Source organism: Hibiscus syriacus, unplaced genomic scaffold (genome assembly GCF_006381635.1).
Source record: "Hibiscus syriacus cultivar Baekdansim isolate YM2019G1 unplaced genomic scaffold, ASM638163v2 tig00110303_pilon, whole genome shotgun sequence".
NCBI lineage: Eukaryota > Viridiplantae > Streptophyta > Magnoliopsida > Malvales > Malvaceae > Hibiscus > Hibiscus syriacus.
The window spans coordinates 3,240,661-3,312,749 of NW_024062672.1; the positions used below are offsets into that span (position 1 = coordinate 3,240,661).

The 72,089-nt window shown below is 34.6% G+C and overlaps 2 protein-coding genes and 1 pseudogene across 2 annotated transcripts; 1 reads left to right on the forward strand and 2 right to left on the reverse strand.

The window, feature by feature from the left end:
* Window positions 1-12,011: 12,011 nt before the first annotated feature.
* LOC120116897 lies at window positions 12,012-12,776 on the reverse strand (annotated as a pseudogene).
* A 775-nt stretch (window positions 12,777-13,551) lies between these two features.
* LOC120116808 (phosphoglycolate phosphatase 1A, chloroplastic-like) lies at window positions 13,552-17,768 on the forward strand. Its single transcript, XM_039137227.1, has 11 exons — window positions 13,552-13,859; window positions 14,290-14,357; window positions 14,494-14,586; window positions 14,665-14,736; window positions 15,098-15,169; window positions 15,673-15,732; window positions 15,888-15,940; window positions 16,404-16,501; window positions 16,841-16,940; window positions 17,376-17,479; window positions 17,586-17,768. Exons 1-11 carry the CDS (start codon window positions 13,577-13,579, stop codon window positions 17,690-17,692), a joined length of 1,110 nt encoding a protein of 369 aa, XP_038993158.1. The 5' UTR covers window positions 13,552-13,576; the 3' UTR covers window positions 17,693-17,768.
* Window positions 17,769-26,852: 9,084 nt separating this feature from the next.
* Window positions 26,853-38,704, reverse strand: LOC120116809. Its single transcript, XM_039137228.1, has 6 exons — window positions 38,527-38,704; window positions 37,009-37,203; window positions 36,215-36,331; window positions 35,912-36,061; window positions 28,051-28,109; window positions 26,853-26,990 (listed from the first exon to the last, which is right to left on the reverse strand). The coding sequence occupies exons 1-6, from the start codon at window positions 38,677-38,679 to the stop codon at window positions 26,855-26,857; spliced, it is 810 nt and encodes a 269-aa protein (XP_038993159.1). The 5' UTR covers window positions 38,680-38,704; the 3' UTR covers window positions 26,853-26,854.
* Window positions 38,705-72,089: the final 33,385 nt, after the last annotated feature.

Sequence of the window (72,089 nt, forward strand, 5' to 3'; positions counted from 1 at the left end):
TGATGTGGAAGTTTTGATCTCTTCCTGCTGCAGTAATTGAAGTCTTAAAGGTGATGGGTTGGTTGAACTTAAAGTTGTTGAGACGCTTGTTGTAGGTTTCTCATTGTAACAGCTACATGTGATTTGGAATATGGTGAATGCTTGTGATGTGAATTTAAGAGAGGAAGATGAGAATTCTTCAAGATATGAGCCTTCGAAAGGGACAAATTCGACTAATAATATGGGTCAGATGATGAAAATGTAAGAACAGTTCTTACTACAAAAAGAACAAATATGATACTCATAATGCAAATGAGAATTCTTTGGGGATTAATTCGTTGAGAGCCGTTTGATGCCAATGACAAGGATTTTGAGAAAAATTAGGCATGGGTGAACTAGCTTCTTTCATGTTAGATGCGTCAATCGCCGGGAAACAAGTCCAAGGTAGAGGTGAATTGCAAGATAATTTTGATATTCTGATGTATTTCTATTGATATTTCAGGTTCAAGTGAATCTTAATTAATACAAGTAAAAAACATTTTTGTTGCCAATAATTTAGAAGAGGTAAAATGTTTGTTAAATGAAGTTAATTCTTCAATGTCGAAGATATTGTTGAACTCCATGATGTGATAATGATATGAGCTATCTAGAAATTTGCTCCATTATTGATCTCTTTGCAATGGATTCAAATCCGCCAGTAGAAAAACTTTGTGGGTATAAGATTGAATGTTGTCAATTCTGCTAGGGTAAGCCAACATCAATCTTCGGATGCTAAGGAAGTGATAATTGTTGATGAGAGTAAAAATACAAGAAACTAAAAAATGTAACGCGGAACTAGATGCCCTCAATGATCTTGTCCATCTAGTTCCGCTCACCTAGAAAAATAAATGCAGAGATGTCTGACGATTACAAAAAATGATTTTGATATATATTATATATATATATATATATATTGTGGTCATGGGATCGAGTCCCACTGAGGGCAATTCATAACGGAGGTCTTTCACGGAAGTTGTTCTCAACCTGGCGTTGGGGGCAGCCTACTACCCTACATTCCCTTACCCATTATATAGGGAATAGGGTCAGCTATTTAATTATATATATATATATATTGGTTTTGTAAAATTAATTTTAAGTTCCTAAAATTTGTCCAACCTTTAAAATAAGTTTTCTAAGTTTAAATTATGTCAAAAATATCATTTAAACATTTTGGAGTATTTTTCAAAGTTATATTTTTTCCTCAAAATATCAAACTCACCTTTTTAATCAAGCCTTGACCAGAGTTTCGAAGCTCTTGTATAAGTTTCGAAACTTTCAAAAATAGTATGTTTAGAATTTTTGAAACTTTCTCAAGAGTTTCAAAACTTTCAAAGTTTCAAAACTTAGGGTTCCAACGGTCAAAATTTTTATTTCCTCTTTTGAAGAGTTTCAAAACTTTCCCCAAAGTTTCAAAATTTCTAATATAGGTAATCTTTAATGCATGAATTAATGCTTCAAATGGCTCCAAACTCCTCCAATAACCTAAAACGATTAGAAAATAATGAGAGCTTATAAAAGGGGTTTTCAAACAGCCAAGAAAAGACAAAAAATTATTTCAACAATCAAACATAAAATAGAGCCAAATTTGTATTCACTTCAATTTCTTTAATTGAACGCTTGTATTCATTTTTCATTCTTATTCTACTGTTCTTAGGTGTGTGTGAGCTTCAATTTGCAAACAATCTATCATTGTGAGGATATTTAAAGTTTGTTCATTTTAATTACTTCTTGGGAAGAGTTGAACACTTAAGACTTTGGCATATAAGTCTTAGTGTTTTGTAAGGTTAGACTTTTTCCTAAAAGGTTAGAACAAATTAATGATTTGTTGAAATCATAGTGTGGAAGATAAGGTAGTGGATGTAGACTTCATTTAGGAAGTTGAAACCCTCTAAAAAATTCTTGTGTTATTTTTCGTATTTCTCTCTAAAGCTCAACAAATTTTATTGCCAATTCACCCCTCTTGACCACATTCTTGATCGATTAACTCAAAATTGGTAAAAGAGCTTGACTTTTTGAAAGGTTTAACCACCTCTTGAGAAAATCCTAGAATAGTTCAATCATCATTCAAGTCATTCATGATCTCTACACCGAGTTTTGACATTATGAGTAATTCCTAACCCATCAACAAGCCTCCATACTTCAGTTAAGCCAACTATGTCTTGGAAGAATATAATGAAGCTCTTTATTAAGCAAGTTATTTGGGAACATTTAATGCAAAGGCAATGTACGTTCTATTTGTGCACTTGGGCCCAATGAATATGGGAGAATATTATTTTTGTTCCAATGCTAATGAGATTCGGGATAAGTTTGCTCATGAAACCAAGAGTTAAGAGAAACTAAAATAGTTCTTCTCAATCATAATTATGAAAACTTTAAGATGAGATTGGATGAGAATATCAAGTCATGACTGATAGATTTTTCGGTTATTATCAATCTCAAAGACTTTGGATAAACCATCCCAAATAAGAAGCTTGTTAATAAGGTGATATATATCTTCCTAAGTCATAGCAATCTAAGAAAACCACCATAGTTGCAGCAAAGAATCTAAAGACTCTCACTCTAAATGAGCTCATTTTTTTGATTTACTCATGAAATGACGGTGAAGGTAACCTTTATTTCATTTATTTAAACGATTACTCTTTTGATGAATTACAAGAGGCTTGTGACGAATTATCCTTAGAATTTGAGACATGATTCTAAGCATAAGAAAAATTTTCAAACTTGAAAATCTTCTCATTTCTAAGACTAATCATGAACTTAAAAGTCAACTCAATATAGGCAAGTCAAACTTGAGGAAATTGAAAAGAAAAATCAAGATTTGCATAACTTACTTCAAAAGTCCATGATGATAATCAAAAGAAGCTTGATGATTTTAAAGCTTCTTTCAACCATGTTGGGAAAAGATTTGAAAAAGGTGAAAGTTCAAAATGAAACTATGTTAAAAATGGATTTAAATATTACAAACATGAAGGTCCCCAAAGAACCTCAAATAGAAAGGGTATTAGATGCATATGGGTCCCCAAAGGATTGATTGCTACCAATGATAAGGATAATACAAAAAAATGGATACCTATGGGGACAAGATTATTAAGAGCTAATGCGTATAAAACCAAAAGAATTGGGTACCAAAAAATCAAAACTGATCTATGTTTGTAGGTGGAGGAGCATTTCTACAAGGCACAAATAAAAGTTCAAATTCATGGTATCTTGATAGTGGATACTCAAGACATATGACCAGTGATGAGAGCTGGTTCTTGGAGCTTAAAGCTAAAAGTGGAGTAGTACCCTTTGGTTACAACTCAAAGATCACATTGAAGGAATAGGTTCTATTGGTAACAATTCTTCCATTCTTATTGAAAATATTTTTTATGTGAATGGGTTGAAGCATAATCTACTTAGTATTAGTCAACAATGTGATAAGAGATGCAATTTTTTATTTGAGTGTAATTGTTGTTAAATTGTTGACATTTCATCTAATATGATTATGCTTGTTGGTAATGGGATATGAAATATTACATGGTGCATCTAGATAACATTGATATTTCTAATGTATACTTGGTTGCTAACATAAGCATGATTGTTGGTTATGGCATAGGAAACTTGGACATGCTAGCATGATTGTTTTACAAAAACTTGTTCAAAGCAATCTATCTAGTAAGATGTTTTCCTGAAATAAAATTTGATCTTGATAAGGCTTGTATGCATGTGCTAAGGGAGAACACAAAAGAACTTTTAAACATATTAATGTTGTATCTCTAATAGAGTATTACAATTGATCCATATACATCTTTTGGGCCTATATAACTACTAGCTTGGGTAAAAAATATTATGTTTTTGTGTTGGTAGATGACTATCTAGATTTACTTGAGTTCTTTTCTTAAGTACAAAAGATGAAGCTTTAGAAAATTTCATTACATTTTCTAAAATAAACCAAAATGAAAAAGCTTACTCAATTTCAAGTGTTATGAGTGATCATGGAACCAAATTTCAAAATCTTGGTTTTGATGAATTTTTGGATGTAAGTGTTTTGTTTTAAATAATGGAAAAGATAATCCTGGCAAATTGATGTAAAGTGATGAATGAATTTTTTCTTGGTTATTCTTTAAATTCTAAAGTTTATCGAGTATTTAATTAAAAAAATCTAGTGATATAAGAGTCTATTCATGTTGTTGTCGATGATAATCCCCTTCCAAGGAAGGATTCATGTGTTGATGATGATGTAGGTATCTTAAACTCAAATGTAGTTAGTGAATCGTCATTAAAAGAAGTAAAGGATCAGCAAGCTCAAAATGTTCTTATGAATCTAACTCTAGAGGAAAAGGATATCTTTTACCCAATAGAGTACAACCATGTCAAAAGTGGTGAGATTTTGGGTGATCCATCCAAAGAGGTAACCACTAGATCTTCTCTTAGAAGTATTTGTGATTTTATTGCATTTATATAATGTATAGAGCCTAAGAATATCAAAGAAGCATTAATGATGAACATTGGATTATTGCTATACAAGATGAGTTAAATTAATTTGAGAAAAGTCAAGTGTGAACATTAGTTGAAAGACCTAGTAACAAGTCTACTATAGGTATTAAATGAGTTTTTAGAAACAAACTGATGAGAGTGGTTGGTAACATAGTGAGAAACAAAGCTAGACTAGTTACTCATGGTTACACTCAAGAAGATGAAATAAACTTTGATAAGACATGATGTCTTAGCTAGAATGGAAGCCATTAGGTTATTACTTGCTTTTGCATGTTTTAATAATTTTAAACTTTATCAAATGGATGTTAAAAGTGTTTTTCTAAATTTCTTTATTAATGAAGAAGTGTATGTTAAACAACCTCCTAGTTTTGAAGATTCTGAATTTTCAAACCATGTTTTCAAACTTTCAAAAGCTTTATATGGTTTGCAACAAGCTCCTAGAGCTTGGTATGAAATATTGTCAAACTTTTTAATTGAAAAAGGTTTTTTTCTAAAAGGAAGATGGATGCTACATTTTTCATTAAAATAAAGAAAATTAAATGTTAGTAGTACAAATTTATGTTGAAAATGTTATATTTGGGGTTACTAATGATGTTCTTTTCCAATACTTTTTAAGTTGATGCAAGATGAATTTGAGATGAGTATGATAGGGGATCTCTAATTCTTTTTGGGACTCCAAATCAAGAAAATTAAGGATGACATCTTCATCAATCAAGCTAAATACATAAAGGACATGCTCAAGAAGTTTGGCTTGGAGAATTTCAAACCTCAAGCCACTCTTATGAGCACTTCAACAAAGCTTGAAAAAGATCAAGAAGGTAAATACGTAAATGTTAAGTTGTATAGGTCAATGATTGGTTCTTTTCTTTACATTACCGCAAGTAGACTGGATATCATGTTTAAGGTTTGCTTGTGTGTTAAATATCAATCTTGTCCTAAGGAATCTCATTTACATGTCATTAAGAGGATGTTTAATACCTTAGAGACACTCCTAGTTTAGGCCTTTGATATCCTAAAAACTAAAACTTTAGCTTGCATGCTTTCTCGGATTTGGATTTTGGAGGTTGCAAATTGGATAAAAAAAACACCACAAGTGCATGTCAATTCTTATGTAATATGCTAATTTTATGGTTTTCTAAGAAAAATAATGTTGCATTATCAACCACTGAACTGGAATACATTTCGGTTGGTAGTTGTTGTGCACAAGTTTTATGAATGAAACAAATTTTAGATTATGAAATTGATGTTGGTACCAATGTTATTAAGCATGAAAACACTAGTGCAATTTGTCTCACTAAGAATCACATCCAACATTTTAGGACTAAACACATTGAAATTAGGCATTGTTTCATTAGAGATGTGTTCTTAAGGAAGATGTAGTTCTAGATTATGTTGATACTTTGTATCAAATAGCTGATATTTTCACTGAGCCTTTAAATAAATAAATATTTGGACACTTAGGAGAGAGTTAGGACTTTTTAGCCTTCACTAGGCCTTAGTCCAAAATTTTAGATTTTTATTCTTTTAAATGATTTTTTGGCTTAAATTTACTTATTATACATGCTTGAGTAATTTCATATGGCTTTCCAATGCAAACAGTGATGAGGAGATAAGTATGTCATTTCATGTCATTTTGGACTAGTTTGAATACTTTAAAATTGTCTAAGTATGTATAAATACACATTTGCATGTTCATACATATAGAAAATATGCTTAAATGAATATCATAAAGATTCAATCTTGTTTTTATATGCCTTCAAGCTTTGCAATATTACCATACACGTTAGTATTATATTTTAGGTGTTTTTAGGACTTAAAAATTGCAAAATTGTATTTTCTACGCCTAAAGTTTCAAAAATAGCCTATAGTTTTGATACTTTCTTGCAAGTTTCGAAACTTACCAAATAATGTGTTTTGGAGTATCGAAACTTCAGTAAATTTTTTGAAACCCCTTGTAAAGTTTCGAAACTCGTCGTGCGACCACTGAACTGATTCAAATAAGTTTTAAACTTATTTTTTTTCAAAACGCATTCTTATTTTCTCTCTACATCGTTCGACCCCCTCCTAGCAAACCCTAAATTCCTCCTTCACCATCATTCATTTGTCACTCCACGGAAGCACGTTTCTTCCTCCAATCGCTTTTATGTACTCATTGCTTCTTTCTTCTTGCCTTTTCACAGTAATATTGCATAAACCCTAACATCCCATTTTTTTTGTAACTTTTCATTTTCTCATCATTTTTAGTCTCGATTTTGAGTTCATTTCACTTGAAAAAATTCTTTTAACATATATTGAACATCTATATTTCATGATTTTTTCAACGAGTTTGAAAAATTGTTTAAGTTAGGGCTCCAAATTTTTTCTAAAATTCCTATAAATTCAAATTATTTTTTGCAATTTGGTTGAATATTTGTGTTAAATATACATGTTGTTGTTGCAAGAGGTTGACTAATCCTTTAATTTCCATTACAACCTTCATTTTTAGGATTGTCCACCACCTGTTTGACAAAATTCCCCACCGACCTCTTCATTCCTAAGCCACTGCTTTTAATATCCAAATGGCTCCCAAAACTTCCCACAAAAGTCCTAAAGATGGCCAAACCTCAAATGTTTTTTATTCCTTTGATTCTCTTTGCTTTTAATCTGATGAAGATCATCGTAGGTTTCGTGACCACTACAGTGATACATCCATTAGAACGGAAAGGAAATTTGACATTGATTTCCTTTTCTCCACGACTTATAAATTCAGTTTCCTTAAGCTCTTCACCACTTGGAGGTGGCTTGATCTTATGAGAATTCCCAAAAAAAAATTATTTGAATCTTATCCGAGCTTTCTTTTGCAATGTTATTTTACTTCACGAAAAACATTCAAATAAAGTCATAGATATTCAATCTTTCCTTATGGGTACTATCATTGATCTTACTGTAGAATTCATTTCAAATGATTTAGATATCCCTTATGATGGTTTTTAACGAGGATTCCTTTGTTGCCATTACTCCTGTTCAAGGTCATAATTCTACCCTTTTAAAACTTTCAGGATCGTCTCTTACACCTTATTGTCACTTGATTTCTCCACCATTCGGGCGAAAAAACCACTCGAGTGAGAGACATTAACTATTGGCAGATTTATCATTTCCGCTGTAAAATTTATCCTCACCTTTCTCACATTATCTTCATTGAGCTTGTAAACACCATTACCAAAGGGTTTTCACTTAAGCACTCTTTACCATACGTGTAATACCCCAAACATCGGGTCAGTGGCTATAGTGAAAGGATTTAAAATTGTGTAGGCTAATTTGAATTAATTGAAAAGTACAATGACTGATTTAGGAAATTGTGTTTAAGACTTATTAGTAGAATCGAAGAATTGAGGGGTGTTATGGTCCTTTAGAAGGAAATGAATTTAATATTCAATTCTTTAGGGATATTTATTAAGTGTTGTATAATGGAAAGGGATAAGTCTGACAGTGGTTCTCTACTATTCTTCTTCTCATCCCCATATCTTCCACAACAAAGGTAAGATTTCTGCAAGTTGGTTTTTCCTTTCGTTTTTTGGGTTGGTTTTGAAGCCTTAAGTGATATAGAGGCTTAAGAAAAGTTCAAGGATGATTAAAACTAAGAGATTTTTTATTTATTAGTGATTCAATAAAATGGGTTTTTAAATGATTTGATGAAATATGGTCAGTTATTGGAGTTTAAAAGCATTTTTGACTTGTCAAATGAGTAAATAAGAGATTTGGAGCCTTAGAAATTATTGAAAAAATGTTTAAAAAATTGGTGTGATTTTTAGTTTTGAGTATTCTTTGAAGATTTTGGATGTTATAAGGAGATTTATGGAAGTAAGTTAGTTTGGATAAGTGATAATGAGTTTAATTGTATGGTTGGAGATAAGAGTAAGAGATTTAAGTGAAATTTGTGTAAAATTCAAAGTAAATAAAATATGGGTAAGGGTATCGATACTTGAAGAACAGTACCGATACTATAAGGTTAAATAGGAGGATTCGGATAACAATATTGATACCGATTTAAAGAAGTACCAATACTGAGGTGTAGGTATCGATACCATGAGGAAGGTATCGATACCATAATCAAAAATGAAATTCCAAAATACTAGAATGGTATCGATACCGGAGTGGGTATCGGTACCATAAAAGAGAAGTATCGATACTATAGGATGTGTACCGCTACTACTCAGTATGAAATGTTAAGTTAGGATGAATTTTATTAGAATCCGAAAATAATAGTAATTTTGAGTATTGTTATTTTGTATAAATGTTAGAAACTATACTAACATTTGTATTGTATGTGTGATGATGGATACTTGTGTAGATCGTAATAAAACTCCTGAGTCAAGCAAACAAAAAGGAAAAGATAAAGTAGCAAAATAGTCGGACATAATTAAGGCATAATAGTGAGACATACCAGGTGAGTGCATTTATATATACTTATATGATATGAGGATGACTCGCGATGAGTCAACCTCTAATGTTTTGATAAAGAATGTTTTATCATATCTTAACATATTTTCATAAAGTTTATGGAAATGACTTTACAAATAAAAAAAATTTGAGTATGAACTGCTCTAAAATAGATGTATGTAATTCTATATTATTTTAACGGCTATCGATGTTCAAATAAATATTTAATCTGTGAAATTGACTTAAAGGCCCATTGTATGTGCATTGAGATTCATAGGTGCATTTCGACATACTTTGTGTATGATGTTTATCAATCGATTTTGTTGAATGCATATGTTGCATTTTCGTATCAGTATTATAAGTACTTTTGGCACTATGTGCACCCATGGTATTCATAATGAGTTTATGAATGACCATTTCGACACTATGTGTGCATCCATGGAATTCATAATGAGTTTTTGAATTACCATTTCGACACTTAGGTGCAACTCATGTACCTTGCATTCTCATTCAACATACATTGAGCAAATAAAAGGATAATTTGGAAAAATACTGATGGATAGATATGTTGGGCATACTAAATATAGTTTCCTCGGTTATGTGAAAGAAACTTGGTTTGCTAAGCCAATTTTAATTACTCTTATGAATTTTATGATTTAATTCGTATTTTGATAGTTTATGATATACTTATGTATTGGTTACACTTCATTTATATTATTATGTCTCACTAAGTGAAAAGTTAGCGTGTGCTGGTTTCACGCGTAGGTATTAGTGCGAGCGGAGTAAAGACTGCAGCTGCCATCATCAATCAAAGATTTTCTCATCAGTAAATGTATGACAAATATGTCTACTTTGATATTATTAGATGGCATGTAATAGAGTTATGATGATGCTCTGAAACATATGGGATTTATAATGATTGTATTATTTAATATGTTAGAACTTTAAGACTATTTTACAAGCTAAAAATTAATGAACATTTTATTATTATTACATTAAAATGTTTTATTTATAAAAACAAAATTTATTGGTTTACAAATACATAAATGTTTTAAAAAGTCATGTGACACATGTGACTTGTGAATGGAAACGTATATGGGAAATGGGTGTTACAATACGCTTGTGTTCTTAGCTTCGTCTTCACCAAGCACAGGATCAACCTATCTTATGACACCTCTGTTCCTCTCTCGAGCTTCATCGATCTTACCTCGGCTCACAAGACCAGATATGACTTCACCAACTATGAATGATTCGCATTTGTCACGATCAAGTCGGAGAAGCTCTTGAAGGTGAGGTTGGGCATGTTGATCATGGAGTTGTTGTTCCTCCTCCGCATCCTCCCGTCACTTTGGAGTCACTTTACGACTATATGGGTGGTAAATTCGATGATGTTTTTCACATTTTTGATGCCATGGATGCTCGTTTGGGTTCTTTAGAGGCTTGTTTTTCGGATCCTTATCCCTTACCATGATATTATTCTCATCCTGTGATAAGCATTGAGTATCACATTTCATTCAATATTTCATGATACATTTCGAATATTTTGGATGTTTTTGAATATTATTGCATTTTGATTTTTAGGATTTCATGTTTGGATGTTTTGGTTATTTTTGGCATATCTATTTCCTATAACATTACTATAGATATTTATGTTAGATGCTTATTTATTTTAGCTCCTTGTATGTTGGATTATATTATCTTGGTTTATATTTATGCTCTAATCATTTCTTCTCTTTTGTAGTTAAATGATTTTGATCTAAAAAAAGAGGAAGAAACTATCAAAAACACATTTGAACAAATTTTTGTTTTTGATATAGCTTTTTGACTAAAAATTTTTCTAACCTTAAAATCTTTTTCAAATGGGGAGTTAAATGAGAACTCATTTTCATTAGATTTTAATTATATATAATTTTACAAATTTATGACAAATTTTGAATTAAGAAAACTTACAAAATATTTTATATATCAGAAAGGGAGAGATTTATAAACATAAATGATTATGATATAACATATTTTTTGCAAAATTAATTTAAAGTCCCTAAAATTTGTCCAAACTTTAAAATAAACTTTCTAAGCTCAAATTATGTCAAAAATATCATTTAACCATTTTAGAGTATTTTTCAAAGTTATATTTTTTCTCAAAAATATCAAAACTCACATTTTTAATCAAGCCTTGACCAAGAGTTTCAGAACTCCTATATAAATTACGAAATTTTCAAAAATAATATGTTTAGAAGTTTCAAAACTTTCTCAATAGTTTTGAAACTTTCATCAAAGTTTTGAAACTTAGTTTCCAACAATAAAAAAAATTATTTCGTCTTTCGAAGAGTTTCAAAACTGTCCCCAAAGTTTTGTAACTTCCAATGTATGTAGCCTTTAATGCGCGAATATAATGCATCAAATAACTCCAAACTCCTTCCAACAACCTCATACGGTTAGAAATCAATGAAAAAAAGGGTCTTCAAATAGCCAAGAACTATTCCAAGAATCAAATAACAAATAGGTCAAATTTGTATTCATGCAAATCTTTTTTTTTTTTTCATTGAACACTATTGTATTCATTGTTATTCTTATTCTAGTGTTCTTAAGTGTGTGAGAGCTTCAATTTGAAAAAAAAATATCATTGTGAGGATATTCAAAGTTTTTTGTAATTACTTCTTGGGAAGGGTTGAACACTTAAGACTTTGGGGTATAAATCTTAGTGTTTTGTAAGGTTACACCTTGTCCTAAAAGATTAAAACAAATTAGTGAATTTGTTGAAATCCTTAGTGTCGAAGTTAAGGTAGTGTATGTTGACTTCATTTAAAAGGTTGAACCACTCTAGAATTCCTTATGTTATTTTTCTTATTTCTTTTTAAAGCTTTCAATAAATTTTATTGTCAATTCACTCCCCTCTTGGCCACATTCCTTGATCAATTGACTCAACATACACCCACATCTGCTAGAGAAAGTGTAGCGAGCAGCTGCTAATAAGTTGATTCTTAATCATTTACTAGTGATTGTTTTTCAAAACAATGAGGGAAAAGCTTCATCAAGGTTAAATCCAAACAATAATGATGTCAGGCATTATGCAAGTATAACAAACGACTTTGTTTTTGTCAAGTTACAGTCATATCGGTGTGAACCTTTTTGTACATTCCCTTAATGTTGTCAGGCTAGATACTCTCTTAATGAACTCACTCGAGTGAGACTGGTACTTTTCAGGCTCGTATTCCATCAAAGTCCTTATGAATGCAGCAACAGGGCCTTCATAAATGTATTGGTGGTGAACTTCAGGATCGAGTTGTTTGTTGCATTTGTTAAATTCAAAAAACCTTTTCTCGTCGTGGGAAATATCAATTCCACCATCCAAAGCAAACTTGAGAAAACCAAAAACATGATTTATGGTAATAGTTGTGACAAGACCAACATGGATGAGAGCATAGAAAGATCTCTTTTCTTTGTCAGTTCAACAGTGAAGTTCGCCTCAATTACCTCAACATTTCCCCTATATTCGACATACATCTCCAGCGGCCTCAATACTCAATTAGCCAAGAGGAGTCTAACACAATAGCCTTCAACATAATTTGCAACTTCAAGTCTGTAGCAAGGAAATTCATGACCATAAGCTGCTGCAAGAACTATATTACTAGAAATACTAGCATCGTGCAACAAAACGATGCTTTGGGGTGTGTTCTTATCCTGATCGATAAAAACAGTTCATGGGTTGGGATTTGTCTAACGATAACAACTTGGATGCATATTGAGGAGGTTCCAGGAGCAATTCCTACTTGGAACCTTGAGGACAAGGTTCTTTTTCGAGGGGATGATATTGTTATGAACAAATCGATCAAAGGAGCAGCCAAGTCAACAATTAGAATCATTACAACTGTGCAAAGGAACACGTGTCAAGAAGGAACCAAATACACTGAGTGAATTCACGCATTTTGACCTAGTTGTTTGGCTTTATAAAGAAAAGGGGTGTAACAGAATGGGATATCTAAAATTTTTATTAAAAGGCTCTTATTCCTTCTACTTCGTTTCTCTCTATTTCATGTACTTATTTATTTGGATTTGTAGAATAGTTTACAACATGCACTTAATATGTTTCCCACATCAATAAAAATGGAAATAAATAAAATTTCAATTAATAAATAACATAGATTAATTTTGCTCATGTTGTATAGAAAAATAAATTTGAATTAATCAAGTCACCTCATTGGTGAAAGGAAGATTATTCTCTCTAAAAGTATTGGGTTCGAATTGAACCCATCAAGTCACCTCATTGGTGAAAGGAAGATTATTCTCCCTAAATATTTTAGGTTCGAGTAATTTTTTTATAGGTTTAGGGTTTAAGATTTAAAAGTTTAAAGCATGACGTTTGCAAATTGAGCAAATTGGATTGAGAGGGTCGTCTTCGCCTCTGTAATATACAATCCGAATTAATCGATGAATATATCAAATATCATGGTTATATATTAAAATATAACACCTAGTCAAAAAATGTAAATGAAAAAGTCATAAATGTGAAAAAAATAATGAACCACGAAATAGACGATAAGACAAAATGACACCACTCGAAGTGGCTAAAGCATAACGGCCACAAATTACCGTCACTTCATCAAACTGAAATAAAATTATTAAAAACAAAAAGAATCTAAAAGAAAAACAAGAGGAGGAGAAGATGGTAACCAAAGCAGTAGTTTCTGTTGCAACTTCCATTACATCCTCAAAGTTTCTAATAAATCCAACTCATCAATTTTCGTGCCTGAAAAGGCTGTCTTCTCTCAACTCTTTTTCTGCTTCTGCTTTGGCCATCAAATGCAGAGGTATCAGTAATTGCACTTCCAACAAGTCGGGGAGAACAATGGAGGGTTTCACAACAAGAACAAGGGCATCCGCTCAACCTTTGGAGAACGCCGACGAGCTTATAGCCTCCGTCGAGACTTTCATCTTTGATTGCGATGGTCATCATTTTCATTTCTTTTCAATTTGGATATAACGGGTTTTACTTTTAATTTCCTTTTTTTCTGGGCAATATAATGATGGTTGTGATACTGAGTATTTTTTTTATCTAATAATGCTTGTTGATGGGTTTTTAGTTAATAGTGTGATCATTCACTTGAAATTGCTTTTCAGGAATTTGGTGGGAAAATATGATGAAACGATTGAGTACAATCATTATAGAAAATAGTATTTTTTTTTTTTTTGGCGATTACTCCTTTAGCCAAGTTGGAAAATGCTAAGAAATTCAATGAAAAAGGAAGAACCTTTTGTTTGGAATCCATCTCTTGATAAATTGATATAGCATGGAACTGATGAGTTCAATAATTAGATTTATTGATTGACATTGATGTGACCAAAAGAATTCTCTGCTAATAGATGGATATTTTGCAGGAGTTATATGGAAGGGTGATAAATTAATAGATGGAGTCCCTGAAACTCTAGATATGCTTCGTTCAAAGGTTTGTAATTGAGGATGGATATGTGTATTTCTTTTTTATCTCCATGGATATTTGCAAAATCAAGTCGCTTTTTGTAAAGGAATAAAAAAAGGCATATTTTATAGCTAACAGACATGTTGATCCTATTGTTCCTCAGGGGAAAAGACTGGTTTTCGTTACTAACAACTCAACCAAATCCAGGAAACAATATGGTAAAAAGTTCGAGACGCTTGGTCTGAATGTCAGTGAGGTTAGTCCATGAAGCTTCACTGCTGTTGTTTACATTCAGTTTTTCAAGCATAAGTTTTGACTTGATGAATGGTTTCAGGAGGAAATTTTTGCATCTTCATTTGCTGCGGCTGCATATCTGAAGTCCATTAAGTTCCCAAAAGATAAAAAAGTGAGTTTTTTTTTTAAGTCACATGTAGCACAACTGGAAATCTGCTATCAGATGGACCACCATGCCCAATTTTATTTCTTAACTGGAAGCCAAAATTTTAGCATAACAATAGATGTTTAAAATGCTATAAGCCTTCATTTCAATTCCTGCATTTGTGATATATATATTTCCTATTTGTATGATATCATTAATAGTACTAAATGTTGCTTCGTTTTTACATTCACTGTTTACTATCCCCCTTATCTTATAGGTTTTATTTATCAATGAGCACTTTTGAGTCAGCTTCCTAAACTTTACTTTTCATTATAAATTTGGTTGTTTGATATGAATGATTATGGACTGATAACTTATCATGATATAGGTTTATGTCATTGGTGAGGATGGCATCTTAAAGGAGCTTGAGCTCGCGGGATTCCAATACATTGGTGGGCCGGTATGTATTTGTTTCAGTTTGCATATAGCACCAATTGTTCTGTAAACATTATGGAATCTGCAAAGCTGATATATTTATTTACCTCTCATTAACTTGCAAACTCTTGTAAACAGTTCAAGGATCATTTCACTGAATGATATATGAAAATTAGCAGTAATACCACAAAAGAGTGGGCTGCTCTAATTTCTTCTACCTTAGTCCTCTCCTCATCCCACAAGTCAGTCAAAAGATGCTAATAGCTGCTGTTTGATCAATTGGATTGTAAGATTGGTATTTCTTAACTGAACATCTTAGTTTTACTCTTTGGAATCTGGCCTCTCTTGATATAATGAAAATATATACTTTTTTTAGTAAACAAACTAGGTAAAGATAATTGGTAAGAGCTAATTTATTCGATATTGGAAGAAAAAGGATATAGTAGATCCTAATATTATGTTAACTAGCATCTTTTATGTGGTTTTCTCTTGGCATATTTTTTATGCTATGAATTAATTATTTTTCAGGAGGATGGTGGAAAGAAGATAGAGCTAAAGCCAGGGTTTCTAATGGAGCATGATCATGATGTAAAGTCTTATCTTGTTTTTCATCTGTATCGTTGCCCCCTTTTTTTAACTTTGCGAACCTTGAAAAAAGAAATTGTCTCAGTGGTCATAATTTTAACCTTTTTGGCTCTATACAAACAGAAAGTAGCTTTTGAACTTTCATTTTTGCACTATAGGTTGGGGCTGTGGTTGTTGGATTTGATCGATATTTCAACTACTATAAAGTCCAGTAAGTTTTCCGCTTTCTAATAATGCATCTGTGTTTCCACATGCCTGGCGAACAGTTTACTTGTCTGATGTCTCGTGAGGTTTCGCTGAAAAGGAACACAGCCTAGAGATTTTTTAAAGGAACCGGAGGATACGTATAACAAACAGGATTATATAGATCAATGAACATTTTATTTCACATTACTGTTGTTTGGTAGCTAAGGATTGATAGATTGAGTTAACAAATAGCATATTTTAATCACAGTGAACTTCAGTTCTTGGGATTGAATTAATTCTCTGAATGAAAGAGTTTGGGGATGAAAATGATGAATCAAACTTTCATTAGGGAGCTGTGTATACATTTTATCATAAGAATTTCAATGGCCGTACCGTAAATTATTTTAACAAATACATGCAAGCCAAATATTTATGGTTTTGTTGATTTTATGATGTTACTAATTGTTTTTTTTTTCCTATTAATGGAGGTATGGGACACTTTGTATACGTGAAAATCCTGGTTGTCTTTTCATTGCCACAAATCGGGACGCAGTCACTCATCTCACAGATGCACAGGAATGGGCAGGTTCTATTCACTTCAACCTTTACTGGACTTTTGTGTTCACAACATCATCTTCTTCTCTTATAAACCTTTGGTAAAAACTCTGTGAATATTTGGACAACTTATGATTTAGTAGCTGAATTCTGGACCATAAATTATAAACACGACATTTACCCTGATTGTCAAAAGAGTATGATCCGAAACTTTCAAAACAGCGAGGCAACGTGTTCATTTGATCTTCTAGGAAGACATGTATCCTTAAAAACTCTTTCATCGTAGTTTTGGTTTATGAACTTAAATCTTATGATACAATCATTTCCCTCAACTCTGTAAGTCACTCTACAGCACAATACTCGATTTCAGGTGGTGGTTCTATGGTTGGTGCCATCTGTGGATCCACTCAACGTGATCCACTTGTTGTGGGAAAGCCTTCAACCTTTATGATGGACTACCTTGCAGACAAGTATGTTTCCAAAGCTTCATAATACTAATCCTGTTTCTTTTACGATTATAAGGCTAGCGATAACACGAGTGATTTTGACTTGGGAAGTGGTGCATTTTGTATACTGCTATATTTATCATTCATAAGATGCCATACTGAGTTTTAATTTGTTGCTAATCTTACTATGGTTCTATCAGTAGGGAACAAACATGAAGTCAATTAAGTACAGTTGAAACTCATCAGAATTTCCTTTGTAATTGACATACAAACCAATGGATGTTTTAATATGTTACTAATCTTTTTGGTGCCTTTACATTAAAGAGACGATCACAGCCGATTGCCATCTAACGTACACGGGCTGTGGTGATGCTAGGGAAATGGACACTGGAAACTGTTTAGTTCTGGTAAATAATAAGTATTGCTCTCTCATAGCATCGTTTTCATGTTACACAACAGATTTGGCATCCTCAAATCGCAGATATGCATGGTTGGGGACAGATTAGATACTGACATTCTGTTTGGACAAAATGGTGGCTGCAAAACTCTTCTTGTTCTCTCAGGTATAGCTAATTACTGCAGTCTCATTCTTCCTCCATGTTCAGGTTCTGTATATATATATATGTGTGTGTGTGTGTAAAAAGTACTTTCTTTTTCTTCCTTGAATAGGTGTGACAACATTGTCGATGCTTCAGAGTCCCAGCAATTCCATACAACCTGATTTCTACACCAATAAAATCTCAGATTTTCTTGCTCCCAAGGCTGCAATTGTGTGATGATGCAAACGCTTGATGTTTTTCTATGCAAAAATTTCTGTACAACAGTTTTAAAATTGTAGAGTTTGTTCATCAATGAACGATGCAATGTTGATTATTCTTCCAGTATTTGACATTTAGAATCCCAAATTATAAGGGATTTTTTTACATTGTGGTATGCTATTCAATTCATCCAAGAAATTAAGAGAGCATACATGTGTGTACATGCGTTTATTTCTTAATATTCCAAAAAAAATTCAAAATAATAATTTTATAATATTAAAATTTGTAATTTGAGTAGATGTATACCTAAAAGTAGCAAACGGGTCATTCGGATTGGGTTTAGGTCGGATCATTTCGGGTCTAATTATATTTGGTTTAGGTTTAATTTTGGTAGAATTGAATCTGATTCAGATTTAGTCTGAGTTTATGGTAAGTCGAGTTGGGAGTTAGGTCAATATCAAATAGGTTGTTTTTTTCAGTTAATATCGGATCGGTCGATTTTTAGGTCAGATCAATATCATATCGTTCGATTTTTAGGACGAGGCAAACCAAATTGATTGATTTTTGGGTCATGATAATATCAAATCGACTGATTTTTAGATCATGTCAATCTTTAGATCTTTAAGCCAATTTGGGTTGAGTTGGGTATGAGTTCAATCAAGTATATATAGAATTATGTATATATTCTTATAAAAAAATATATCTTTTTGTTTATCATTCTTATCATTTAGGCTCAATTTCAATTCTCAGTCATTTAATATTTCAAATTAAACATCATTTAAGGATGATAATTTGACCCAAACTCGATCCTATAAGAAGTGTTAGAGTTTGTGACATGAATTTCATATTAATCCAACCTGAAAAGTTTACAATGAGAACTATTTGATGAAGAAACAAATTTTTTTAATTATAAATTTTATTCTCAACTAAAATTTTTAACTAGATCTTTAATGTTTAATTATAAATATAATATTTTTATTTAAATTAAAAAAAAAGAATAATACAATAATTATATTTGAATGAATATTGATTTAAATAATTTTGATTAGCTAAAATTTAAATTTTGGTGACTTATTTGAAGGTATTCAAATTTTGATAACTAAATTATAAAAGTTAAGAATATTTGCGTCAAAAGTGTAAAATATAAACACTAAAGTGTTACTTTTGAAAATCTTTATAAAGCTTAGGGCCTTATTATGTAAATTAACTTATTCAACTTTATTTGCATCAATTTCATCCTTTGAATTAGAGTGGAATTATTTGATATATATACTTTTTTATTCAAAATAGGTTTCATCATTTGAATAAAAGTAGAATTTTTTATATGGAATTCTTTTATATATATAGTTAATTGGATCATGCCCCATATATATGTGTGTATGTGTATATATTTTATTGGTAAGATTATTTTCAAAACAATACTAAAATTAAAAAAAAAATCTTTTTTAAGCCATCAAAATTCTAGACCGAAGAAACATTTCCGTCGCCACATAAAAACAGTCAGCTTCAACCGTCGCATTCGAGTAAGTCTCCTTTGTCATCCTGCTTTAGTTCTTATCAACAATTCTTAAGATTATATTGAATCATCAACCTATTATTAAAATGTGGTGATTAACTAGTCATATAATACAAAATGAGAAAAAAAACATGCATCATTTTATTATTTGTCACATTGTTATATATATATATATTCATGATAATTTATTTATTCAATTGGACTCAATTATAGGATATAAAATTAGGTTAATCTTATATTCAAACCAGATTTGGATAAATTAAATTCAGTTTGATTTGTTTTGGGTTACTTTCGATTCAGTTTACTTTCAATTCGAGTTGATTTCGGTTCAAATTAATTTCAGTTCAAGTTGTTTTCAATCAAATTAATTTCGATTTGAATTATTTTTGTTGTGACCGTCTTTTGGGTGGTCCCGGAATTGGGCTTCGAAATTTTTTAATAGAAAAAGGTTTTTCAAAATGGAAGGTTGACACTACATTGTTTTTAAAGCAAAAATATAAAGATTTATTAGTAGTTCAAATTTATGTTGATGATATAATATTCGGTTCTACTAATGATGCTCTTTGCCAAGAATTTTCTAAGGTAATGCAGAGTGAATTCGAGATGAGCATGATGGGGGAGCTCTCATTTTTCTTAAGTCTCCAAATCAAGCAAAGAAAAGATGAAATCTTCATCAATCAAGCAAAATACGTCAAGGATATTCTCAAAAAGTTTGGATTTGAAAATGGAAAACCCCAACTCACTCCAATGAGCTCATATACAAAACTTGGCAAAGATGAAGGAGGTAAATGTGTAGATGTTAAATTGTATAGGTCAATGATTGGTTCTTTACTTTATCTAACTGCAAGTAGACTGGACATTATGATTAGTGTTTTCTTATGTGCTAGATTTCAATCATGTCATAAGGAATCACATTTACTAGTCATGAAGAGAATCTTTAGTTACCCTAAGGTCACTCCTAGTTTAGGATTTTGGTATCCTAGAGACTCTCGCTTTAGCTTGCATGCTTTCTCTTATGCGGATTATGGAAGATGCAAAATAGATAGGAAACGCACCTCCGGTACTTGTCAATTCTAGGAAATATGTTGATTTCATGTTTTCAAAGAAACAAAATTGTGTTGCATTATCTACCACTGAAGCAGAATACATTTCAGCCGGTAGTTGTTGTGCACAAGTTTTATGGATGAATCAACAATTTTTAGATTATGGAATTGAAATTGGTTCCATACCTATTAAGTGTGACAATACTAGTGTTATTTGTCTCACTAAAAATCCAATCCAACACTCTAGAACTAAGCACATTGAAATTAGACATCATTTCATTAGAGATCATGTCACAAAAGGAGATATAGTTCTAGAATTTGTTGATATTTTGCATCAATTAGTGGATATTTTTACAAAACCTTTAGATAAAGAAAGATTTTGGACACTTAGGAGAGAATTAGGTTTAACTAACCTACCTTGACTTAGTGTTTAAAATAATTTTAGCACTTTTAATTAAAATTGAAAAATGCTTATAAAAATAACTCTTTTGATTGCATTATTTGCTAATAGTTAGGAGGAGTTTATGATCTTTAGTAAAAATTAATAATATGTTCACATAAAATTTAAAGATAGATTTGATTGACTGAACATTGTTAATTTTCGATATATGAGTTGTCAATACCACTAGAGTTGATTAATTTAGCATTTTAAGTGTTTAAAACATATTTTGACATTTTTGTGGTATCGATACCCCCTCACTATGTATCGAAACACTATGAATGTGTACCAATACAATTCTTGAATGTGTATCGATACACTCAAAAGTGTATCGATACACCTGTCGGGTTTTAGGCTTAAAATCCCTAAAATTTTCATTTAGTCAAAAAACCCCAACATATACTCTTGCTCGTCGTTTCCCCTCTCTTCTCTACCAAATCACTACATTGCTCAAATCCTTTGATTTCAAATCGGAATCCAACTATTTTTTAACTCTTAATCCTGCTAGCATCATTAAATTTGTTCTAACAACATCACTTCTCACTCAAATCGGAATTTTCAAGGTAATTTTTTTCTAAAACCTCTATTTTTATTGATTTTGAACATAGTTCTAGTTTTAATTAGTTCTAGGTTGAATTAGATATCGGGCATTTATTAGATTTTAGTCTAGAACTATAATTTACAACTAATTTCATCAAAAACACAATATTTTTCAAAATTTTCTTACTTTTCGAAATAAAAAAAATGTTTTATTTTTAATTTTGTTGATTTTGATTTAATTATGTTGTTTTCATGAAAACTATTTGTATTATGATTTTTCAAATATTGTTTTCAAAAATAGTTCTCAAAATTGCCCATTATGATTAATTTTAGAGAACCTTGAATATTGAAGACTCGTATTGAGTTTTGGGATTGATTGTATTGCATACATGTATTTTTAAATTACATGTAACCTTATCCATTCCGATTTTAATCATTTCTAAAGGCCCTAGGTCATCTTCTAGTCAGTCAAACCAATCTCAAAATCGACCTATTCCACCTCAAAATCCAAACTCAAACGCTCCCGATATGACTATCATTAATTCTTACTTTAACCAACCTGGTCGTCGAGAAGATCTCTACAATAGGTTTGTTAATCTATTCGAGTCATATAGAATCCGGGAAGAGCGTATCCCCTCAATTCAAGTCATGATCAATATGAATTTTGAATATCTTCTTACCCTCCGATCTTGGAAATTTGATAAACTCTTTCAGCTCAAACCTGTCGTTTATCACCAACTAGTCTGCATTTTCTATTCCAATGCGGTGTGTGTCCAAAACGAGTCCCAAACTGCCACCGTAGGGATTTAATATTATCTCTTAGGTCAATTCGTTTATATTGACTCTGACACAATCGCTAACACTTTTGGTTTAGATAACGAGGGATTAGATAATGAAAAAGAAATTGTGGCTACCAATTATAGAGCTAAGGCTAGTGAGAGTACCTTATTATTAATCATCTCTTGGTGGATTAGACCATCCGGAAGTAGGTACTCCACCCTTAGATCTTTAGAGTTATGGTGGATACATTGTATCCAACATAAAAAGAAAATAAATTTGCCACAAATCATTTTTGCTGAGCTAGTAGAAACCGTAAACAATGTCCCGTCTAAATACATAGAAACCTTAGTTTACGATTGTCTTCTTAGCAATTTGTTTATCAAATATGAGCTTAGGGTTCAGCATGACGTAGTCATCCCTCTTAAGAACCCAATAAATCTCACAACCTTGAAGAAATCGGGATGGTCCGGGGAAAAGGATCAATGGTTCGATCAACCCAGAAAACACCGGGTGCTAGTTCTTCACAAGCTGCACCGGAGCCGGTTGCTGATGATGATCCAGAGCTTAAAGAACTTATGCGAGATATCAATGATCATGTACCCAAGGACGAGTCGGTCCAGCAAGAGAGTCCAATGCCTCCATACTTTCGATCGTTTATGGAGACATTTGAATTAAGGTTTGCATCCAGAGAGTTCCAATTAATCGATATGGGGGCTCAACAATTGGATATTCAATGAGAGATGTGTGCTAATAACGAAGCTATTAACGAAAGACTACATGCGCTTTCACTCGATATGGCCGCTATGCAATCACATTTTCCTCCTCCTGATCCACCTATGGATGATTAAATCTTTTCTTGCTTAGTTTTCTTGGATTGAATTAGAACTTATTGTTAAAACATTTTGAATGTTTTGGATTTCTGTGTTTGGATGATTAAACTTGGATGTTTTGGTTATTTGAATTTAATTGTTTGTTTTTGGTTTGAATGATTATGATTGAATATTAGTTATTTGAACTTCAATTTAATTTTCATGTTACTATATGCATCATTTAAATTTTAGACAAATAATGACCAATTACCATTACACATTTATGAATATTATTTATAGACTAATGGCTAACATTTCTCTTTATTTTGATCTTAGAAGCTTAAGTTATATTTATATTTAAATTAATTGTCTATTTTCTTTAAAACCTTGTTTAAACATTTTCATAGAGTCTATTTGATTTAACAAAAAGGGGAGAATAAAGTAAGGGGGAGTAATTTTCAAAATTGATTTCAAAAATGATTTTCAAAGAAAATCTTAAAATTACTTATGTGTTTTGTTATATAAAATGGGGGAGATCGTTGAAAACATTTTGATGTTTCGATATAACAAATAAAGTACTATTGAGTCTTAAGATTTTATATTCAATTTAAAATTATATATTCGATTAAATTATTCAAATATCAAAAATATTACTCCAAGTTTTCAAATGTCAATTTTAATCCTTACTTAAGTGTAAAATTGTGTTTTAATCTTAAAATATTTTTGAAACAATTTTTACAAAGTATTTCGAACCTTAATCGAGCCAAAAACAAGTTTTGTGAAGGGAGGTACTGATACACTCTTGGATGTATCGATACACCCCCAACTTCGAATGTAATATGGGTATCAATACACAATTGATGTACCGATACACTCCTGGCTCTGAGAAACATCGAATGTAATTTGGCTACCGATACACTCTTGGGTGTATCGATACACTAGGTCAACTAACGGTCGAAATATTTGAATTTTACACTGTGTGTACCGATACACCTTGATAGTGTACCGATACACCTACGCTCCCAACAGATTTTTTAAATGGTGTTCACACCATAACGTCTCTATTGACTTCACCAATGATCCCCAACGTTCAAAATCAATCCATGGTGTATATAAACAAGTTCTGAAGCCATTGATCAACAACAATTAAGAAGATAAGCTAGAGAATCAAAGAGAAAGCATCAACCTCAAGTTTGAGTATTTCAAGCCTATTTTTTATTCAATATTCATTTTGCTTTCAATAACACCATTTGTGCTCAATTGTATTCATTCTTGAGTGTTCTTTCTTTGTTCTAGAATTGTGCAAACATCTTGCCTTGTGAGGTTTTTCTGTAAGTTTGCGAAATTTGTATTGTTCTCTTTGGGAGAGAGTGTTCTGAAGAATTTGGGGTATAATTCTTGAGGGAGTTGTGAGGTTACTCTTTGTCCTCAAAAGAAAGACAAATTAGTGAATTTGTGGAAAATCCTTAGTGTGGATAGCTAAGGTAGTAGTCATAGATTTTTGTTGAGAAAGTCGAACCACCCTAAATCGCTGTGCAAATATTTTTAATTTTCTGCAAAAGCTTCCATCGAAATTTTTATTGCCAATTCACCCCTTCTTGGTTGATTCATCGATCGATTAACTCAACAAATTATTCCTAAAAATTTAAAAGAATTATTCAATTGTGAAATAAATATATATATAAAAAACAAAAAGTTTAAAAAAAGAGTTAAATAGAACAATATTGAAAGCAAAAAGAAAAAGTAAAATAAATAATATAATATAATATAATATAATATAATATAATATAATATAATAAAAACGAATATAAAAAATGTTAAATTTTGAAAGAAATAAAAATAAGAAACAAAATAAAGAATGTTAAAAGAAAGTAAAAAAATGTTAATAAAATATTAAATCAGAAAACTAAATAAATAAATAAATAAAAATTAAAGGATCAAATTGAACTTAATTGAAATTTATGGATTTAATTAATACTAGAAAATGAGCTACAAAAAAATGAAATGTTAGGGGACTAAATCGCAAAATATAATAAATTTGATGAATGATTAAATTGAATTAATTGAAAATTCGGAAGCAAAATTGAAACAGGTGATCGAAATGAATTACACTTCAAAAGTTAAGGGTCTGCAGAAATAATTTAACTATCAGCTAATTACACAGTGGTCCTCGATTATAAACACCTTAAACCCAAAAATAATTTCATTTTAACACCAAACAAAAAAACAAAAACCTTAAAACACTTTCCCCTCTTCTCAACCGGCCCTGGTGGCCGGAAAAACCAAACTCAATGAAAAAATCCCCCTCGTTCCCGTAAACCCGAATCTACCCTCAAAAAATCAAAAGAAAGTCTAGATCGGAGTAGATCTAGATCTCAAAGCTTTGACCTTTACCTTGGTTTTCGACAAGATTCTTTGTTCTCCGGCGACCCTTGGTTTCCTAACGTGGTCCTTACGCTCTCCCGGTGGCTTTCGGCGAAGGCTTTGATGTTTTTATTTTTTTGAATGATTTTTTGTGTGTTTTGGGTTGATTGGTTACTTGGTTTGCTCAACCTCTGTTTGCTTGATCTTCAGTTTTTCTTGTGTCTTTTGTTGTGTCCGGCGTGGGACTTATATAGCCCTTGTTGGGGGGTTGTTTCCGATTGCTAAGGGAGTCACTCTCCCCGTTCCCGATTTACTCGGGTTGTGAACGTTGCTGGCTAAAATCTCGGGATGGTTCATCCCGGGCTGCCCCGATTTTCTCTACCGAAATCTCGGTTAGTTGTTGTGCATGGCCACCGACGCGTGAGGAGCCCCTCCTATGCGGCGCCCTTGCTAAGATACGTAACCCTAACCACTACTGGGTCAGGCAGTTGGGCTAGGGTTGTTGGGTTGAAACAAGCCTTCTTCGATTGGGCCTCATTTTGGACTTTATTAGACCCTTAAAAATAAAAAGTTAAATAAAATAAAAATAAGGGGAAAATAATAAATAAATAAATAAATAATAGGTATACTATAATATATTTTAAATAACATTTTCAAAACCCAAATATTATATATATATATTCAAAAATATTTTCAAAACTATATGTTATATATGTTTTCAAAACTATATTATATATATATAAATGGTTGTCCCTTGTTCCCATATGTAATGGGGTAAGGGGAGGTCAGATAGTAGGCTGCCCCCAACACTAGATTGAGAGCAGCTTCCGTAGGAGACCTCCAAATTATGAAATGCCCTCCATGGGACTCAATCCCACGACCTCAAGATTAAGAACCTTATGCTCTACCAACTGAGCTGGATGGTCATTTCATATTATATATATATATATTTAAAAACGTTTTCAAAACCATATATTATATATTTTTTCAAAAATATTTTCAAAACTATATATTATATATGTTTTCAAAATATTTTCAAAACTATATATTATATATGTTTTCAAAAATGCTTTTAAAACTATATATTATATATATTTTCAAAACCTGAATTTAAAAAAAAATTGTTTCCAAAAAAGAAAATTCTTTCAAAAACTATACTATATTATTATATATATTAAAAAACTCCGAACAAAAATGAGTATACAATTTTCAGTTTAATTTGCTTTCAGTTCATGTTAAGAATTTTATTTTAGAAAGAATAAAATTAAATAATTAACTTTTAGGTGGGGCAAAAAATCATTGTTTTTCATTTAGTAAAAGAGTTAAAGACTTAAAATATATTAATTAATATTTTATATGGGACAAAGAATAACTTGAGCATTTAACTCATGAGTTTTTCAAATCGGATATCAAGTAGCTCACTTCGACTCGTAAGAACTCAAGTCGAGTTCTAACTCAAGTCAAGTCCATTCGATTCAAGTGTTGACCGAGTTTTGACAGAATCAAACTTTTTACAATTACTGCACAACAAAATGCATATAAAACTTATTTCCTTCCAATATTCAATGAATCAATAAGAATCCACTTTTGAAATGAAAGGAGCAGCAAACCAGCCCCTCTTCCAATTTGTATAATTTACAGGAAAAAGCTCTCTCTAATCAATTTATATAGACATTTGAAGGCATTGTTTCAGTCCAGGTAAAAGAGAGTCACAATTTTCCGGAGATTCTTGTCTTCTTGGCATGTTTCCATCAGCAACTTGCTATCATGGAAGGCAAAGCAAATGACTTGCTGTACATGTGAAATGATGTCCCTATTACAAAGCCTGTGAATTTTGACCACAGACCGATAGACGATAGCACGTAAGATGAATTTTCGTCTACTAATCACAAAGATTCCCACTTGCAAGAAACTAAGGAATACCATAGATGGCTTCACCAGATAGCAAGCAAAATGATGAACTCAATAAAAGACTATGCATGTGACAAGCTAGATAGTCTTCAAGCAAGTTACTGAACAAGTTTTGCAACTCCATCACTGATGGATTTACTACATTATCTCGCACTGTGTTAAAGGTTGCGGTTTTATATATTTATGTTAGGCTACACGTATAGTCTTACCTGTTTACTAATTATAAGGAAATGGAGTATGATATCTCAGCTATTTTTAGTTTACACAGCTTATGATGATGAATCGAATATTACTGGTACTCTGGGCCTCTACCAAATTACAGATAATCATTTCTCGATTCATCTCTTATATTCCCCGGTTCCTCTCTTCCCTCTTTTCCATCCAAATTATATCCAGTTGCCTCATTTCTCTCATCTCTATTCCTTCAACCTATGGCACCAAACTAGGCGTATAATGGCAATCTATGACCAATCAATAATAATTTAGCACAAGCTAGCACCAAATCATCCACTTTTTCATTAGTATTCAATTGGCTTAAAAATATCTCAGCTGTCTTCATATACAGGCTTGACCTAAATTAAACTGAAAAGTGATTAACTACGGAAAAATCAAACTGAAAAGGGGACTAAGCTAACTTAACTGAAGTCAAAATGACTGGTGAGAAACTTAACAAAGATTACTGTATCACATAAACTGAAGTTAGAATAACAGAATTATGAGTTCCGGCTACTTGTCCAATGCTTACCAAAGCTAATTAGCTCAGTTAAGTGAATGAAAAGTGGTTGCTAGAACTGCTTAGCAATCACCCTATAATGCAACCATGTAATAAGCATCTCGGAAATTAACTGCCTATTGGATTCCACAGAGATCTTATCACAATCCACAAATATTATTAGCTTGAAACCTAAAACCAATGGCCAATTCCACTTGGTGTGCTGAAAGTATGATAAGAAGAATACAGAGTTATGACAAACCTGCTGGCTTCTATCAGAGGTAAATGATCATTATAAGGCTTCTCTATCACAGTTTTGACCTGAAATTTTGAGAATCAAATGTTAAATCACCCCAAACAGGAAAATAACATACGAAAAATTAATTATGGCAAGCGAAAAGTCAGTTCAAGATTGTCTCCCTACTGGAGCCCCTTGGTCTGTTTTTGTCGATAATCTGAGTAGAAGAGTTGGTAGGAGTGCTTTGTGGGAACGTTTCAAGCTCCATGGCAAGGTTGTTAAGGTGTTTATTCCTAATGTTAATAAGAGACGGAAGTACAGGGATTCAACGTTTGCATTTGTTCACTTCGAGAGTCAGGAGGATCTTCTGCGAACAGTAGCAAAGGTAGATAATGCAATGATTGATGGGAGGAGAGTTTCGGTTAGGGTGGCAAAGTACCAGAAATCAGCAAGTGGGAAGAATCAAATTGGTTCAGACGAGGATGGGGCTAAGAGGAGGGTGGTGATTCAAACAAAGAGCTCTAGAGGAAAAGGCATGGTGTTTAACAAGTTTCATTATGGGAGCTCTTATCGTGATAAATTGATGGGAAATAAGAGATTACCAGCAGGGGCATTGAACAGGTTGACGAGTGGCAGAGGAGCAATGAAGGATCCCTACCATGTCTTCATCCCGCTGGAGGAAAGGTGCTGGTTAAAGAGGTTGCTGACTGGTATTCATAAACAATCGTATGATGTAGAACTAATTCAGAGAGCTCTGCATAGTGAAGGTATAAATGCAAATGTTGTGAGATGGGGGTACACCAGGAACTCATGTTTAATTACTTTTCAGTCGGAAGAAGAGAAAATGAAAGCCCTGAAAGAAAAAGCTTTGGACCTAAATTACTGGTTCGACTGGTTGAGGCCAGTTTCCTCGGAAGGGGGTGTTCTTTTGGCGTTCTGCGAAGTGTCTTTAATTGGAGTACCTCTGAACTCTGGAATGAAGTTTTCTTCTCTAGCCTGGCTTCACGGTGGGGGGAGTTAGTGGAGATCAATAAGGAAACACTGCTGAAGTTGGATTGTAGAAAAGCGCAGATAGTAATTAGGGTGAGTAGTCCGTTTGATTTCCAGGAATCGATTTCCATAAACAGTAATGGTAGATTGAATGTGATAAAGATTAAAGTAGAGCTGTCGGTTGATGAATATTCTGAGGTACTGAATGGAGATAGCGACGGAGAATTTTCTGATGAATGGGTGGATGAATCACCGGAGAACTAGTATGACGGTGAGGGGACCTTGAGGGAGGGGGAAGTCCAAGAGGCAGGATAGATGACTAAGGAGAGAGTGGAGACTTCGGCTCAAGAGTGTTTGACAGGTGGCGTGGAGGTTTTCGCTCCTGGAGTTAATGAGGCAATGGATTCGAGGCATTTTAAATATGTGGAGATTGATATTGAGAAGCAGGAAAACTGTGCAGTCCCAATGCATCAGAATTTTTCGGGAATAAATGAAGAGAATAATGGGCGGATTAGAGGAATTAATTTAAGGCCAGTTAGGCCCAATTCTACTAAGAAAAATATGGTCAATATGCGGGCTGATCAAGGAACCAGCAAAGGCGGATCTGTCCAGCTTGGATCTCGTAGGAGATTCAGGTCCTTGGATTCTCCAAGCAGTAATGGAAATCGAATAAGGTGCTCATTTGATTCTCAATACAATAAAAATAGATGGGGCGAAGAGTCAGTTTCCCCATCAAGGTCCTCTTCCCAGAGAACAGGTCCTTCTCCAAACCGTGGTCGTACTCTAGAAAGGATGAGCCAAGCAGTAGAACCGGGAGCAAATTTATCAATAGAGTTTATAGTAGAAGCAGAGGAAGGGGAAATTCAAGAGAGGAAAAGAAGGATCAATCGAAGTCCTCAAGCCATTGTTTGGACGAGGAGGAAGAAGTCAGGGCAATATGGGAAGTTAGCAATTTGATGGGTGTAACTTTTCGAGGAGGCAAGAAAGCTTTTATGAAAAAGGCGAATGTTGTGATTGAGGAAAGGAGGAAGGGGGTGGAATCTGATTTTCTGTCAGTATTAGGTATTTTTCTTTCTTCCTATGTCAAGTTTAAGTATTTTATCGTGGAATGTGAGGGGGTTGGGCAGAAGAGAAAAGTCAAGGGATGTGAGAAATATTATTTTAGGGAAGAAACCAATGTTGATGTTTATTCAAGAATCAAAGGTGGTGAATATAAATCCTTCCTTACTAAGGAGATTAGGAGGGAATATATTGAGCGGGTATGTGGCATCTCCTGCGGTTGAGTCAGCAGGGGGATTGATAACTCTATGGGACGTAAGCAAAATGGAGGTGGAGGCAGAACATGTTCAGGAGAGGATTATTGAAACTAAAGGTAATCTAAAAGAATTGTCTGTTAAATGTTGGTTTATTAATGTGTATGGGTCATCAGTGGATTCAGAGAAAGAATCCTTCTTCGAGACGTTGTCTTTTGTGTTGCAACTGGATGGTACCATTTGTTTGGGAGGTGACTTCAATGCATATCTATCACAAGAAGAGAAAATGGGGAGAGCTCAAACCAGGTTCTCGATGAGAATCTTTAATGAGTTTGTGCATAGGGCTGGCCTGAATGATCTCCCTTTGTCGGGTGGCAACTACACTTGGAGTAACAATAGGGAAATTTCTACTTTTGTTAGATTGGATAGATTTCTGGTAGATTAAAATTTCTTGTCAGTTTTTCCATCGCTAAATCAAAGTTTGCTCCTGAGATCTTTATCGAACCGCAATGCAATTAGCCTGGAAAGTAAAGGTTTAGATAGGGGCCGAAACCATTTAGATTGTTCAATTACGTGCTAGAGGAGGAGGGTTTCAAGGAAAGAATGGTGGAGAAATTTCAGAAAGCAAGGATGGGCAGTAGAAGAAAAGGGATTTCCAATATACTAAAAAGTTCTAAAACGGCAATCAAGGAGTGGTCTAAAGCCAATTTTAGTAAAATGCAAGGATCCATCTCGGAGCTGGAAAAATATATACATGATTTGGAACTCGACATGCAACAAGGTTCCTCTTCTGTCTCTATGGAATCTTTGGGAATGGCTAGAAGGAAGCTTTGGGATCTATACAAAAAAGAAGAGATAGTTTGGCTGCAAAAATCACGTGAAATAGTGTTTGGAGGGCGATCGCAACACTAGATTTTTTCATATGTGTGTTGCAAGTAGTGGAAGGGTGAACACTATTAAAGCGCTGAAAGTGGATGGTCAGTTAACGACGGATCCTGACGATATTAAATCAAATGTAGTAATTTTTTTCAAAGAAGCTTATAATAGGAATCCAACAATTGAGGTAGAGGCTTTGGATTTCAATTTCTCCAAGATTTCAGAGGAGCAAAATTCGTTTTTGGAAAGACCTTTCTCGGAGGAAAAAGTTTGGGAAGCAATATAGGCTTCGGATAGTAATAAGGCTCTGGGACCGAACGGATTGACAATGGGATTTTTCAAAAAGTTCTAGTCAAACTAAAAAGATGACATCTTGAGGTTTTTCAGTGATTTCTATGAGGGGGAAAGATGGGACAAAGGGGTAAATCATTCTTTCATTACCCTTATCCGGAAAAAGTCGAGTTCGAAAATTGTCGAGTTCGGAAGTTGTCGAGGACTTTATACCAATTAGCCTAGTGGGAGGGCTTTACAAGATTCTGTCAAAGGTGTTATATAGAAGATTACGACAATGTATGATACGGTTGTTGGCCCTTCCCAATTTGCTTTCATTCCAGGAAGGCAAATTATGGATTGCTCGTTTATTGCGAACTAGGGGATTAATTGTTGTAGAAGGAAAGGCCTTCAAGGAATTGCGTTTAAGGTTGATTTCAAAAGAGCGTATGACTCTATTGATTGGAATTTATTACTGAAAATAATGAATTGCATGGGGTTTGGACAGAGGTGGAGATCTTGGATGAAAATGTGCCTGTCTACGGTTTCAATCTCGATCTTAATGAATGGTTCTCCTTTGGATGAGTTTCGGATCGTGAGGGGGTCTTCGACAGGGATGCTCTCTTTCTCCTCTCCTTTTTAATTTGGTCGGTGAATTATTGAGTTTGATGTTGTCAAAAGCTGTGAGATTAGGCTTGTTTAGAGGATTTGAGATAGGAAGTCAGGGTGATTCTTTTGAGCTCTCTCACCTCCAATTTGCAGACGATTTATTAATTTTTTGTAATACTTCGATCAGGGAGTTGAAGAATGTAAGAAGGGTGCTTTTGATCTTTGAGATGATGTCTGGATTGCAAATTAATTTATCCAAGAGTAGGTTATTCGGAATCAACAACGAAGGGGTCATTAGTGAGTGGGCTGCTACAATAGGGTGCACAGTGGGTTTATTCTCAACATATTATTTGGGGTTACCTCTTGGGGGAAGAAAAATTCAGTATCATTATGGGATCCAATTATTCAAAAGTTCTACTAGAAATTAGCTGGGTGGAAGGCAGCTTCACTGTCTATCGCTGGTAGAGTTGTGTTGATAAAAACGGTTCTTTGCTCCCTGCCGATATATTTCATGTCAATTTTCAGAATGCCGAGATTTTACTGAAGAGGCTTAATTTTTTTTTTGATAGGAAGTGGAGGCCTCGTTAAAAACTCCCTTCATAATTAACAGGAACACCAATCAGTGTTCCTTAATTAGTAGGAGGAAAAGAGTACCTAAAAATTCATTAATAAGTAAAAGATTACATAAAGTTTAAAACAAACAAACCCCTTACAAACAACCAGAAAACACCAAACAAACATCTTACATTCAATTAACATCCTAATCCAACTAAACAAAACTACCCAATAGCAACGTTAGCTAAAGTATCAGCTTCAATATTAGCTGATCAGTCAACCCTTCTGATAGTACCCTCCGAAACTCATAACAGCAACAATAGCTATCCCTAGATGAAGAAAAACACCAAGACAGCTATCTAAAATCTTAACCCAATCCACAGCAAGATGCTATCAGAATCAACGATCCACCGATTCTTAAACCTCTGAAGAATGGATCAAAAGAAAGTACATCCCTCTTGATAGCAAAAAGCTCCAGCAAAGTTGGAGGGATTGAATTTGTTGATTCTATGAAAGAACCCATCCTCTTGCCAGCCTCAATATAAACTGACTCAAACCATAGAAGCCATCCTCTGAAGAGGCTTAATTCAATATGGAAAATTTTCTTTGGGGGGATTCAGGTGCTAAAAGCAAAATTCATTGGGTAAAATGGTCTATCGTTTGCAAGCCTAAGGCTTTGGGAGGGCTTAGGGTTCCAAATTTAGAGTTTATGAACATAGCATTATTGGGAAAATGGACGTGGAAATTTTCCAATGAGAAGAACTCCTTGTGGAAGAGGATTATTTGTTGCAATAACAAAATTGATCCGAATTCAATGGGGATGGAAAATTCGGCCTCCTACAAAGCATCATGGATATGGAGAGGTGTCGTTAAGAATTATTGTTCGGATGATGATTTTGGGGTATGTTTGCGGAGTAACTTTACTCAATCCTGTTCTGGCATGATGCTTGGCTGGATGGAGTTCCATTGAAAGAATGGTTTCCTCGATTGTTCACTCTATCGAATAACAAGGAGGGGAAGATTGCCAATTTCAGGAAATCAAACTCGTCAGGCTATTTTTGGGACATTTCTATGTGAAGAAATCTTGTCGATTGGGAGATGTTGCAATGGAATGAGCTTATTTCACTGTTTATAATTTCAATCCTTCGTCGTTGATTGATGATCACCTTGTATGGTCAGGAGAAGGTGATGGTCGCTTTTCAGTTAAATCTTGTCTTAGAATCCTTCTTGAAAACTCGGATGATAGTTTTTTGTGGGAAAGAAATGTGTGGCTTGGTGTGGCTCCTCCTCGGGTTGAATCTTTTGTTTGGCAGGTGGTGCTCAACAAGGTAGCAGTCAAAGTAGAGTTAATTAAATCTGGGGTGCAAGGAATTGAAGATCCATCTTGTCCGTTTTGCGGGTTGGTTCAGGAAATTGTTTTTCATCTATTTATTTCGTGTAAAGTGTCACGGGGATTATGGGTAAGCTTTTTGCGTCTTTGGGAGGTTTCTTTTGCAATTTCGGAGTGTCCTGCAGCATTGTTTTCCGTTTGGTTTGACCTTGTGCCTCGATCAAGCATATGGGGGTTCATCCCAGGAGCAGTTTTGTGGTCAATTTGCAAAATGAGGAATGAGATTGTTTTTAACAAAGGGAAATTGGATTATGTCATGTTATCTTTTCTCACGAGGTATAGAGTGGCAGCATGGTTTACTTCAAAATTTCCAAAATTGTTGGTTTCTTTTGATAGCCTAGTGGGTGATCTTGCATGAGCTGATTGTGTTTCGACTTCTGAAAGGATTTCTTCAAAGTTAGTGAGCTGGTCTCCCCCTCCTATCGGTTTTCTTAAAGTGAATGTGGATGGTGCTATGGACAGATTGTGGTTAAAGGGTGGCATTGGTGGGTTACTCCGAGACGAGAAAAGTGTGGTGTTGGGATCGTTCTCAGAAAGAGTTGGCTCTGGCCCTCCTATTATAGCAGAATTGTTGGCAGTGAAGAGAGGGTTGATACTTTTTTTGGAGTCGGGGATGTCGGCAAATCGAAGGCTTATTTTGGAATCCGATAGTGCGGTGGCAGTGGATTGGATAAAAAATCCTGCTAGCACCACCCCGTTGTTCTTGTCCATAGTTAAAGATGTCGCCTCGATTGTGGTTGACAAAGGTGTCATTGTTCTGCATGTGTTGAGAGCAGTTAACTGGGAAGCAAATGAATTTGCTAAAATGGGGATAGCTAATTGAATGGGATTTATTTGTTGCGTTGAGTTTATTGTATTGGGGTTTGTTGGCATTTTTGGTAATTGTGTTATGTTTGCATTTGGTCGAGTGTTTTTAGGAGATAGTTTTTGAGTAGGGTATGATCATTGATGCGTCTATGTAGTGTAATGTAGCACATTGTTGAGATGGTTGCCAATGGGTTTTGGTGGTAGTGTATTCTTCTTGTACTTGGTATTTATGCAATAAAATTCTAAGGCACTCTTTTCCTCCTTTCAATGTCCGTTGAGTCACTATTGTTGTTTGACGGTTATGAAGGGGGTTTTAATGAGGCCTTCCTATTTATCAAAAAAAAAACACCCCAAACAGATATATGCAATTTCAGTTTCACATTCACAATTCGTTTGAGATCTTCAGTAAAACATGTTTAAAACATCAAATTAATAATGTTAAATGATCTAACTGCACAAAAGGCATTGAAATTCTTCATTACAACCACCGGCTCCCAAGGCCTGGACCATGGTGACCACAATCTTCTACAAAGAAATAAAAGCCAAGCTATATACAAACTTAAATTTTGTGCTGCATTTATGCCCCATCACCTAAGACGAGATAAAAATTAACTTTGCAAATAAAAATTTCAAACTTTAATGACATGTGAATTACAAAGAGCTTTAATGCAAAAGCAGTATCATACTATCATCATTAAGTTACTGCAAGCCTAGGACTGGAGATAAACAATCAGACTAGATAACTGAAACAAACTGTGGCTATAAGACACGTCCTACATTGTTAGTGAAATAATTAAAAAACTAGGAATAAGATTGTTTTCAAATGACACCAACAGCAATTTGATTTACATCTTCCAGTGATTGACCAGCGGCATTGCATCAGTAACACTCAACAGAAGAACTTAATAGAAAATAGCTAGAGGTTTAACAGCATGGCCTCTAAGGTTACAAGAAACTGGTCAAGAATTTTCCATAGAATCTACTTCCATGGATATAAAAGGCAACATGTTTACTCATTAAACAAACAAATCTAACAAAACGAAAGGAAATTAACAGTGTCAGATGAAGCAATAACAAACCAATAGCACAGACAAGTTTCCTAAGATTGGCTTAAATGCTATTATAACATACTTACCTTTTCCAACAATTCCTGACTCTCAGGTGGTTGTTTCTTCAAGCTCTGTGGCAAAATTACAGTAAGCAACTCCGGTTTCTCTGCTCTTAAAGCACCTCTGATGACAGCTGCATTAGTACCTGATGCACCTGATGTATAAATATGGTTTTTCTGCAAGCCATGTTAGCAGCATGGTCAACAATTTTATGAGGAAAAATATTTTTTTTGTTTGAGAAAAAGCCTGAGACTCAGAACATTGCAACTAGTATTCATATTGATGTGCCACATATAGAAGGATAATTAAAAACGAAGCATGGAACTTACAGTTATAACTAATGCATAGCTAAGAATCTCAATAAGCTCTTGGTGCATGAATCCCATATTCCGTATTCCAAAAAAACCAATAACTCTAGGCCCTTGCTGCTGAATTGCTAATAACTCCTGCAAAATATATGATTACATATAGAAAGTTAGCAGTCAAAACGAATTCCAGAAGACTAAAAATCAGTAAATGTTTTCAAGCTGCAATGAAGACTTGGCTAAGACATGAAATACACATCATTTATGATTAAAGGTCAATGTTAGATGGCCAAAGATCCTCTGCTCATTTAGTAGTAATTAAACCAGAGACATTAAGTTCAAGAAATTGAGGTCTTCCCGAACATTCATTTCACAAGCTACCAAAAGTTCTTGCAGGGCTGATGTTAGGTTTGGGGGTTGAGAGGGGATGTGTTTTGTATTGTTTGGTTTCTAGTGGAAGTTAGATTCTGATGTTATCTAAGTTCTATTTTTGGATGGTTCAATAAAATTATGAGACACTCTTTTCCTCCTTCCAATGCTCGACGAAACTTTCATATTTCGTTGAGTATGAAGGGGGGGTTTTAATGTGGTCTCCCTATTCTATCAAAAAAAAAGTTCTTGCAGGGCTGCACGTATATCATAAAACAAGGCTCTAAGAAAGATACACAGGTAAAGACATTTGTAAAAATATCTGTTATAACCAATAAATTACAGGCAAAGTAGGGGTATCCATTGTACAGGCTCAGTTCTTTACTGGCATCCGCAAAAATCAAAAACATTGAACTTAAGTGGTATTGTCCTATAAAAAGATCAAATACCTGCAGATAATCTACATCAGGAACCGGTTTCAGCTCCGAAACCATAACTGTCCCTGATCCCTCCACAATAGATTGGGCTTGTGTTGGAATTTGTGTCCCAGTATCTTCATCAGAACTAAATAAGCAAACCGCATTCTCCTCATCATATCTATAGCCATCCACCTCTTGCTCTCTTCTTGTATGTCCACAAAGCCACTAAACCAGTACATTAAAACAGAATCCCTGACAGTAAATCATTAGTGAAAACTAACTGCCCACTAAGAGTGGTGATCAATCGAGACCTCAGACGATAATTTTCAGACATGTTGAAAATTGAGTATCCTTTAATCAAAATATAAGAGTATACAGAGATGCATTTACACATGGCAGATCATACAGTTTAAACAGATTCAACAACTGCTATTGAATATACGTTATCATAAACTTAATATGAAAATTTGTCCAAAAAGAATGTGATGATGGTTAGCTTGGAGTCACCAGATAATACTTACGTAACGAATACAAGAAAATTGATTAATTAGATGCCAATTTTACGAATTTAAAGAACCAATTAAATTGTTTTCTATTAATATTTCGGAGTTCAAAGGCAATAATCAGATAAGAAAGTAATGCTGCCAGTAATCAACCACAGAATTTGTGACAGAAAGCATTCTCTTTTTTTCACAGAAAGAATGCATTTCACTGTTTTCGTTTTCAATAATTATTTTCCTAACAGTTAGATACTCAACATTACAAACAACCTAAAGACATTACCTTCCAATAGAAAATAAAACATTTGGAGTGGAATGGAAATAAAAATGACATAAATCAATAGAATCAATAGAAGATTGTAATAATAAATCCGCTGACCCTTTCAAACAGTTTTCTATTTTGTTTGAGGTGCAATTTCTCCTGCTCTCCAACGGTAACCGACCACCCCATATGGGGAAATAAACAGATATTATTAATCATCATCAGAAGTGCAATTGATTTTGATTCCATATTATTTTTTTCCTTTTGATTAAAATATTTTAAAGTTACAAAATCACTGTATTAACATCTTTGTAGTCATACATCATATATACGAACATGTTTCAAAGGTGTAAGCGAAACAATATATCTAAATAGAAATCTAAGCCAAATCACATTCATCCAACACTACAACTATATCTACATCAGAAACAGAGATCTAAGCCAAATCACATTCATCCACAAATCCTGTTCAGGTATTCTCACAGGAACGTATAGGTATTCTCATAAAGACAAAACTACATTACCAGCATTTTCAAAAACTTTTTGAGGGAATAAACAATCCAAATGACATGTTTAGATTAATTTCCCTAAACATCAGAAATTACATATATGACTACATAGATTCATAGTTCAGCCACTTCATTATACAAACAATTTAAGAAGAAGAAGAAAATCAGAAAACTGAAAACCCCAAATTCAAAAACAAGTTGATATTCCCATTAAAAAAGGAAAACCAAACAAAACAGAAAGAAGAGCTTGAAAAGAGAAAAATTTGGTTGAGAATACCTTTTTCCTGGAGAGAAAATGTGGGTTTCTTCTGAAAGTACACGAAGAGGAGAAACTAAAATTAGGGTTTGCAGAAGAGAGAAAAGAAGAAGATGGAAATCTAGTAGGAGTTGTTGAAGGCAATAACAGCTTCATGGGTAGAGTAATGCTCATTTGGTAATTATTAGCTGAAATGTTATAATTGTTTCTTTTGCCAGGCAACTTTTCATACTCACTCTTCCCTAGGCCTCACAGATTTTTTAATATATAGGAGCTTCTTCTTTTTTTTCCCTAGAAAGTGAAGGAAAAAGTAATTAGAAAAGAAAGATTTTTCCTCGAGGAAATTACTGTTTTGTGTGATTTGTATAACTTATATATCTTTCCAGTGCATTGGATATTTGGATTAGATATTTATTTATTATGCCGTGTAGCATAAATAATTGTTTTTTATAAACTATATATTTAGTATTTAAATTATTAATTTTGATATTTTTTAGTACTTAAACTTTTATTTTTTTTTAAATTATACCTAAGTTTAATTTTTATTTCATTTTAGTACCCATCGTTAAAACTTAACGGACGGGCTCGTCGACTGTCACACCTACAATCGTCGGCAGTCGTATCCTTCGGCCGATGAAGCCCAAACTTTCCAACATGAACATTTTCGACCCCTAAATACATTTTCGACCTCCATTTAATTAGAAAACGCCTCAATCTCCTCAAATCAACGATGAACTCTTCAATTTCTTCATCCTTGATCTCCATGGTCCACCGTCCAATGGGCTTGAAAATGGACTATGTTGGTCGATTAGTCATTCTCTTGCGGTCCACCGTTTAGATTAGTTGTCCGTCCATCAAAGTTATGCCACGTCAGCCCACAAGTTAAGTTTTTAACGATGTAATACTAAAATAAAACAAAAACTAGACGTTAGGTAAGGTTTTGAAAAAAAAAACAATGAAAGTTTAAGTACAAAAACGAATCAAAATTAATAATTTATATGCTAAACGCGTAGTTTACTTTTTTTTCATTTATTCAAGGCCGGATATATCACTAAGCTATGTACCAAAATCCATGTCCAATTCAATCATCTAAAGAATAAAGTGTTAAAAAATATATTTTAATATTTTGTGTTTTCAACTCTTGAATTTGACTTAGATATGTGATTTATGTTTGAATTTAATTTATAATTTTTAGGCGATCTTTCAATAGTTTGACTCCTTTTATGATTCGTTTTTCGATGCAATCAGATTTGTTTGTATATATCTTTTGTTCGAGTTTATTTTGTTAGGTTTTTTAATATTTTTTTTGTATGATCATTGTGTATGATATTAAGTGATTAGTTTTCTTATGCTAATGATTATAGAAAAATATTCTTATTATGTGTTTAGTTTAAGATTGTAATTGTAAATTTTATTTTAATTTAATTATTTTTACTTTTAATAAAACTAACGGGTTCTTAAAAAACATTTGATTTATTTTTAAAATTTAAAACTTTATATATTTAAATATTTGATATATAATAATATTTAGTTTAAATTCAGATAGTAATTAGGTACTTTACTAATAAACAATTATTTAAATTTTTAGTTTAATTTTTTTAATAATATGGGGTATGTACAAGGTAGTATTGTTTAAAAATAACTCTTAACTTTTTGACATTGATTGCTTGTACCCCTAGCATTCATGAGACTTGAACCCAAGATCTCAAGGAATAACAATGATTCCTTTATCACCGAGATCACAAGGTTGATGCAAAAATTTAGTTTAATTTATACATTTGAATAATTAAAAATATAAATATTGGTTTAGCTACTTAAAATATAAATATTTGATATATGAATAAATTTTAGTTTTTGATTTTATGTTTTCATTTACACTTAATATTGTTTAGCTATTTATCATATCAATATTTAACACATTTTATTTTACATTTCCTTCTTTATAGTATTATTTTAGTTTTCTTCTCAGTTTTATTTTAATTTTCAATTTTTAAATTTAAAATTAAATATTTTAATAGAATCCACGATTTTTTGGGATTGTCCTCCTGATTCCTAAAGTTTCGTTCTGACTAATCCGAATTAGCTCGGGTCGTACATCTGATTTTGGTGGGTGAGTATTTTTCTATGTACACAAAGACTCAAACTCGACACATACTTAAATGATATCAAGCTGATTACCACTTGAACCAACCCGTTGTAGAATCCAATATTCTTTAAAAATATTTGAAACATACTCACGTTTGTTCTTGAAAATTCTTAGGCTCCTAACAAAACAAAAAAATCAAGAGAATTTATGAACATGGAAAGAGTCTGTCATATCTTAATGCAAAATTTGCTAGGATCGAAAGAAACTAAATCCACTAGTTTAGGGCTCGTACACATCAATTCTTAATTAATATAACAATTAATATATATTTAAATTATAATTATTTTTATTTAGTTCTAATGATATAAATATTACTTCCTTTGTTCAATTAAGTTTATTCTTTATTGACTTTTTTATTTTTTTAAAAAAATAAACTCATTATTATTTAAAAGTTATTATGGATAAAAATATGACCAAATAGTTTTTAAAAAACTTCAATCAAACAGTTTTTGAATATATATTTTATAAAATTTAATTGTTTGAATATTTAAAATAATTATAATAAACATTTAAAAAAAATTCTTTTTAAAAATTAATAACAAATAAATTTAATGGAATGGAAGGAATAACATTTAGAATTTGAACCAAACATGGGTTTACATTCTCTATCTACTCTTGTGGTCGTGGAGGATAACTTATTTGATATTTCTATAGATGATGGGGGTTGATGAATCCATCAAATGGTTTTAATAATAAGAGGAAGTATTGTTCTTCTTAAAGATTTTGGGTTCGAGTAAGTACGTCTGCAGAGTATATATGTTATCAATGATTAAAAAAAATTCTAAATAGATTCTTCTTTATAATCACCCTACACTAATTTTTTTTTAAAAAAAAGTGTATGTTAAGGAATTAAGTTCCGCGTATACTTTTCTCAAGAGAAACAAAACTACATGCTTCAAAAATGGAGAAAGCTTATTTGAAAGATTTTTACGTCAGCTCAGTTAGTGACTATTTAAAAACTTAAAAAAATATAAAGACTTATTAAGTATTAAACTCAAAATTCATCATGAACTAAGACAACTATAGTGATTAAGGGATTGTTGTTATCCTTGAGGTTTCCAGTTCGAACACTGCTCATGTGGGAGTATGAGCGTTTATTGTTAAATAGTTGAGAGTCTTTGTACATATATTACTTTGTATTCACCCTATATTTATAAAAAAAACTCAAAATTCACAAGATAACACTTAATTTGTGTAATATTAAGACTTACAATGACCTAAATTGTTATTAGACCAAACAATTTAAGAACACGGGGTTACCGTTCTTTAGTTCGATCCTACTTGATTAAATATTTAATAAAATTTTATATTTTTTTAATTTAAATATATATTTATATATGAACCAAAATACTATTAGATCAAAATTATATCAAACATACAAATCTAACAGGGGTCGGGGCCCCTTTGAGCCCTCAATATACTCCGCCTCCGAGAGCAATTGAAGAATTTTGTGATAAAGCTTGGGGTTAAACTTAAAGCTTCAAAAAATTTAGAGGTGTAAATTAAAATTTTTAAATTTTTTGAAGAGATTAGTTTATATTTATTTTCCAAAAAGTTAGGGTATAACTAAATTTTTTGAAATTTTGAGAGGTTTAATGAGAATTTTTAAAAATAATGGAATGTGATTTAATAAAGAACATTAAAAAATTTAAAGTTTAATCTGAATTTCTTAAAATCTTGAGGAATCAAATTAAATATTTTGAAAATTTTAACTTAAATTATAATTTTTTTTAAATTTTGGATCATAACCTCCCCCAATCCCTTTTGTGTTGCGCCACTAATTCAGAGAAAATTATCGTATTAATTGATTGAGGTATGAGGATCGAAAACACTTTTTTTTTTCTCAATCCGTAGTGGAAAAGGAATATGTTGAGTGGAATTTAAGAGTTGAATGGCATTCGAGTCAAATGGGAATTGAATGTTTTGAAGGTGGCGGTAGGCATTTTACTTATTTGTTTCACTTTTCTAGGTTACAAGACATTGATCATGTAATACGGCCCATACTATATTGTGGATATAAGATGTCACGTTGGGTCACCTGAGCGAGTAACAAATTCAAATCTTAATTTTTAATTAAATATGCGTTATTTTTAAAAACGTTATTTTTATTAACTTGTGAGTGAAAATAATCTGAACATTAAATTTTACAAGCTCAATAATAAATATATAATATATTATGTTTCATGCAATTCATAAACCAAAACATGCAATTTAAACATATGCATAAACATTTATGTAACTTAAAACATTAAATTTACCATGCCTTCGATACAATCGAGTTAACAAATTAAACATTTAGGCTCTTATGGATGGGGCCGTAAACAAGTCTGAGTGACTCTAAAATTTTAAAATAGAATTTAACTCGATTCGAAAATTCGCGGGCCTAAAATTTACAAACTAGATTCAAATTCGAAATTATGAATTGGAGCTTGAAAAAACTTGAAAAAAAAAATCTTAAATTTAACTTGATTGAAACTCGAACCTTAACGTTGAGTACATGAAAGCATTATACTACATTTAAAAAAAATCAACACAAAATATATTAATAATTTGTTTTTTAAAAGGCTTAATATAAAAAAAATGTCAAAATTATATATTTTCCCCATTTAAGTGACTAAACATTTTTCAGTCAATCTAGTTGACTAATGTTACCATTTTAAATATCTCAGTTATGACAAACATTAAAAAACCATCATCCACTTAAAATTTGACACAGGTCATTGATTATAATTCTTTCTTTAAAATCCAAATGTATAAAAAATTAAAATAAATTAAACATTAAAACTATTATTTTAATCATAATTACTTTAACTAAAAACCCAAAAACTTATCATGATTCTCCTCCTCATCTTCCCTCTAAAACTCTCCTTCTTCTCCACTTCCACTCTCCATTATCCTCGTCCATTTTCGTTTGTTTTTCATTTATATTTTTCATGTACAGTTCATCAATCCCATGCCAACTTTCCTTCTTTATCAATCCCATGACAACTTTCCTTCTTTCTTTTTAAGAACTCTGTTGGGGCCAAGATGAAGAAAGAGATTTGTAATTTTTGCAATGGTGATTGTTCCACCTCCACTCTCAAACAAAACTACTGCGGTGCCGCTGTTATTGCTTCATCGGACCTCATTCACTCCGCCGTCTGTTGTTGTGTCGAATACCACCGTATAAAGCTCACGAACGACTTTGGGGGAGATGATCTTAAGATTGGAGTTAAGAAGAACGTGCTAGAAAATCCAAACATTCCACTCGTCCAGCTCTCTTCATGAACTTGTACAAATCGACGCCACAAAGATAGCTGCTGTGAAAACCTTGAAGAATCAAGAGGAAGGGGGAGAGGAGAGGGGCAGGAGAGGTAAAGAAGTAATTAGGATTAAACTAATTTTTGGGGTTTTCAAATAAAATTTTATTGAATTTTTTAAATAAAATTTTTAAAATCATCATAATACGAATCATGCTATTTAATAGGAATTTTTTAATGATTATTACAATCAAACACTTAAAATATAACGTTATATACGTAGATTGGTTGAAAAAATTTTAGATACTTAAATGAGAAAAATTATATAGTTTAGGCAATTTTTTTTTATATATTAAGCCTTTTAAAAAGAAAATTTTAATATATTATTTTTCTGAGTTGCTCTCGAGCTTTCCGAGTCGAAGTAGTTCATTTCGGCTTGTTAAGAACTCAAGTTAAGATTAAACTCGAATCGAGTCCATTCGAGTCGAGTATTTTTGAGATTTGACATAGTCGAACTCAAGTAGCTCATAATCTGTCTCCTCTTATTTACAATCCTACAAGTGACATTGTTATTAAAGAAAAGATTAAACTACAACCATGAACACTCAACTATAAATAGATTATAAATTGATCATCGATTTTTCATATTATCAATCATACCACTTAACTATTTAAATGAAAATCAAGATATCAATCACTAATATTTAACAAATAAGTTGACTCATGAGTTAAAAAATTCATATAATTACACTTTTGATACATGTTATTCACATTTTATTAATTTAAATTCAATCTTCCAATTTTATCTTGAAACGTATCACTTGTGATTAGAAGAAAATAAAGATTCAAGTCCAGGCAGGGAGAAAGTCAACGCTGAGCCAATGGACCAAAATCATTATATGGCCTTAAATTGACAACATTTAGTAATATAACTTGTGCCTTATTTTTGAAAAATGAATAAAAGGGTAAGGGAGAGATTTGAACAAAAGACTAATGAGATTATAAAAATAAATTTAACCATTGAATCATTTTTATCGTTTATTTTATAATTGATAACATTATTATATATATTAACTTAAAAATATATATTTTATTATTATAGTAACTTTAAAAAACCATTTCACTCGACCAACAATCAGTTGGTCTAGTGAGATGAGGCATTAGATCCCTTAAACAAAGTCAGAAGTTCAAATCCTAGTGTTTGCAAATGGAGCATATTGGGTTGGGAGGGCCACCCTCGCCTCTATAGTACCTGATCTGGATTAATCGACCTATAGATTGGACACTGATGATTATAATCCAAAAAAAATATTTCACTCTTATTCTAACTTAAAAATATATATTGAATTCTTATTTTACCTTGTAATTCTCCTCCTAACATAAAAATATATTTTGTTTTTGTTTTACTTTCAAAAAATATATTGTATTGTTATATTAATTTGAAATATATTATATTCTTATATTAACTTTAAAAATATGTATTTTTTTATCTTAACTTCGAAAATAAAATTTTAATATTAACTTAAATTTAAAATAATTTATTTATTTTTAAAATTAATTATTAAAATAATTAAAATATATTTATTAACACATAGTAATAGTATATTTAAATTCACTCACTTACTTTAAATCAAGTTCTAATGAACTAATATATTTTTTATTGATAGTGTGATCCAATTAAACAAACGAACATACAAAAATAAAATGCATTTTTATATATATTCATTTCACTAATCATTAAATATTTGAGTTATCAAAAAGTAAAAAAATGGGAGTTGAAAAGTCAGGCAGGAGCAGGGCGTTCGGGAGTGCGAGCAGGGTTGAGGAGCGCCGGCGTAGGGGTTTCTCCGTTTTATGGACAATGTTAGCAAGCGGGTCCTTCATTCAACGACGAGATCAGCGTTTGAAGCTTATGGAACAAACAGTCTTAGACGTGTTTGTGGCGTATAAGAATAGGAAAAGGGAGAACTTGCGTACATCATTTGCATTCATCCGATTCAAAACTTTGGCGCAAGCAAAGAAAGCTGTGAAAGAATGTCATGGCAGAGTCATTGACGGCTATTAGATGCGACGAAGAAGAAGGAACCCATAGTGAAAAATGTGAGAGCGATGAAGGAGTCAGCGTCGGGTTCAAAATCCTTTGTGGAGGCGTTGGTAGGGACAGAGCATAGAGATTGTTCGGGACCTCTTAAGAGCCTCGTCGATGACTGTTGTGGTAAGGCAGAGACGGTTGTTAATGTTAAGATTGTGGAGAATACCGAGCTTAATGCCGTAGAATTTGGTGATTCATCCAAGAAATATATTTCTATCCCTAAAGTTGAAATGGAGTGGAGAAGACATTGTCTTGTTGGGCAAATCAAAGGAATGTATGACCAAGAGTTTGTACAAGACGTTTTAAGATCGGAGGGATGGGACGTGAAAGTTAGTGTCTGGCATGGGCTTCTCTCGGTCTTGCAATTTTCATCGGAGGTGGAACTGAATTGGTGTTGGGCTAAAGGAATACTTTAATTGAACACTGATTTGAGGAATTAGAGAAACTAGTTGGTTTTGAGGGAAAGGGAAAGGGAAAAGTGAAAGTGTGGATAGCAATTCAAGACGTCCCTCTGGAAATTTGGAGTGAACGGTTTTTTGAAGAATTGGGTAGTCGTTGGGGATCGGTAGTGAAGGTGGATGAAGATACGATCCTGCGAAACATGTTTGATGTTTCCAGGATACTACTTAACGTCCAAACGACTTCTAAAATTCCGAACAGAGTGGTGATCCTCATCAATGGCAGAGCGGTTCCGGTGAAGCTAAGCGTTGAGGATTATGAAGGTGAATGGAGGTTTATTGATGGAAGGGCTCGAGTGAAGACTGGAATAGGCTCCGATGTAGTCGAAGTGCAAAATAACATTGTCGGGTATACTGGGCAGGGTGTCACCCCAACACATTTGATGGGGGACGAGAGTGACAATCAGATGGAATCTATCGATAGGGGTGGAGGATATTTCAGGAGAAACATATTTGCTGCTATATTCGAAGGAAGACATTAATGTTACTTGTGAAAAAGAGTGTACTAGTGGTGGTTTGCACGAAGTGCATATTGTCTCAGGAAGTGTCAGCTACTCAGCGCTACGCCATTGGAGGTTCAAGTAACAACTGAGCAAGATGTCTCTAGCCAGTCTGTATCCCACTTTTCGAGGTTGATTGAAGTCCCGATTGAAGTCGAAAGCAAGACTAGTCTTTTTGGGCAGAGTTTAAGCTTGCAAAATTCAGGTAATCGAGAGAATAAGAATCACGGTACTGGTTTTGATCTTGTTCAATTGTGTGCAGGTTCTGTAATGTACAAAGGAAAATCCAAAAGAATAAAAAAGCAGGTTGGAACAGGCAAATTATTGATCAACAACAGAGGTGGCAGTTGTAATGGGATTCGAAACGAGCTGGATTCTCTCTCATTGAAACCAGGGCAATCGTCAAAAAGTGGAGCTATGGCCATACTCGAGATGAGCACTATGTTTGGCATTCAATTTAGTGTCCCGGATAGGGATGTGGTGGCTCGCTTAGAAGAGATTGATGGAGTGGAATGAGCTAAGCTAAATTTGAAGTCGATGGGTGAGTGTTGTGCGTTGTTTTTCTGTTATCTATGAATTTTTGTATGATCTCATGGAATGTGAGAGGTTTAGGGAGAACTGAAAAGATTAGAGCGGTAAATCGGGTGATGCTTGACAGTAAGGCCAAAATAGCATTCCTTCAAGAGACGAAACTAGCGGCGGTGAATCTGGGTGTATTGAAAATAATTAAGGGAAATTTTTTTCAAGAAAGTGTGGCCTCAGTAGCTGAAGGTATTTCGTGTGGTCTCTTGATATTGTGGAACTCTAGCTTCTTTCAAGCTAAGCAGAGCATAGTGAGGAGAAGAGTGGTTGTAGTGGATGGCATTTTGCTACAAGCTAACATGCGGGTGGGGTTGTTTAATGTGTATGGTCCGAACGATCTCAGTGAAAGAGTGGTTTTCTTTGAGTTGTTAAAAGATCTTGTTAGCGAGTTAGCTATTCTAGTAATCATCGGGGGAGACTTCAATGTTGTAAGGTCGATTGAGGAGAGAAAAGGGGGTACTGCGGATACTACAACAATGAGGTTATTCAATGATTTCATACAGGCTTGCGAATTGATTGATATTCCTTTAAATGTTAGTTCGTTCACATGGATGCGTGGAGGAATTTCAGTTTCTGCTAGTAGGATCGATATATTTTTTTATTGCTACAGAAAATTTGTGCCAATTCTCGTTTCTGTCTCAAACTGGCATGCCGAGAAGCTTGTCAGATCATACTCCAATTTTGATTCAGGAAGCTAGTGTTAGTAGTGGTACGCGCCCTTTCAAGTGGTTCTCCCACTGGGCGAATAACCAAGAGTATGTCAATATGGAAAGGATTGATAACAATGGTTGTGCTAAAGACATTGGAGTACTGCTGAAACGGATAAAGTATGCATCGAATGAATGGGTTAAGGAGTTGACATCAAGGGAAGCGGGGTCTGTGTCTGAGTTGGAAGCTAAAATTAAAGAGCTGGAAGATTTAGTGACAGGTAGTCCTGGTGATCAGAATATGTTAGCGGAAATTGGGGAGCTTAAAGGTAAACTGTGGGATTGGTATCGTAGAGAGGAAAGGGAATGGCTACTGAAGTCTCGTTTGAAGTGGTTTGCGGAGGGTGATTGGAATACTAGATTTTTTCATCTTTCAGCAACACTTAGAGGACGATCTAATCAGATATCAAGTATTCAGATGGGGAATGAAGTGGTTACGGATTTAAAGAAAATATCGGATACGATGGCTGAGCATTTTAGAAATAGCTATAATCAAATTTCTACCTTGCCAATCAAAAGTTTTGACATACCGTTACGAAATTGAACAAAGACTCCGTCAGATTTCTTGAAGCCCCGTTCGAGGAAAATGAAGTATGGGAAGTTGTGTTCAAGTTGGACGGTTCGAGGGCACCGGGGCTTGATGGGTTCAATCTTGACTTTTATAAGCGGTTTTGGGGTACGGTAAAGGGTGATGTTATGAAGTTTTGTGAGGCATTCTATACCCAACAAAATCTTGACAAGAACTTCAACCATACCTTTATCACTCTTATTCCGAAAAAGAGTGCTCCGGAGAGAGTTGATAACTTTAGACCTATATCAGTAGTGAGTAGTGTTTACAAGATTTTGGCGAAGGTATTAGCCAAAAGGTTGGCAAGGTGTATTGATGAAGTGGTGGGGGACACTCAGTTTGCTTTCATTACAGGCAAACAGATCGATGATTTTTCGTTTATAGCCAATGAAGTTATCGATGACTTATGGAAGAGGAAGGAGGAAGCAGTTATATTTAAAGTCGATTTCCGGGGAGCCTATTACTCGATTGACTGTAAATTTTTGGATTTGGTGATGTGTAAAATGGGATTTGGTCAAAAGTGGCGTAGGTGGATCTCCTTATGTTTATCTTCAGCGTCCATATCCGTTTTGGTTAATGGCTATCCGTCAAGCAAATTTAATATAAAGAAAGGGTTGGGGCAGGAGTGCCCTTTATCTCCATTTTTGTTTAATATTGTGGGTGAGGCGCTGAGCTGTTTAATAAGGAAGGTTGAGTCATTTGGGATGATTATAGGTGCCCTGATTGGTTCAGGTGGTCTTCACATTACGCATCTTCAATTTGCTGATGATCTTATCATGTTCTTGGAAGCTAAAGATGAGTCCATAGTAAATACGAAAGGAATTCTTCGCATTTTTGAACTAGCGGCAGGCCTTAGTTTGAACATGAGTAAATCAAAGCTTTATGGTCTGAAAATTGATGAGTCGTATACCAGGAATTGGGCTAACAGTGTGAAGTGTGGGGTGGAGAAGCTGCCATAGATGTACTTAGGATTACCGCTAGGAGCGCCGAGAAACTCTTTATCCTTGTGGAATTCGATTGTGGGGAAGTTTGAATCAAGTATTAATGGATGGAATGGTAAAATGCTTTCGTTCAGTGGTCGTCTTACTTTGATTAAATCTGTAGTTGCAAATTTACCAGTATATTATATGTCTCTGTTTCAAATGTTGGCCGGGATAGCCACTAAATTGAATAAAATTATTGTCAATTTCCTTTGGAAATATGGAGAAGAAAAGCCAATTCATTGCATTAGTTGGAAGCAGTTGTGTAAACCGATAGTATATGGAGGTTTAAGTCTAGTGGATATGCGCACTAGAAACCGCTCACTGTTGAATAAATGGATATGACGCTTTAATAGGGAGCAAATAGTCTTTGGAGAAGGATAGCGGTCGAGAAATATGGGCTTAATGGACAGTCCTTGCTCCCTAGTGTTCCTATTCCTATGAATGCCTTGTAGTCGTGGAAAAATATGATGGAGCCACTATCCTCGATGGAGGATGTTTTCTACAGGAATCTAAAGTTGCAGGTGGGAGATGAAAGGCGTATATCCTTTTGGGAGGATTTTTGGACTGACGTGAGGTCTCTTAAATTAACATATCCGAGGATCTTCGTTGTAGCTCTGAAATAGGAGGGCAAAATCACAGATTTTGGTCATTTCTACAGAAACTGGTGGCTTTGGGAAATTGAATTGAGAAGAAAGTAATTCGAGTGGGAGGTCCCTGTTTGGAATGACTTTATGAATTTGATTAACAGGTTCGCCCCTAAATTGGGGAGCGATATACTTTACGGTAGATGGGGCATTCTAGCGAACATTATACACCTAGAGAGTTTTGTCACATCACAGCAAACGAGGGTGGAGTCTACGATAAATTGTGGTCTTTGGTATGGTCCTGCACCACCAAAAGCACACACATTAGTCTGGCGAGCTATTCTTGGCAGAATCCCGACAAAGGAGGAGTTAAATAAAACGGGATTGTCTTTGGATTCTCTTAGGTGTTGTTTTTGGTTGACAGGCAGTGAGTCTATTAATCATGTGTTTTTCCATTGTCTTCTTGGGTAGAAAGTTTGGATGAGATGGTGTAATATCTGAGGGCTTAATTTTGTTATAACGGGGATGTTAAATCGCTTCTGATGTGAAGACACTAAATTTTTGTTCTTCATTATTATATTATATAATATATATTTATATTATAAGTTCAATTATATAATATATACATATATTATTTATTTACATTTTTTCTCTCTTCTCTCTTTTCAGGCCCAAATACGAATGAAAAAACATATCCAACATGTGGCCCAGTGAAGCAACCCACAGTACCCCTAACCCTAGCAGTATCCTCTTCTGCACCGCCAAGCATCCTGACCGTTGGATCAAGGTGTGATCCAATGGTCCACAACAGACCACGAACATTCAACAAGCTAGGGTTTTCAGAACGCTAGCCTCCCATCCAGCGTCGCAATCATCCCAGCTGAGGACTCCCGCTCCGCACGTCTCTTCAACTCCCCACGGTCATATGCCTCTCAACGTTCAAGTTTCATGGTAGCACGCCACTCACTCCGAATCGTTCGTCGCAAAGATCAACACCAAGCAACCAAGTTAGACTAGGATTCAGAAACAAAACAACATATTTTACTACTATAAATAACTGTAATCAAACCATTGTAAAGTCATTCGGATTACACGAAATAAAAGCAGAAATTTTGAGCAAAATACGAGCAGTGATTCAAAGCATTTTTGCGACAATTAAAGAAGAAACATAAGGTAAAACGGCTCACCTTTCATTATTTTGGTATGCATGTTATTTCTTGGATGTAGAACGCTAAAAGTCGATGACCGGAATAGGGGGTATTCGAAAACTTCTTTTTTAGATCTACACCCCTAGGAGGCTTATTTTGAAAAACAAGGTGGTTTTTATGAAAGATGGGGTCAAGAGCTTCCAAAAAAAGCAATCTTTATTGTGTTTAGCCACCGATGAACGGAGGCCGACATCGATCAACGGCGGCCGGCGAGGTGGCCACCATCGGATTCCTGGGTTCGTGCGACGACTGTTCTTCAAGATGAAGAACAACCATGAACAAGACAGAGGATTCAGAGGATTTTGTTTTGATCTATTTTGAACCAAATGAAAATTATGAGAAGTGTTAGTAGCTTTTAGGCTTTATACTGAACCCGTTCCAGCCCTCCGACCCGACCCATCAGCAGCTAGACTCACATGTTTTTTGAATAAAATAGGGTAAACCACCCTTTTGGTCCCTCTCTATTTTTAAAGGTCGATTTTGACCCCCAATCAATTTACATCTTGATTTTTATTTAAATATTTGGCCACCTAATTTAGTTTATTCTTGATTTAATCCTTTATATTTTGGTTTTAATTATTATTATTTCATTTATTACCTTATTTCATTTATACGTGTATATATTTCCTTTATTACTCATATTATTTATTTTTTCCCTATTTTCTTTTATTCTCTCTTTAATACATATATTTTTTACATTCATATATATATATATATATATTTGTTTTGTTTTATATTATTATTATTATTATATATAGATTTTTTTTCGCTAGCTATATTTTATTATTTTGTTGAAACTTACTAACCCATAATTTTGTTTCCCTCATTATAATTTATTATTTCTTTAATCTAGGCATCAACTTGCTTGACAAAATGGTGTAATTTGTTTGACTTTCTAGTTTCACTTTGTCTCGTTCACATTGTAGTTTATTATTTCATTATAATTTCATCAAGATTTATTATTTCTTTAATCTAAGCAAGCATAACATTTTTGTCTCATCTGTAGGTTCAATTTGTAGCTCATACATATATATGTATGCATGTATTACGCCATAAATTTAGCTGATAATTTTCAATTAGTTAGTTGCATATGATTAATGCGTTCTATACCTCTATTTACTTCCTTTTTTTTATTATTTTTTCTTATCTTATCTTATCTTATTTGTTTATTTATTTATTATTTTCTTCTCTTTATCTTATTTGTTTTCTTTATCTTGTTTCCTAACACCTTTCGTGACTTCTTAAGGGAATTTTCATCAACCAGAGGTAAGCAACTTGGATCGTATTTTTACCTTTTAATTTAAATTTACCACTTTCTTAATTAAAGACAATTGGAAATTATATAGTACCGAAAGGGCAGTTCAAGGGTGCTAACCCTTCCTTGACTGTAACCGACTCCCGAATCCGACATATCTTTGGTAAGACGCAGATCAGGTAAGAAATAAGGTATCCGGTCAACCCATTTTTCATAAAATAAATGATCAGTGGCGACTCCAATCCATATTTTTCAAGTCGAAGCCCAATTCCGGGGCCCAACCAAAAGACGATTGTGATAGCTTGGCGACTCCGCTGGGGACAGGTAAGTGAGTCAGGCTAAGGTAATTTCCGGTTGTCTTTTTAACGAAAGGGTAAGTTTAAATTTTTAGGTAACATTTCGATCCTTATTGCTTACTTTTGATTATATTTTTCGAGTAAATAGTCGCACTAATCGTTTTCTAATGATTTCAGCTCTTAAAGATTTTTCATCTAAGGCTCTAAACCCGAGCTCCGAACCTTATTTTAAGTGGGGGTAAAAGCGACGCCTTCGTGTGAATTTATTCACCGTGCAGGCCTAGCAAGTAGCCTTCAGGATTCATATACCTTATGTCTTCGTGTGAATTTATTCACCTTGCGGGCATAAGGGAAAGTGTCCTCTCGAGTTTAACTTAGTCCACACAAGCCTGTGATGGGTTTAGGACTAAGGGTCTGGCAAGCCCAAGGGGGCACCAACAAGGAGAACTCGGGTACCATTTTTAAAACCTAAACCGGGAGACCATGGAGAAATAGAGCCTACCCCAAAACCACATTTCGAAACCTAGGATGTTTTTTACCTTGACCATGTTTTTTTCCCCATCATTTATTTATTTATTTACTTATTTTTATTTTACTAACCTTTTTGTTTTTGTGTTTGTTTTTTCTAGCATTTGCATCATAACAAGAGGCTATTGATACTTAAAAAATGTTTATTACGCACAAAATAATATGAATTAATGGACAAAAGTGTTGTAATACAAGAGATTAAGAACCCCGAGGTACGACTATGGTCCGAGAAGACTCAGAAGGAAAAGGGAGACAGTCTTCAAGGAAACTATGTGTCAGAACTGGTTAATTACGCCTCTATCAGCCTAAAACAGAACAATGTGCAAGAATTTCGAGACATTTGGGACAGTTGGAAGAATGATCGGAAACAGAAGTTCAGTCAGCGGTATGGTGACATTGCACTTTTGCTTCATGTTAAGACCGATGAGCCCTTAATCATAGCATTGGTTCAATTTTGGAACCCGAGATACAGTTGCTTCACCTTTAACTGGGAGGACATGGTGCCCACTATCGAAGAGTATACTACACTACTTCACTGTGAAAGCATCAGACTAGAGAGGGTATATATCAAACACATCAAGAGTCAGCCTTTCGAGAATGGACTGGCTAAGATTACAGGGGTTGATGAAAAGTGGGTGACTGATCGACTCCGACACAAAGGTAACGGGCAAGGAATTGAGTGGATCCACATAAGGCAACTAATGAAGGACCACCCTGATGAATGGAAGACTATAGACCTTTTTGTACTAGGTTTGTATGGCTTGATCATCTTTCCGAAGGTTTTGGGATGCATTGACTCAACCGTGGTGGAACTGTTTGAGCAACTTCCGAAACGAGTCAACCCAGGACCGACCATCTTAGCCGAGACCTTTCGATCTCTCAACCATTGCAGAAGAACTGGTGGAGGAAGGTTCATTGGGTGTGTTCAGCTCCTTCAAGTCTGGATTCACAGCCACTTCTGGAAAACTAACGGGGTTGCCTACCTCCGATTCAGCACTACCTATTCACCATTGGGAGAGTTCATCACTATGAAATGGCATAAGGCGCTTCGAAGGAAAAATGAATGAAGGTCTTCACGCATCTTCAAGACCGGGATATTACCTGGAGAGCCCCCTGGTTGTTTCTCAGTGATGTTCTTTTCAAGTGTGGGGATTCTGATACTATGACCTGCTTGGACTTTGGGGTGTAGTTGGGTATGCTCCGTTGTTGGCACTTAGATAGTATGGGGCACGCTAGTTTGTCCCAGCAACATATGGATTATCTACATCAGAGTTTATGTATCACGGTGACAGTTATAAGAAGATAATCAAAGAAGCAGCCGAGTCATGAAGATAGTATCCCGGATGGATGTCGTGGCTGCCAAAGATATGCTTACTCCAGATTATATGGAGTGGCGAATATTAAGAAAGAATGATAACATCCCGGTTCAGACTGTGAAGACACACGACTATGGAGGAACATCTCAAGCACGTCCCTTCTGAACTTGAGATAGTCAAGGCATAGTTTGAAGCTATGAATAACGAGCTGAAACAGAGAGTTAAGGAACTTGAAGCTGAACGTTATCAATGGAAGCTGGATGCCGACTCTCAGAAAGATAGAGCAGACAAACTGGAAAAGGAACATAAAAGAGTCCGTTTTGAGCTTGAAGACTTGAGAAATGGGTATCAAGATAAAGTCAAGGATAACTCCAAGTTGAAAGTGACCTCTGAATACTGGAAAGACGAAGCTCATAGCCTAAAAAGGAAGTTTGAGGGGTCTGATGAAAGAGCTCGGAAGGAACAGTTGAAAAATGCTCAGAGGCGCTTAGCAGACAGTCAACATCAAAACCAATGCTTGAGAATCCAGATGGCTGACTTAGAAAAACAATATGGAGAGATGGAAAAACAATAGCTGAGTTAGAAGCTATCGTAGATGGATTCAAGAAGCAAGCAGCCGAGCTTCAGATAGTGCCCTTTGACAGAGGTCTGCAGTGGCGTTTCTGTTGGGAGGAAGCGCAACAAAGAGTAAAGGCTAGAGACGCAGTTATCCAAGATTTCCTAGATCAAGTACAGAAGGCAGCCCGTCATCTTCACAGCTGGCAAGGGAAGCCGGAGTGGTTCGACAAGGCATTCAACCAGTGACAGATGAAGGCAGAAGACTTGTCAACCTACTAAAAGCTGTTCGGGGTCTAGAGGATTCAGTCCGAACGTACCTTTGATTGTTTTTTATGTCTCTTACAATAAAACATTTTTGTCTAAATAAGGATTATTTATAATAATGGACACTTTTCTAGATCAATGCCTCTAAATTACATACATCATAAATTACATGCTTTGCATTTTTATTTTCACATTTTCCATGTTTTTACATTCGTATTAACAAACAGAACATGTCTCAGAAAGAGAAAGAGCAAACACAAAGTTTACCACCGCAAGCATTAAATACGCATCATCCACACAATACTCGGGCAAAAAAGAGACTAATGGAAGCCAGAATGGAAAAACTCGAGGAGAACATGGCAAGACTACAAAAAGAACTAGAAGATAAGATGGCTCAAAATAGTCAGAGCACTTTGGAATCCATCAAGAAAAACCAGGAATCCTTGGTCGACCAAATTGTGGCCAAGTTATCGGGATTACAACAAGCTAGTGTAGTAGGGGGAAGTCCCTCAGAGGGGATAACTTTATCACCAACTCCACAGGTGGTTATTTCACCCGGGGTCTTACCCAAAACACAAGAAAATTCTTCTGCTGTCAAAGGAAAAACATCATCTTCTATGAAGGTGCAAACTTCCGCAACTAATCCTGATAACCATCCAGATGATTACAATATCCCAGATTTTAATGAAGATGACAAAGCAAGAAACATGGAAGAGAAGATCAGGATGTTAGAAGATCGAATAAATGGTTCAAGGGGACCATGATTATTATGAAATGGATGCAAGAGAGCTGAGCCTAGTTCCTGATTTGGTGCTTCCGCCAAAGTTTAAAATTCTGAGTTTGAGAAGTTCGATGGGAACAGCTGCCCATCAGCCCATGTCACTATGTTCTGTCGGAAGATGACAGGATATGGAGCGAATGACCAACTCCTGATCCACTGCTTTCAAGAGAGCTTGTCTGGTTCAGCTATCCGGTGGTATAACCAACTCAGCGAGCTCACATCAAGACATGGAAAGACTTAGTCAAGTCTTTCCTGGAACAGTATAAGCATATCAATGATATGAGACCAGACCGGGTTATGCTACAAAGCCTGGAGAAAAAGCACAACGAGAGTTTCCGATAATACGCACAGCGATGGAGGGATTTGTCTGTGCAGGTTCATCCACCCTTGGATGAAAAAGAGACTAGAAAATTGTTTGTACAAACCCTGAAGGCACCTTACTTCAGACACCTGGTGGCAACTACATATGGAGGTTTCTCAGATTTAGTCATGGCTGGTGAAATGATTGAGTTGGCCATTAAACAAGGAAAAATCGACGGAGGAGACTCTAGTAAGAAGCTTCCCGTGAAAAACAAAGACCGAGAGATCAAGAATGTCAACACTTATAACGTCAACAAGGGTGTTACGGTCTCAAGCTCAAAAACCACTGCAACTGTACCATCTGGTACTTCTACCCAAACTCAAAGGGAACCAAGAGGGAAAGGGAAAGGAGCAGTTCGATCCCATTCCCATGACATATAAAGAGTTATATCAACAACTCCTCGACACTCACGCAGTTTCACCTTACCCAATGGATCCGATAAAGCCCCCATATCCGAGATGGTATGACGAAAACGCTCACTGCGAATATCATGGTGGTGTGCAGGGGCATTCGATTGAAGGTTGTCTCGCATTCAAGAGGCTTGTACAATGAATGCGGAACAAGAACTGGATCACCTTCCACTCTGAAACACCAAACGTTGCCTAGAATCCCTTGCCTGATCATCCGGAGGCCGGAATTAATGCAATCATCACAAAAAATGACAGGAGAATCAAAACTAATGTTTCACAAGTCAAAGCTCCTTTGGCTTGGGTATGGAGCCAAATAGTAAAGGCAGGGCTTCTTATACCCCAGTCATAAGCAGTAAAAAATAAAGGTGGTAGATACTGTTGTTACCACAATGAAGAGGGGCATAAAGTGCAAGAATGCCCCGAAATCAAGACATTAATCCAGCTCATGATGGACCAGAAAGAGCTGGAGTTTTATGAAATAGTTCAGGATTCCCCAGAAGCAGACATTTGCGCTGCCGGAGAATCATCAGAAAAAAGACTCGGCAGGGGTAGTCCTTTAATCATCACCCCTAAGACAAAGACGACAACTCCACAAGAAAAGGTGGTGATTACAGCACCTCGACCTTTTCAGTACAAGGACAATCGGCAAGTGCCATGGAAGTACGATGCCAGGTGAGTACTTCCAAGGATGTGACAACAATGTGGGGCAAAGACAACTAGAGCCCTTTAAGGAAGACGTATTGGCTATCAATGAGCCTATAAAGGAGGAAGAAGCTAAAGAATTCCTAAATTTCTGAAGTATAGTGAGTACATGTTGTAGAACAACTCCACAACTTGCCAACATGCTCTTCAATGTTGGCACTTTTATTAAACTCAGAAGCACATCGGGAGGCACTGTTGAAAGTTCTGAATCAAACATTCGTGCCATAAGACATACCAGTCAGCAAGATGGATCGACTGGTAAATAATATTCAAGCTGATAATCTCATCTCATTTTCAGATGATGAGATTCCATCCGGAAGAAGAGGCCGAACGAAGGCATTACACATCACTACCTACTGCAAGGGGCATGCTTTGCCAAGTGTATTGATTGACAACGACTCAGCTCTGAACGTGATGCCTTTAGTAACATTGAAAAGGCTGCCAATAGATACCTCGTATATGAGAGCCTGCCAGAACGTGGTCCGAGTATTTGATGGGACCAAAAGAGAGGTTATTGGCAAGATAGAGGTGCTACTGACTATCGGACCTGCTACATATGATATCGAGTTTCTGGTAATGGATATCATGCCTTCCTACAACTATCTTCTGGGAAGGCCATGGATTCATCAAGCTGGTGCAGTACCATCCACACTGCACCAAAAGGTTAAATTTGTTATTGACGGGGCCTTAGTAATTATCAATGTTGAGGAAGATATTGTGGCAAGTGTGACCACGGAGGCACCATAAATGAGGTGGACGAGGAAGCGGTAGAGTGTTCGTTTCGCTCCTTAGAATTTGTGAATGCCACCTTTTGGCAGAAGGAAGAAGGATTCCTAAACTCCAGCTTTCCAAGTGTATCAGGATGGAGATCATGCAAACATTGGGACGAGGTGCCAAGACTGGAAGAGGGCTTGGAAAGTTTTTGTAGGGGAGGATTGATCCAGTTCTTCCTATTTCAAAGCCAACGGTTTGGGCTCGACTTTCAGCCCAGTTACCATGAGAAGAGAAAAGAAGTTCAGAAGAACCGAAAGAGAATACTAGCCAGGTTGACTGTAAGTGAACTACAATGGGAGCCCATGACATTCCTGCCTCTTTGCCATAGATTCAAGTCAAGTGGTTATGTGTTTGAGACCACATTGTCAGACTTAAAAGCGGATTTGGAAGATTTGAGCATCAATGTTTTATCCATTGGAAATGCTGATGACACAGTTAGATCTGGGATATGCCCTCTGCCACCTGGGTTGTGCCTAGCCGTTGGTCGGTCGAAGAACTGCTGTGGTTTACAAGAGTCTTTCAGAGTAATATTCGAACTATCCCTATTCGCCTATACACGGGGCAATAGGTGATCTTTTGTAAGGGTTAATAAACATTATGTTTAAGTTCAATAAAAGATGCATTTTTTCTTTTCCCATGGCAAACAAATTTTCCTTTGTTCCTTTTTGAATTCATTGTCTATCTTCTTCATTTTGATACTTCATTTCCACTTTCCCTCGAATTTAATTCTTGATTATTTCGTGTAGGTATTTTCCTCTCACACATGCACATTTTCCCTTTTTTCAGATCCCTAGATAACAATAATGTAGGCACTAATGATCCTGATCCAAAGGTGGATTTTGAATCGGCCATTTGCCTCGGGGAATTTGATGAGTGCGACACTGAAGAGGAGTGCAACTTGCCTACTGAATTATTGAGAATGATAAAAAGAGAAGATAAACAAATACTGCCCCATAAAGAGACAATCGAAATCTTGAATCTGGGTACTGAGAAGATCGAAAGGAGGTTAAAATCGGCACGACTCTTTCGACGGAAGCAAGACACAACCTGATAGTCTTACTTTAGGAGTACAGAGAGGTGTTCACCTGGTCGTATCAAGACATGCTTGGATTAGACACATATATGGTAGTCCACAAACTGCAATTAAACCAGAATGCAAACCAGTGCAGCAGAAACTGAGAAGGATGCGACCAGAAATGCTCCTTAAGATCAAGGAAGAAGTTAAGAAGAAATTTGATGCTGGTTTTCTTCAAGTGGCCAAATATCTGGAGTGGTGGCCAACATAGTGCCTGTGCCTGTGTCGAAAAAGGACGGGAAAGTACGCATTTGTGTCGATTACGGACCTTAACAGGGCAAGTCCCAAGGACAATTTTCCTCTGCCACACATAGACACTCTGGTGGACAATACAGCCGGGAATAACTATTTTTCATTCATGGATGGATTTTCGGGGTACAATCAGATCAAGATGCATCCTGAGACATGGAGAAGACCACTTTTGTTACAATGTGGGAACTTTCTGTTACAATGTGATGCCCTTTGGATTAAAGAATGCTGGGGCAACATATCAGAGAGCCATGGTGACCCTGTTCCACAACATGATGCACAAAGAAATCGAGGTTTATATCGACGACATGATTGCCAAAGCAAACGAAAATGAACATGTTGAGCATTTGAGAAAGCTTTTCCATAGATTGAGGAAGTTCCAGCTTCGACTAAATTCTAGCAAGTGTACTTTTGGGGTGACATCCGAGAAACTGTTAGGCTTCGTGGTCAGCAGAAAAACATTGAGGTTGATCCTGACAAAGTTAAGGCTATCCAGAATCTACCTCCACCTCGAACACAAAAAGAGGTCCGAGGTTTTCTGGGAAGATTGAATTACATAGCTCGGTTCATATCTCAATTAACCGATAAGTGTGATCCAATTTTTCGCCTCCTCTAAAGAACAACTCTGGATCATGGGATGAGAACTGTCAGATTACATTCGAGAAGGTGAAGGAGTATCTGTCTAATACTCATATCGTAATGTCCCCCATCCCTGAAAAACCTATGTTCTTGTATTTATCCATATTCGAGAACTCAATGGAGTGTGTTTTGGGCCAACATGATGAATCAGGGAGAAAGGAAATGCCACTACTATCTGAGCAAGAAGTTCACTGATTGCAAGGTCAGATATCCTCCTATTGAGAAGGTTTGTTGTGCCCTAGTATGGGCTACAAAAAGACTTAGACAATACATGTTGTATCACACCACATGGTTGATTTCCAAATTAGATCCTTTAAAGTACATGATGGGTATACCTGCTCTATCTTGAAGGTTAGCCCGATGGCAGATGCTATTGTCTGAATTCGACATTAAGTACGTGAGCCAGAAAGCCATAAAAGGAAGTTCCATATCGGATTTCTTAGCAAGTAGAACCGATGAGAATTATGAGCCATTAGACTTTGATTTCCCAGACGAAGACTTGATGGCTTTATCCTTAGAAGAAACATGTACTTCAACAGACAGTGCATGGAAAATGTACTTCGATTTGGCATCCAATGCATTAGGACATAGTATCGGGGCAATATTGATCTCTCCAGGAGGGAGTCACTACCCATTTACCAGCAGACTAAACTTCGATTGCACCAAAAACATGGTAGAATACGAAGCTTGTGTCTTGGGAATTCGAGTTGCACTGGGGCAAAATGTAAAGACCTTGCAGGTATACAGAGATTCAGCATTAGTAATCTATCAGCTCCGTGGAGAATGGAAAACCAAAGATACAAAACTGATGGAGTACCATAAGCTAATACTGGATCTGCTCGAAGATTTCGATGAAGTCACTTTCCACTATGTGCCAAGAGAAGAGAATCAAATGGCTGATGCTTTGGCTACCTTGGCAGCTGCATTCAAAGTTGGCAAGGAGTCTGAGATGATGCCAATTGACATGCAGTCGTATGATTACCCAGTTCATTGCTACCAGATTGAAGAAGTAAAAGACACTAAGCCTTGGTACAACGATATTTTACAGTATATCAAGCATCGAAGCTATCCAGAGGAGGCCACTGAAACTGATAAAATACCATTAGAAGGATGGCAGCTGGATATGTCCTTGACGGAGAGATCTTGTACAAGAAAAGCCATAATCAAGTTCTGTTAAGGTATCGATTCTGAAGAGGCAAAAATGATAGTGGAAGAAGTACATGACGGAGTTTGTGGAGCACATGCAAATGGACATATGATGTCGAGACAATAATGAGATGCATATATTCTGGTCCACACTGGAAAGTGATTGCATCAACTATGCTAGAAAGTGTCATAAATGTCAGATTTACGGAGATAAAATAAATATTCCACCACATCCGCTTCATGTCATGACGTCACCATGGCCTTTCTCTACGTGGGGCATGGATGTAATTGGGCAAATCCATCCGAAGGCTTCGAATGGTCATCATTTCATCCTTGTAGCTATTGATTATTTCACTAAGTGGGTAGAGGCTGCTTCCTATGTCAGTGTCACTCAATCTGTTATCTGTAAGTTTTTGAAGAAAGAGATCATATGTCGGTATGGTTTACCTGAAAGGATCATTACCGATAATGCTACAAATTTGAACAATAAAATGATGAAAGCTGTTGTGAGCAATTCAACATAAAGCATCACAATTTACTACTTAGACCAAAGATGAATGGTGCAGTAGAAGCAGCAAACAAAAACATTAAAAAGATAGTGGAGAAAACGACCGAGACCTACAAGGACTGGCATGAGAAGTTGTATTTCGCTTTGTTCGCTTACCGAACCTCAGTACGAACCTCGACTGGGGCAACTCCATTTTCATTAGCTTATGGAATGGAAGCATTACTGCCCATTGAAGTAGAAATTCCGTCACTACAGGTATTGACAGAAGTCTAACTGGATGACGTAGAATGGGTGTAATCCAGATACGATTAGCTTAATCTGATAGATGAAAAGAGACTGAAAGCCATTCACCATGGTCAAATCTATCAGAAACGAATGATTCGAGCGCATGACAAGAAGGTACGCCCAAGAATATTCTATAAAGGAGATCTGGTGCTAAAGAGAATTTTGCCAGTCCAGAAAGATTTTCGAGGAAAATGGACGCCAAATTGAGAAGGACCTTATGTCGTGAAAAAGGCCTTTTCCGGAGGGGCCCTTGTCCTGGCTGAAATGACAGACCTGACTTGCCACATCCCATCAATACAGACGCAGTCAAGAAATACTTCGCTTAGGGTGAAAACCTAAAGGACGCCCTAAGTCAAAAAAAAAAAGAAGGGAAAAACATTTAGGGTGAAAACCCGAAAGGGCACCCTAAATTAAAAAAAGAAAAAGAAAAGAAAAAGAAAGAACAAAAAGGTGGGTTCAAGATGAAAACCCGCAAACGTTGTCTTGCAACCACGGATGGATCCGAATTGAAAACCCAAAAAGACAATTTGGATAGTTCAAGAAATCCAGACTGTTGAAACTCCCCAGCATCTGAATTTTCCACATGCTCAACAAGTCGGAGAAAGGTTGCACTCTCCTGAAGATTGTCGCATTTTTCGAAGATCCTTTGGCAAAGGCTGTATTCAAGGTCATTCAATGGCTTTTCAGCTCAGAAGTGCCCACACTATTGAAATCTAAGACATTCATTTACACCTCATCATGTCTTCATCTTCCAAAATGTTTGTCATGTATTGTTTGTTCTTTTTCCCTCGTGAATAAAAGACAATCATTTTCTCTACACCAATTCAATTTGAGCATCTTGGACTGAGCTTAAACTCAATGTTTTATTCACTCATGCAAAAGATATTCGTATATTACTGCACAAAGATTCATTGAAAAGTACAGGTACTCGAAAGCTGATCAGGGCTTATGCATATTACTTGAGATGGTCGAGAGGCATTTCTCGGATCAAGGATAAAAATAAACATCAGATTTAAACATTTGAAGAATTCAAGACCAGGGGTTGAAATCTTCAAAATTCATACAGGCAATTGAAGATCGAGATTTCTCTCCAAATCCCCATAACTCTTTCAAGTTTTAGCCATAGTCAATTTCAACTTCACAACGAAGGATATTGGACTCAAGACAGCACAAGTTAAACTTTACGATGAAGGGACCGCTGGTTGTCAACAACAACGTCCCAATTTTAGAGCCAATTTCAACTTCACAGCGAAGGATATTGGACTCTAGACAACGCAAGTTCGACTTCACGACGAAGGGACCGCTGGTTGTCAACAACAACTTCCCAATTTCAGAGCCAATTTCAACTTCATAGCGAAGGATATTGGACTCCAGACAACGCAAGTTCGACTTCATGACGAAGGGACCGCTGGTTGTCAACAACAACTTCCCAATTTCAGAGCCAATTTCAACTTCACAATGAAGGATATTGGACTCCAGACAACGCAAGTTTGACTTCACGACGAAGGGACCGCTGGTTGTCAACAACAACTTCCCAATTTCAGAGCCAATTTCAACTTCACAGCGAAGGATATTGGGCTCCAGATAACGCAAGTTTAACTTCACGAAGAAGGGACCGCTGGTTGTCAACAATAACTTCCCAATTTCAGAGCCAATTTCAACTTCACAGCGAAGGATATTGGACTCTAGACAACGCAAGTTCAACTTCACGACGAAGGGACGCTGGTTGTCAACAACAACTTCCCAATTTCAGAGCCAATTTTAACTTCAAGCGAAGGATATTAGACTCTAGACAACGCAAGTTCAACTTCACGACGAAGGGACCGCTGGTTGTCAACGAACATTTTCCCAATTTCAGAGCCAATTTCAAAGGATATTGGACTCAAGACATCACAAGTTCAACTTCACAATGAAGGGACGACTGACTGTCAACAAACTTTTCGGTTTCAGAGTCAATTTCAACTTCACGACTGAGGATATTGGACTCGAACAATATTTGGATTTCAACTTCATGACGAAGGATATCCAATTCTCAAGTTCAACTTCACGACGAAGGGGCCCTATACGATTCCAATTTAACAAACAGATTGACCCAACTTCATGACGGAGGGGTCATCTGTAACATCACAACACCAAAGTCTTCAAGTCAAGTTTCACCTTCACGACGAAGTACCTTGAGCTAGAAGACGATCCAAAAGTCACTTTCAAATATTTTGAGTTCGATTTCAACTTCACAACGAAGGACATCGTGCTCAAAATGGTTCAGTTTAGACTCAACCTCACGACGAGAGGGTCATTTCGCAATTCAATCCATATTAACAAACCAATCTTACATCGGATTTCAAGCTCTAGAACGGAAGGCATTCGATATGGACAAAATTTGCGTCTTTTAATCTTTGCTCTATTTCTGTTACACGATAATGAGCAAAGAAGGGCAGATGAAGACACTAAATTTTTGTTCTTCATTATTATATAATAAAATATATATTTATATTATAAGTTCAATTATATAATATATACATATATTATTTATTTACATTTTTTCTCTCTTCTCTCTTTTCAGGCCCAAATTCGAATGAAAAAACATATCCAACATGTGGCCCAGTGAAGCAACCCGCAGTACCCCTAACCCTAGCAGTATCCTCTTCTGCGCTGCCAAGCATCCTGACCGTTGGATCAAGGTGTGATCCAACGGTCCACAACAGACCACGAACATTCAACAAGCTAGGGTTTTCAGAACCCTAGCCTCCCATCCAACGCCGCAATCATCCCAGCCGAGGACTCTCGCCCCACACATCTCTTCAACTCCCCACGGTCACATGCCTCTCAACGTTCGAGTTTCATGGTAGCACGCCACTCACTTCGAATCGTTCGTCACAAAGATCAACACCAAGTAACCAAGTTAGACTAGGATTCAAAAACAAAACAACATATTTTACTACTATAAATAATTGTAATCAATCTATTGTAACTTCATTCGGATTACACGAAATAAAAGCAAAAATTTCGAGCAAAATACGAGCAGTGATTCAAAGCATTTTTGCTACAATTAAAGAAAAAACATAAGGTAAAACGGCTCACCTTTCATTATTTTGGTATGTATGTTATTTCTTGGATGTAGAACGCTAAAAGCCGATGACCGAAATAGGGGGTATTCGAAAACTTCTTTTTTAGATCTACACCCTAGGAGGCTTATTTTGAAAAACAAGGTGGTTTTTATGAAAGATGGGGTCGAGAGCTTTCGAAAAAAGCAATCTTTTTTGTGTTTAGCCACCGATGAACGGCGGCCGGCACCGATCAACGGCGGCCGGTGAGGTGGCCACCACCGGATTCCTGGGTTCGTGCGGCGGTTGTTCTTCAAGATGTAGAACATCCATGAACAAGACTGAGGATTCAAAGGATTTTGTTTTGATCTATTTTGAACCAAATGAAAATTATGAGAAGTGTTAGTAGCTTTTAGGCTTTATACTGAATCCGTTCCAGCCCTCCGACCCGACCCATAAACAGCTAGACCCGCATGTTTTTTTGAATAAAATAGGGTTAACCACCCTTTTGGTCCCTCTCTGTTTTTAAAGGTCGATTTTGACCCCAATCATTTACATCTTAATTTTATTAAAATTTGGCCACCTAATTTATTTTATTCTCGATTTAATCCTTTATTTTGGTTTTAATTATTATTATTTCATTTATTACCTTATTTCATTTATACGTGTATATATTTCCTTTATTACTCATATTATTTATTTTTCCCTATTTTCTTTTATTCTCTGTTTAATACATATATTTTTTACATTCATATACATATATATTTTTATATTATTATTATTATATATAGATTTTTTTTCGCTAGCTATATTTTATTATTTTGTTGAAACTTACTAACCCATAATTGTGTTTTCCTCGTTATAATTTATTATTTCTTTAATCTATGCATCAACTTGCTTGACAAAATGGTGTAATTTGTTTGACTTTCTAGTTTCACTTTGTTTCGTTCACATTGTAGTTTATTATTTCATTATAATTTCATCAAGATTTATTATTTCTTTAATCTAAGCAAGCATAACATTTTTGTCTCATCTGTAGGTTCAATTTGTAGCTCATACATATATATGTATGCATGTATTACGCCATAAATTTAGCTGATAATTTTCAATTAGTTAGTTGCATATGATTAATGCGTTCTATACCACTATTTCTTCTTTTTTTTTATTATTTTTGATTATTTTTTCTTATCTTATTTGTTTATTTATTTATTATTTTCTTCTCTTTATCTTATTTGTTTTCTTTATCTTGTTTCCTAATATCTTTCGTGACTTCTTAAGAGAATTTTCATCAATCAGAGGTAAGCAACTTGGATAGTATTTTTACCTTTTAATTTAAATTTACCACTTTTTTAATTAAAGACAACTGTAAATTATATAGTGCCGAAAGGCAGTTCAAGGGTGCTAACCCTTCCTTGACTGTAACCGACTCCCGAATCTGACATCTTTGGTAAGATGCAGATCATGTAAGAAATAAAGTATCGGTCAACCCATTTTTCATAAATAAATGATCGGTGTTGACTCAATCCACATTTTTCAAGTCGAAGCCCAATTCCGGGGCCCAACCAAAAGACGGTTGCGACATGATGCAATGGTGGGATATCCCAATGACCAAAACTTGCAAAGAGGTATGGATGATGACATTTTTCAGATTTATTTGGTCGATTTGGTTAGATAGGAATGCAATGGTATTTAAGGAGATAATCCAGAACGATGAGTCATTGTTTGAGGGAGCCATTCAAGAATAGGATACTGGTGTAAACAGGGCCGGTCCAATGAGTTTTAATGCCCTGGGCGAGATAATAATTTTATGCCCCTATACTTGTAACGTATAATAGACAAAATATAAATTTTTTTAAAACAAAAATGTAATAAAAATTATCGTCAAACAATATCAATGCTAATACAAACCAAAACATACAATGCTACAAATATCACCTAAAATGATGCATTCGTGCATTTTTTGGAGCAAAAACCTCTATTATTTTACGATAATCAAGACTTTGTAAAAATTGACTTTCGATGTTTAGAATTGCTAATCCGTTTAATCTATCTTGAGTCATCGTGCTTCGAAGGTTGGATTATTAGAAGGTTTAAAGGGTCTAACAATAAATCTATCTAAAGACCCATGTAAAGAATTAGCTATTTCTAGTTCTTGTTTTTTTCGTTTTCTATTTTGGGCACCCGATTGTTGTTTTCGAGGTAACATATTTAAAAGTAATCAATAAAACAAATATAGTAGCAAGTAAACAATAAAACAGGTATATTAGAGGAAAGATACAACCTGACCAGTGACCGAAGTTTATGTTGTTAACTTGTTCTTTCTCTCAATCAACTGATCTAAAAAATTAATGATGAAATCAAAATAATCAGAATGAATCACTCTAAAAAAATATATCGAACGAAAATAAAAGAAGATAAATTAAACAGAAAGCTATCTACTGTTAGGCTGCTAGCAAAACAGAAAATGCAATCTCATGATCCAAGATCCAGAAAGCACTTGCAAACATTAGCCAACACTTGCAAACATTTGCAAACATTCATCCCCACAGCCTCACGCTTGTCTGAATTATTTATGAATCCGTCGCTTTTATATTTGCTTTTAATCTTTGGGTCCGGTTGGTTGAAAAATAATTGGGTTCCATAACTATAATTTGCTGCATGTTAAAATTCTGCACTCACTAGTCAAGCCTCGTTTCAAAAAATAAAATCAAATGGCATACGGACTACTGCATTTCATTTTCCAAAAACAGGAACCGGTTTAAGCCCCACCTGATCGAACCAAATGGCTAATTTAAAACCATTAGGCAAGAACAAACTAATACCATTTCCAAAATCTTCAAAGTGAACATGATTCTTTGGACAAACAGGCCCCAAAGTAAAAAACATTGAGGCACATTCCAGATTCCTTGAACATTTAAAAATATACAAAGGAGGGAATTTCGATTCAATGCTATGACGTTAAGACCAAACAAGAAATTCATATTGAACATTTAAAAATAAACCCCTGATTTAAACAAAACTCAGATAAGAAAAATCTCGGTCATACAATAAGGTATCTAATCAATTCAACAAAAACCCATAATATCTTTAAAATCAATAAATAATGGGAATTATATAATAGACAAAGGAGGGAATTTCGAAGAGGACTGGATAGATCAACCAGGTAGATCCAAGAAATTTGTCTCACTACATAAATTATAGAAAGCTGACCTACGAGAACCGGAAAAGCAAAAATGCATCCAAACACGAAGTAAATCAGAGAATAGTGCGAAGGATCTCGAACAACCGAAACTGAAAACAACTCAATCTCGATTCAGTTTTACAAGCAAAATGGGCGTCGTCGTGTCTGGTAGAATCAAAAGAGGTAATAACTGGGAAGACAAAATATTAGAATGATGCGCCCCTTAAATATGATGCCCTGTGCCCAGGCCCATGTGGCACATGTCCTGGGCCGGCCCTGGGTGTAAAGCCAGTTGGCCGGAGCACTTCTTTTCGGTGTCGGATCTTTTAATCCATTTCGATGTTCATATCCGATTCTGCAGATATAGAGGGAGATATGCTGGTTTGTGAATTTCGAATTGCCTTCTTTTTGTGGTCACCGAGGGATGTTTGTTTTCTTTTGTTGTGTTTTAGGTGAAGCGCTTATCGTTGTATTTTAGGTGAAGCGCTTATCGTTGTATCTGATTCTTTGTGCTTTCTATTGGGTTAATATTGCTATTGGTGCGATGTTGTTTGGCTTGGCTGGTTTCTATGGTTATTGAATGTTGTGTTGTTGTTGTGAGTTTGTTTGTCTGGTCTATTGCAATATGCCTGCTGGTTTTTCGGCATTTTGTTTGGATGAATGGTACTGTGTTGAGATCGTGGAGCAGGGAGGGCTGCTGAGATATTGGTGCTTCAGTTAAAGTGGGTCTTTTAATCCAATAACGCTGCGTTGTGGTTGATGTTTCTTCTTTGATTGATTCTCGGAGTGCTGTGTTCTTGGTTCGTTGTCTCCTTGGTACATTGTCATTTTGTTTATTTAGGGAGATGGTTGCTTGATGGTGTCCATCGCAGGATGACTCTATGTTTTGCATGTCCTTTGTTGGTTCGTGAGTACTTGAGAGAGATGATGTCTCATTTTATTTTATAGTCGATTGTGTAGCTATCATTCCCTGGCTCGATAGAGAGCACTCTTTTTCCTCCATCTAGGTTTAGAGAATTTTTTTAATGAAACCTCTATTTTCGCCTAATTTTATATGTTTTACACTATAATCGTACAAAATGCCCTTTTAAAAAAATCAATATATTTTTATAAGATGAGTATATATATATATATATATATATATTATAATAAAAACAAAATGCATATTTTTTAAATTAAGATATATATATATATAAAGTGTTATCAATTATAAATTGAATGATAAAATTGGTTAGCGAATAAGTATGTTTTTATAATCTCATAAATCTCAAGTGCGAATCTCTCTCTTACCTTTTTATTTATTTTTCAAAAATAAGATACAAATTATTTACTTGATGCTGTCAATTAAATACAATGGTCTTTGTCCAGTGCTTATATGTTTTCATCTAATTAGATGGTGATATGTGTCACCATCTGATTGAAATATTAAATTTATAATTATATTAAAATGAGGATCAAATTGATAGGATGTATGAATAATATGGATTAAAAGTGCAATTACAATAATTTTTAACTATCGCATCTAAGGGTTAGCATTCGAACTGCTCGTCTTTTAATTACATTTTGTCACTACTCTTAGTTGGTGATTTGCTTGTTTTTGTCACTAATTTTAATTGGAGATTTGCAACAACAATTATTTTTTCACTATTGAAGTGAATAGTTGTCATACTTCTATTTGGTCACTAATAAATGCTTGAACTGACATCAATTTTTTTAACAGGAAACGATGTAATTAGAGATGGGCACGAGACCCGAACTCAATGGGTTCCGACCAGATAAGATCAGATTTTTTAAAAAAAATTGAGTTTGGTTAGGGTTTTTTTAGAAGTTATGTCTAAGTTTTTAGGGTAAAAAATACCCAACCCCACCTGAATCAATTTTTTTTGCTTTATATATTTAGGAATAATTATAATAATATCCCTCTATATATTGTTTTTGCAACCAAATCCCTATGTTGGATTGGGTCAGGTCGGATTTTATCTTAAAAAGTCAGGACGGATTCGGCTCGGGTGGAGGATGTATAATTTTCGGGTCGGGTCGGGTTTATTGAAAACCCGACCCATACCCATCCTTAGATGTAATAGTTATAACATATTAAATGGTCACTATTATTATTCATAATTGTGACAATAACATTTTTTTCACTAGTAAGTTTACCATTTTATAATGGTATAATTGGGATAGTCTTAAATTATGTCACAAGTATCAATACAAGAATAAATATTTTTACTAACAAATTGATAGTGACTATTACTAATTTTTCACAAATATTAAAGTTTTGGTGATAAAAATTTTGTACGACACTATTAATAAAAATAGTTGTAGTATATTTTTATTTTGTCATTGTTATAGGAATAACTATAATGATTAAAATTTTCTCACAATTAAATTCTCACTATAAGTATATAATTGTGATAAGTTTCACCGTCACAAAATTTTTGACACTATTAGAATATGCAAATTGGTGTCAATTATATTCTTGCCAAGAAATGATGACAGTATAAAATGATCACTATTATTTGATATTTGTTGTGAAAATAAAGTTGTTTGTCATTTAAAATTTTATTTTTTGTTGTGATAAATATTAACATCAATAATAATTAAAATTGTTGTTAAGATAAACTAGTTTGTCAGAAGGTAAAATTTTGTTATTAGTTTCTATAATATGTGCAAATTATGGTTTTAGCTATTAAGCTCTAATTTGATCAATTTTAGTCCGTATACATTTTAATAATTTAAATATCAATAACAATCCAAATTGTACAACGACTATATGAGTAATAAATAACTAATAAAATAACCTTAACATTTTAAATATATATTTTTATATTATTATGAATTTTATTTTTATTAATTGAATAAATGACTGACGATAGTATAAGCTTTGACAATGACATTTAATCTTCGATTATGATTAGTTTTTCCTTTAAAAAATTAATTAGTTTTTATATGTAATTTATGATATTTATTGAGATATATGTGAATTTGACAAACACCAATTAATTATTTGTACTTTATTTTTTAATTCAAGACTTTCATCACAAGGGTTAATACATTGTCAAATATTTTTATTTTATTTTATTTTTAAATATAATTTAAGGTCACTTTGTATTATTTCAGGTTTAAATCTTAATATTTATATATT

Excerpts from the sequence above, each read along its gene's own strand:
- LOC120116809 (XM_039137228.1), bottom strand. The coding sequence starts at position 38,679 with ATGAGCATTACTCTACCCATGAAGCTGTTATTGCCTTCAACAACTCCT. Across the intron at positions 37,204-38,526 it reads ATTTTCTCTCCAGGAAAAAG|TGGCTTTGTGGACATACAAG; the intron begins GTATTCTCAACC and ends GTACTGGTTTAG. Across the intron at positions 36,062-36,214 it reads GCTATGCATTAGTTATAACT|AAAAACCATATTTATACATC; the intron begins GTAAGTTCCATG and ends CATGGCTTGCAG.
- LOC120116808 (XM_039137227.1), top strand. The coding sequence starts at position 13,577 with ATGGTAACCAAAGCAGTAGTTTCTGTTGCAACTTCCATTACATCCTCA. Across the intron at positions 14,737-15,097 it reads AGTTCCCAAAAGATAAAAAA|GTTTATGTCATTGGTGAGGA; the intron begins GTGAGTTTTTTT and ends ATCATGATATAG. Across the intron at positions 16,502-16,840 it reads AGATGCACAGGAATGGGCAG|GTGGTGGTTCTATGGTTGGT; the intron begins GTTCTATTCACT and ends ACTCGATTTCAG.